At 34.9% G+C, this 71,620-nt stretch overlaps 7 protein-coding genes across 8 annotated transcripts; 4 read left to right on the forward strand and 3 right to left on the reverse strand.

Annotated features, from left to right (window-relative positions):
* Nucleotides 1–12,271: 12,271 nt before the first annotated feature.
* Nucleotides 12,272–14,469, forward strand: LOC131624316 (uncharacterized). 2 transcript variants are annotated; one of them, XM_058895263.1, is made up of 6 exons: nucleotides 12,272–12,459; nucleotides 12,786–13,106; nucleotides 13,226–13,405; nucleotides 13,529–13,675; nucleotides 13,790–13,880; nucleotides 13,970–14,469. In XM_058895263.1, exons 1-6 carry the CDS (start codon nucleotides 12,416–12,418, stop codon nucleotides 14,225–14,227), a joined length of 1,041 nt encoding a protein of 346 aa, XP_058751246.1. In that variant the 5' UTR covers nucleotides 12,272–12,415; the 3' UTR covers nucleotides 14,228–14,469. The 2 variants fall into 2 exon arrangements, with proteins under 2 accessions (XP_058751246.1, XP_058751247.1); XM_058895264.1 differs by having other exon boundaries at nucleotides 13,793–13,880.
* A 720-nt stretch (nucleotides 14,470–15,189) lies between these two features.
* Nucleotides 15,190–16,538, forward strand: LOC131624317 (uncharacterized). The gene is made up of 3 exons (XM_058895265.1): nucleotides 15,190–15,495; nucleotides 15,793–15,931; nucleotides 16,021–16,538. Exons 1-3 carry the CDS (start codon nucleotides 15,245–15,247, stop codon nucleotides 16,285–16,287), a joined length of 657 nt encoding a protein of 218 aa, XP_058751248.1. The 5' UTR covers nucleotides 15,190–15,244; the 3' UTR covers nucleotides 16,288–16,538.
* Nucleotides 16,539–17,018: 480 nt separating this feature from the next.
* LOC131624318 (uncharacterized) lies at nucleotides 17,019–19,979 on the forward strand. The gene is made up of 3 exons (XM_058895266.1): nucleotides 17,019–17,168; nucleotides 17,304–17,654; nucleotides 17,741–19,979. The coding sequence occupies exons 1-3, from the start codon at nucleotides 17,097–17,099 to the stop codon at nucleotides 17,984–17,986; spliced, it is 669 nt and encodes a 222-aa protein (XP_058751249.1). The 5' UTR covers nucleotides 17,019–17,096; the 3' UTR covers nucleotides 17,987–19,979.
* On the reverse strand, nucleotides 18,407–23,957 carry LOC131624385 (uncharacterized). Its single transcript, XM_058895336.1, has 7 exons — nucleotides 23,219–23,957; nucleotides 22,691–23,132; nucleotides 21,693–22,609; nucleotides 20,379–21,599; nucleotides 20,004–20,222; nucleotides 19,066–19,923; nucleotides 18,407–18,984 (listed from the first exon to the last, which is right to left on the reverse strand). Exons 1-7 carry the CDS (start codon nucleotides 23,955–23,957, stop codon nucleotides 18,407–18,409), a joined length of 4,974 nt encoding a protein of 1,657 aa, XP_058751319.1.
* A 1,194-nt stretch (nucleotides 23,958–25,151) lies between these two features.
* On the reverse strand, nucleotides 25,152–28,010 carry LOC131624386 (uncharacterized). The gene is made up of 12 exons (XM_058895337.1): nucleotides 27,873–28,010; nucleotides 27,247–27,514; nucleotides 27,070–27,205; nucleotides 26,858–26,985; nucleotides 26,654–26,744; nucleotides 26,420–26,582; nucleotides 26,174–26,331; nucleotides 25,946–26,066; nucleotides 25,689–25,859; nucleotides 25,567–25,608; nucleotides 25,397–25,456; nucleotides 25,152–25,307 (listed from the first exon to the last, which is right to left on the reverse strand). The coding sequence occupies exons 1-12, from the start codon at nucleotides 28,008–28,010 to the stop codon at nucleotides 25,152–25,154; spliced, it is 1,632 nt and encodes a 543-aa protein (XP_058751320.1).
* Nucleotides 28,011–40,327: 12,317 nt separating this feature from the next.
* LOC131624359 (glycerol-3-phosphate dehydrogenase [NAD(+)]-like) lies at nucleotides 40,328–44,812 on the reverse strand. Its single transcript, XM_058895311.1, has 10 exons — nucleotides 44,414–44,812; nucleotides 43,593–43,669; nucleotides 43,313–43,385; nucleotides 42,919–43,136; nucleotides 42,365–42,472; nucleotides 41,757–41,858; nucleotides 41,557–41,677; nucleotides 41,256–41,310; nucleotides 41,104–41,152; nucleotides 40,328–40,678 (listed from the first exon to the last, which is right to left on the reverse strand). Exons 1-10 carry the CDS (start codon nucleotides 44,571–44,573, stop codon nucleotides 40,523–40,525), a joined length of 1,119 nt encoding a protein of 372 aa, XP_058751294.1. The 5' UTR covers nucleotides 44,574–44,812; the 3' UTR covers nucleotides 40,328–40,522.
* A 24,939-nt stretch (nucleotides 44,813–69,751) lies between these two features.
* Nucleotides 69,752–70,468, forward strand: LOC131624319 (classical arabinogalactan protein 11-like). Its single transcript, XM_058895267.1, has one exon. The coding sequence runs from the start codon at nucleotides 69,853–69,855 to the stop codon at nucleotides 70,279–70,281; it is 429 nt and encodes a 142-aa protein (XP_058751250.1). The 5' UTR covers nucleotides 69,752–69,852; the 3' UTR covers nucleotides 70,282–70,468.
* Nucleotides 70,469–71,620: the final 1,152 nt, after the last annotated feature.

Below are 71,620 nucleotides of genomic sequence, written 5' to 3' on the forward strand. Positions count from 1 at the left end.
CAGAAGCACTGAAGTTCTCATGGTATCACGCTCAGAAGCACTTCAAGGTCAGAAGATCAGAAGATGCTTTGCACCAAGCTGTTTGACTCTGATGATATTCAAACGTTGTATTCACAAACATCAGATCAGAAGGAAGTACAAGTGGCAGGCTACGCTGACTGACAAAAGGAACGTTAGAAGCTATTAAAGGCAACGTCAGTAGACACAGCGTGAACAAGGCTCGAGGTAGTTGACAAAAGCGTATAACATTAAATGCGATGCTGTACGGAACACGCAAAGCATTAAATGCACTCAACGGTCATCTTCTCAAACGCCTATATATATGAAGTTCTGATGAGAAGCAAGGTTAACGATTCTGGAACAAAACAACTCATATTAACTTGCTGAAACTCTGTTCTATTCAAAGCTCAGAATCTTCATCTTCATCAAAGCTCACTACATTGCTGTTGTAATATATTAGTGAGATTAAGCTTAAACGTTAAGAGAAATATCACTGTTGTGATCATAGCTTTTTAGAAGCATTGTAAAACTCTTATTTGATTACATTAATTTGTAAGTAACTAGAGTGATCAAGTGTTGATCAGGATACTCTAGGAAGTCTTAGCTTGTGTCTAAGCAGTTGTAATTAGAGTGATCACGTGGTGGTCAGGATACTCTAAGAAAGTCTTAGCTTGTGTCTAAGCATTTGTTCCTGGAGTGATCAGGTTGTGATCAGGATACTCTAGAAGACTTAGTCGCGGACTAAGTGGAGAACCATTGTAATCCGTGCGATTAGTGGATTAAATCCTCAGTTGAGGTAAATCATCTCTGCGGGGGTGGACTGGAGTAGTTTAGTTAACAACGAACCAGGATAAAAATAACTGTGCAATTTATTTTTATCAGTCAAGTTTTTAAAGCTACACTTATTCAAACCCCCCCTTTCTAAGTGTTTTTCTATCCTTCAATAACATACATGATAAGCGGCGTTTTCCAAGATATCATTTTCGACATAATATCTTCCTCCTTAATTTCAATTTCGACTTCGCCATTAACCACCTTAAGATCTACAAACACCATTTGCAGTCCATTAGCCGAGTTCCTTTTTTCACTAATCACATCCACCCATAGCTTCTTAGGCTCTTCATTCTTCTCTTCAACCTTCGCTACTTTCGGCACACCTTCTCCGTTAGGGTTTATCACTTGATTACGATCTGGAGCATTCTCTTCGCCTTTGTTGTTGGTATTCGTACCCTTCTCTACTCCTGCAGAATTACTTCAATGGTCAATCGGTGGAAGCGACGCCTTTCGGCCTTCCCTTCCCCTTTTCGCTCATGGTCGCCGGAGTTTCGCTAGATCCATCAAATTGTTTATGGGGTTATAGGAGTGATTGATATTTCTAAATTGTTTTATAAATAAAATTCATAGTGTTAGAAATTAAACTAATGAATGATGTGTAATGCTTGTATGCATGATTCAATGTTCCACATCTTATATAACATACTTTTGTCATGCTTCAATGTTTCTCAATAGTTATCACATGCATACTTCTCATACTTAGTCATAATTCAATGTTTCTCACACTTAACTAATTCCCATACTACTAATAACTTCATACCAAAAAAACTGTATAGATATAGAAGATAAGGGAGAGATAGAGATATAATTTTGGTACAGATAGCGGAGTGTATTACAATTGTATAAGTTAATAGTTAGTTTATTGTTTGTTAGTAGGTGTGTGAAAACTGAAATGATTATTAAGCAAATCATTTTATCTATGACAGATATATAAAAAATAAAAGAAGCATTTTACTTGAGAATTTTGAGAATTTTTTTTTTTTACTTTAAATTTTACTTAGAATATTAAAAAAAATTCAAAGTTTGTAGATTCGATGACAGTCCATCATTATATTTTTAGGACTTAAAATTGATATTTTTAAGAATGTTTACTATTAAGTGTTTCTATTTCGCAGGATATAATGAAGATTTCAAAGATTCGTGAAAAATATCAAACTATGAAATTATTCTAATAAAAAAACTTTCTTAGAATTTTATATAAAAGTTATGATGAAGAATCAAGAAGAGGAATGAAACACAAAGAAATAGAGAAATTTAGAAAAAACATGAGATATTGGCTCACAAAATCCGCATATCGATACTATCAACACCTAGAAGACCAGAGATGTATATGGGTTGAGTCAACCCCTAAAATCCGGTCAAACCCACTAAAATAAAACTAAAAAATAGGTTGGATTGAGTAATTGGGTGAATATAGATTTAAAAACTAAAAAACCCATTAAAAATGAGGTGGATATGAAGTCAAACCCCAAAAAATCCACTAACCCACTAATCAAATATTTATTATTACAATTTTAATAATTTTGGTGAATATTAGCTTAGTTGTTGCAATTTAGTCTCTTAACATTACTATTTTAGTGAACCATGACTTTAACTAATTTTGAATGTTTCACTCTTTAATTATTTTGATGCTGATACAATTTTATGTCATGCAACATTAGTTTGTTACTGATATTTTATGATAGTTTTATAAATTGATGGTACAATTTATTATTATATGATGCTAAAAGATAGTAACAATAAGTTATCTAATTATTTTTAAGAAGATAAAATGTTGAATAATTTTTTTATAAAAAAATATGATGACTCATCATTTATTATTTAATATTAATAAAATAAAAAAAATCATAGACTATTCACTGTCCAATCCAACCCGGAAATTAGTGGATTTTCCCAAATCAACCCATTAATGTAACAAGTGGTTATTTTACCTCGTCCAAACCGGAGTGTTTTATATGGATTGGACAATGAATTTGGTCAAACCCAATCCAAATCGATCCACGTACACCCTTATAGAAGATTGTAAAGATGCTAATCAAGCCCATCAATATAATTTGAACTCCTTGTTGAAGCAAGAATAAAAACAATTATCTAATAATATCGCGACCCAATATGAGTGACATTGTCCAAACTGGCTATCAAAATTCAAGTGAACAAAGTCACTTAATAGTAGTGTGATTAGAGTTAGGTGCAATGTGATTGCACGAATTTAGAGTCTTTTGGAGTATACTTTTATATCGTCGAAAGTGTTTTTGGATTCAGTGGAAAGTTGAATGAAATCTATCAATACGAGTTCATTATTCATCATTGTAACGACGTTGTAACAATGATATTGTCGATATTTTTATGGTATCGGGGTTCTCGATTCTATTTCATATTCTATTTACGTAGATTTGAAGGGAATTCACATCCTCTGTTATCATGGTGTTATGATACGGTGAACTAGCTTTCGCATCAAACAAGATTTGATCGTGGAAATTTGCGAGAATCTTAAGTTGATTCCCACAAACAACGACGTTGTTGTGAATCAAAAACAAAATTATTATTGGATCATGGGTTGGACTCATGATATGGTGCTATAAGTCTCTTCTGTGACGGAACACGAGGGTGTACCTGCAAGGTTAGCACTCCAACGTCTAAGTTAGATAATGAGTCCAAAAAAGTGTAGGGAGGTATGAAAAGTATATGTGTACATTAGTCTTGCACATGTGGATATATATACCTCATGAATGGGTAAAGTGATGTATGGAAAGTATATGTGTATCTCAAGAATTGCACATGTGGATATATATATATATATATATATATATATATATATATATATATATACCTCTAGATCAAGTGGTTCATTGGACTTCCTTTGAAGTAGCACATGGAGCTCTCTTTATTGGACATTTGGCTGACCCAAAACACTTTTCATCTTTCATTTTTTACTATTTTTAAATTTCACATTTTTCCTATCTCGAATCTGGTTTTTCCTCCATATGTTTGATTTGTGCTTCTTTAATCGTATTTTCTTTCTAAAAAAATGGGGTACAACTCATTTCTATTTTTCTATTATGCTTCTTTGATCATCACATTGATGGGGTGTCACACCTTTCATTAAGAGTATGTTTGGATTGATGACATGTGATAAAATAGAATGTAGTGAAATAGTAAATAATTTAATTCCATTGTTTGAATAAGTAAATAATAGATGAAATAAAATGAAATATAACAGAATTCATTTAATCTTATTCTATCTGATTTTAATTTGAGATATATGTAATAAAATAAAACAAAATACCCAAATAATAGAACGGGATATAAATTTCAATCATCTTCATTAAATTCTATTCTTTTATATTTTATTCTAGTCCACAACATTATATTTCTTCTATCCAAACATAGCCAAAGTTTATTATCATGTTGGTTAAAATAATTTAGGAATACTAATTTGTTAGCTAGATTAAACATACTAAATTGACACAGTATATTTTTCATAATGACATAGCATATTTAATTTTCATAATAAAATCTTTTCGTTCAAATTTAAAAGAAATTAATGAGAAATTCCAAAAGTCTTGAGGGAGTTGGTCCCTACACTTAATATGGAGAAAGTATCATCTAGAATTGGCTTAGATTTCAACTCTTTACTATTTAGAACTACTAGCTAAAAATCTAGAATGCTTCATACTCGCTGATGCTGCACAAGAAAGAGTCTAGAAACAAAATAAAATACCAATGACCAAGTCAATAATCCTCTTTTTCTCCAAGTTCTAGAAATTAAAAAACTCGTATCAATATCGTCAATTACGTAAATATCTAGTGCCAGTCAATAATCCTTTATTTTCTTTTCAACTAACTAACTACTCCTATATATTATTCATAAAGAAAATGAAAAATATTCATTAAAAAACTATATACTATAAATATGTTATAATGCAGCGAACTCAAGTGTTGTGTTTCACTTCATTCGCAACTCTTTCACTTTTGTTCATAAACAATGAAACACGGTTATAAATTACTTCAATCCAGATCCGTTTCTCAATCGGACTCAACCCGACCCGATTTTGAATTTAACGTTGGTTTAATTAGTTCACCACCAAGCGACGTCGTTTTATTCGGAAAAGTAATTAGTCGGAAAACAGAACCCGGATCAGCATCGCAGAGAACACAAACGGAAGGAGAAAGCACGTCCGATCGGATAAATGTTTTTGTTGCCGGACTCCGGTCGCCGTCCGGTAGAGATAACCTGTGGCGGAGGAGTAATAGTGATAGGAAGAGTTATACTGGAATATTTGGGACAGTGAAGTTTCCAGTACAAATGGAATTGAGTGATATAAAAATGAGGCAGGAGCGGAGGGAGCCGATGCCGCTTCCGAAGTTTACGACGAAGGATGACGGCGGAGAGAGTTATTGGGAACTTGTCCGGCCGTTACGGCGTCGGAGATCGCTTATGAGGACGTTGAAGTCTTCTTTTAGTTGCATTTCAATTGCTTAGGATTTTATTTACTTTTTTAAATGCTTCCTTTTCTTTGGGATTTATTTATTAATTTATACTTTAACTAATTGATTTATTTATTGTGAATTTTTTAATTCACTTTATGGATTATTTGTATATTATAAACATATAATAATACTTCTCTTTATTCTAGGGTTACAAGCACATCTTGTAAAAATACAATAATACTTCTAGATTTAGGAAATATATATATATTCGAACACACATTTATTTAATACATTTTTGAAAAAGGTCATAAGTTAATTGAAATAAATTTTTCAGAGATAAATATTCGTATTACTGAAATGAATCTCCAAACACTATTTGTTCAAAGACGTGCCAAAACCATTTCTCCTTCCTCATTTAAAAGAAAAAAACTTTAAACCACTTAACTTTCTCAAAGTCTCTCAACTCACATTGTTTCAATCATTAAACCAACTTCAAAACTTCTTCCATCAACATCAAATTCATCAAAGAGCTCATTCAACCGTGTTTTGTAAGTTATTGTGTGTGATATATATATATATATATATATATATATATATATATATATATATATATATATATATATATATGTGTGAAATAATCAAGAAGGCTAGACTCCACTTATTTCTCTTGTTCACCTTTTGTTCGCCTAGCCACTTCTCAAGGGACAGATGCCCATCATGTTGAGCTGGACAATGAAGGAAGCTATGTCGATCTCCATGGCCACGCCTTTTCCTTGGTCTTGCAGCAGTGCTTCATAGATTCTTTTTTCTCCCTCGAGATCGATGTCAATGGTGATCGACTTTCTTTGAAGGTTGTGATACTTGTGTTTGAGATACACATGTAAGGCTATGATGACACTCTATCATTGCATAATTTTTACGAGCAATTTCAATGTAATCAAGTTAAAGCATCCACATGCATTTGTCTAAACACTTTTAACAACTGTTCGTAAGATGGTTTAAATTCAGAATCAAAATTATATACCACCGAGTCTTTCCTTTTCTTGTGCGCCATCAAGCACCGATTTGCATATTCATCATTTGAACTAGAAATGGGAGAGGAATATGAGCTCTCATTTTCTTCTTCCCAAGCGATATAGATCCTACGAACTTTGGCACAATTGTCCTTCATTTTGTAGGATTATTTATCCTTTTTTTATTGTGCTTGTTCAGACTTGGACATGTTGTATGGTAATAACCCGACTTTCCTCATTTGTAACATGTGACATCTTCTTCCTTTTTATTATTTTCCTTCTTATGCATATATGTCTTATTGAAGTTGATCAAATTTTTGTCAGAATGTTTAAGCTTGTGCTGCTTTATATATTGATTGTAGCGCTTGGTGAATAACCTCATCTCTTCTTCTTTGGAAGAGTCGTCATCAGAACTATTACTATTATCCTCTATTTTCTTAGTCTTTGATGATGAACCTTTCAAGGGAATATCTCGTTTCTCCTCTTTGACCTTCTTTTTTTTTTGGGAGCTTACTTAGCTTACAATAAGCCGTTTCAATTTAATTTCATGTTCAGTCAGCTTTCGAACAGTTTTGTATCCAAATTATTAAGATCATTTGATTCTTTAATGATTGTAAGTTTCGGTTTCCATTCCTTGCACATAGATCTTAAAACTAGTTAGTATAATCTTTATTAAATTTTTTTCCCTAAATTTTCTAACTTGTAGATTAAATAGAGAAAACGAGCCTGCATGGATTCTACGGTTTCACCGGGTTCCATACGAAAACGTTCATACTCCTCTATCGACATATTGATTTTAGAATACTTAACGTCTTTAGTTCCCTTAAAGTAGAGATAAGTATATTCCACTCCATCAGATCATAAGATGCCTTTTTGGTTTCATCATTTGACCAATCTTTTGGGAGTTTAACATAACCATCAACTTTGTTTTTGGGAATAAAAGGCATGTCGATTATTGCTACCCAAAACATTTTGTCTATAGACATCAGGTTTATGTACATATTGTCCTTCCAATAAACATAATTTCCGCCTTTGAAAATATGGGCTCTACTATAAGCTCCATTCGAATCGACATTTTTCATATTCTCAACTTTTGAGTCGCTTAGACCTGATAAAATAAATCAGATATGAGGTCAATTATCAGGCGAAAATACGAGAATGCAACGTTCTAGAGAGGTGAATAGGCCTCCCAAAAATAATTTGACCGGTGTGAAAATTTGTTTAGTTTGAAAAACCTATCAAATTTAAAAACAATTAGTGTAGCAGAAACAAATTGCATATAAAATCAATTATGCTTATCAAGCGGTAGGATGTTCAAAATCGAACTGGTCGAAAAGAAAACTGCTAACCAAACCGAACCAAACTAGAAACTGCAAAAAGCCGAATTTAGTTTGGATGTGTTTGGGTCATTTTTTAATGGAACCGCGTGGTTCGATTCGATTTGCGGTTTTTATTTTTCAAACCTAACCAAACCAAACTGAACCACATTATGTTACAAATCTTACACACCGTTATATATATTTTTAATTCTTTAGGGAAATTAACAAGTACGATGTGTACATTTTATCGTATTCTTTGTATGATATTTATTTTAATTTATATATAAAAAACAAAATATTATTTATTATTTATTTATAAATACTATTATTTTTATTTGAAATAAAATTATTTTAATATATTTATATTTTTTCATTTTTAATTTGTTGACGATGAAATAATTATAAGATTAAAAGAAAAAGTTTAATTTACATTAATTTTGTATCCTTTTACATATGAAATAATGATAATAAAAAAGAAATTATAATGTTATGAGACTATCATAGTCACATGCATTGCATTTGCTTATAATTATGCAATATAGTACTACAAATTTATTTAATAATGCAATTTCATGTATATTATCTTTTAGACATAAGATAAAGTTATAAGACACAATTCATATTTATGCAATAAATGATAAATTTATTTTGACAATTATAAACTTTTTTTTGCTAATGAATGAATGATTAAGCATAAAATTATATTGTTTTCTGTATGTGTATGTATGAATTAATAAAATCTTGTAAAATTGAATTAATCCAAACTACATTAGTTTGGTTTGGTTTTAGTTTTAAAAATCAACAAAACCATATGTTTTTTCTCTTGCAATTTGGATGATTTTTAGCGTCAAAATAGTCCAAACCGCACCATGAACACCCCTATTAAATGGTATATACACAAAATACCTTAATCGATATAGAGTTAAAAAATTGAATGATACAATCAAAGTGATATATCAAATAATGATGAACTCAGACATAGGGCCGACCTTATTCATGTACAAGAAGACCCATAACACAATACCTCAAATAATTGGAGCCCCTTAATTTTGTTTTTAGGTTTTATAGAAATGTAATGAAATTGATAATATATGACTCTGTTTTCTAAAAAGATAAATTGCTATCAAGGAAATAAGCCAACAATATACGATTCTATAAAAGCGATAAAGACGACTTAACATGTGATTCTCCAATGGTGAATATATATATATATATATATATATATAGAGAGAGAGAGAGAGAGAGAGAGAGAGAGAGAGAGAGAGAGAGAGAGAGAGAGAGAGAGAGAGAGAGAGAGAGAGAGAGAGAGAGAGAGAGGAGAGAGAGAGAGAGAGAGAGAGAGAGAGAGAGAGAGAGAGAGAGAGAGAGAGAGAGAGAGAGAGAGAGAGAGAGAGAGAGAGTACACAAAATATATAGTGGTTCGACTATGTTCCTTGCTAAGCCTACTTCACTCTCCAATGGTTTTCCATTGAAAGTTTTTGGTCTTCCTTTAAATTTTGTGACAAATTACAAGATGTTAAGTACAATCACGATTTGAATAATGCTGAAAATATAAAAATATTTTATCCGAATCCTCATTTAATTGTGCAGAGTATCCAAACTGAATTCCGTAAATTTTTTTACTCGAAATCATCTTGAATCTTCCAATGCCAAGAATGATGCTCCAAAGTATCCGTTTTGCAACAAAATCATTTGCAAAATACTCAAAACAAATTCAAAAATATTTTGAAAATGAGAGAACAATTGTGTGTGAAATTTCAAATCAATAGTGGAAGTGTATGTTTTCCAACATTGTGAAAGATTTTGAGTGAAAATGCTTTTATATGTGTTGGAGATCTAACACAAAAAAGAGTGAAAAATAGTGTTTGATTTGAGTCGTAAGCAAGATGTATGATTCGAGTCAAAGGATCAAGTGATTGGAATCAAGGACTTAAAACTGAAATAATCAATTGTGTGATTTGAGTCACACTTTATGTGATTCTAATCACATGATTCGAGTCATGTAAATGTGTGATTGAGATCAAGCTAACAAAATCAAATCCAAGGAAAAGTTGTCAGGGCCGACCCAATACATATTGAGGCCTAAAGCGACTTTTAAAATAAAATTTAGTGTAAAATATTTAAAATTTATTTATTGGATTCAAAATTATTTATTAACTTATTTTAATTAATTTTACTTAATATTTAATAATTGATAATAAAGTCAATTTATAGTATTTATTTTAAATTTTTATAAATTTTTATATTCACCACTATTATAATTATTATTATTATTATTAATGTGAATCCATGTCATAAAATAGTGAAATAAAAAGTCCTTAATATTTTACAATAAAAAACATTTAATATATTTATGTTTTGGTCAATGTTCCTGATGTGTGCAGTGCAATGTTACATTTATTGTTTTCTGCAACAATTTATTCTCTCTCCAAAATAAATTCAAATTGGAAATAAAAATATTGAACCACATAGTGAAAGACACGTTTTCAATAATAGTCAATAAAATAAATTTATATAATGTTATTATATCAGAAATGAAATGAAAAGTGCTAAATTGAAAAAAATAATTTAGAGGCCTAAGGCAGTAGCCTAGTTGGTCTACCCCTTGGGCCGGGCCTGAAAGTTGTTTCAGTATGATTCAAATCGAGTTATATCTGATTCAAATCATGACTATATAAAAATATATTCTAAATTTCCCGCTCCCCTGATTCGAATCATAAAAGAGTGTGATTCAAGTCACACTTCCAAAATCTCAATTTTCACAAAGTTAAAAGTGTTTTTGAGATTCTAACGTTGCCATGACTTCAACAAATTGACTTGAAGTATACTGCTTACATTATAACCAAACAATTTGATTTATGCAAGCGTAAACATAAATTTAAAATTCAACTCTAAGGTGCACAATTAATAGTAGACTCAATAACGATATAAACAAAATCAAAAGGTAAAGACAAACAATCAAATCATAAACCTTAAAAGAGGCAGACAATACAACTTCAAAATGTAGCGTGAGAACAATAACACTCACATTTGTAGCGAAACCAAGTGAAAAAAATCCAACCGCATCAAAATAATAAAGCGACACCAAACCAGCCAACAAAAAATCCATAAGGTCCAAACGGTGGCGAACAAGAAACGACCATCGGGAAAGACAATGAAATTCACCGTTGGCGAGAACCCACCCGAAAAACGAACACCTTGTCAACCAACGAATCCTAAATAGGACAACGCTCATCGCCGATGAACTTTACACATAGATTTTTGCACGAGAGCTTCAAAAAGAATAGATATGAAAGTACGGAAACCATGGACATGCCAACAACTTGAAAATCTCGACAGAGGTTAAGGGTGGTTTAGCTTGAGAAGAGGCATTTAGTTATAATAATAAATTTAAATTGTTAATTAAAATACTATAAAAACTAAAATTGTATTAAAAATTAAAAGCAATGCATTTTGTGACAAATATTTTACTGCAAATATAATATTTATTTTGAGAAGGAGGTATATGAAATTATGAATAACATTTTAAACAATTTATCTCTCACCATCTGAATAGTATCTCTTAGTATTCTAGATGAAAAAAAAAATCGACAAAAACAAGCATTCTAGAAAATAAAACTCACAAGTCATATCATGATACTATAGGTCTCGTTAACGTGTTTCCCACACTTATGATATGACGCCGAATATGCCTGAACAATACTATCTCTTCTTTCATTTTTCTTCAAACTAAACTAGTAATAAACCCGTGCGTTCGCACGGGTTCTGGTATGGGACGCGCATTCATTTTACATATATAATTTTGTATTTAAATGAACTATTTAAAAAAAAAAAGTAGTTATAGTTTATTGTTCTTAATCCATTATCTAAAATTTAGTAACACTAAGAAAATTGTATTATTAGAAATATATATCTTATATAAAAGGACATACCTTAAAATCAGATATTATAAAAATGTACATACTTTTTAAGAGTAAATATCAAGTCAAATAACACATTATTGATTATGATGAAAAGGTTAGAACTGCGCATACCAGATATTATGGCACAGTTATATAAGTGATTAGTATTAGATGAATTATAAGCGAAATAAGAACATTAAAGAGTAAAAATTGTTAAAAAATGTAAGCATATAAAAAAGTACCGAACAATTGTATCGATTATTATTATTAGAGTAAGTATAAAACAGAAAAAATCTTAAAAAGTGGATTTTAATTATAAATTTAAATATCTTAATATGATAAGATAAATATAAAGGTGGAGATGAAGATGAAGCCCAAAAAGAAAAAATTATTAAAAAGTGAAAGTATGTTATAAATGAATACAATTTTATAATAAGAATAGTGGTCATTGTGAACAACTATTAGCATAACCATAAAATTATTCAATTAATATATTAGTAGAGGTGTTAAGAAAGTAAAAAAGCTCATTTTTAAATATACATTACCTAATATTAGCATAACCATAAAATATATTCAATTAATTAATATGTTAATAAATGTGTAGCAGAAACTGAAAAATAAATATCTACAATATATAAGTTAAACGTAAAAAATAATCTATAATATAAATAAATAAAAAATTGAAAATAAAAATGAGTAATGGAAGGACGTTACATATCTACTAAATTAAATCAACATGGGAAACCTAAACTTTACTAATTGGAAACGGGAATATTTAGTGGGAATAGTAATAAACACCGCCGCGTCTCTCTCTTTCTTAGTCATTGTGTTTTTCTGTCTTGGAAAGCTGTTTTTGTTGCAGATAGAACCAAGCGTTTGAAGCATCGGAGGTCATCTGATTTTTGTTTGTCACAGAATGGAAGGAAGTTCAGTCAATCGACCCAACCAAACTGTATCAAGGTAAGATCATCGTAGGTTTATGTCGTCCCTCCTTTGAATCGATGTCGCTATTATACGGTAGTTTTTCTAAAGAAAAGGAGTTGTTTCCAATCGCAATGCGAAAATGTTAAAGTAACTGAGGATCTGTGGTTTACAGAACCCTTGCATGTAGTCGTATTGGTCATATTAATATATTAACAGTTATTCATGAAGTATTTCATGCATGTATGTGAACTCACTGCAGCGGCGTAGATGAGTTTTGAATTGTTTTATGGTTTAATAATTTTATATGTAATGATTAAAGATGAGGAAACTACAAAATTAATACTTACTCTTTGTTTGCGCAGAGATAATGAGGCTGGCGTTGAAATCCAAAAGAGTTCCAAACGCACGCGGAGTTTTGTTCTCAAACAAATGTTGGAAGAGCTACGTGTTGTGAAAAAGGAAAGTATGGATGCGATAGAAGATATCGAGGCCTATCAGGTGAAAAAAGAACCAGTGGTCGAGGAAGAACAACAGTTTGGATTGGCAGGAAATGTTTTGGACCGTGAAGAGATTCCAGGAGGGGGTAAGAAAAGCAAAGGGAAGCAACAGCCGGCAGTAACTTCTGGCGTGCATGGAAGTAAAACCTATCATGCAGCTGTGTACCGTGCATCATTTCAACGAAGGTATTTTTGCTTTGGTATTTAATTGTCATTAGGAGGAATTTTAGTATAAAAGCTAGTGTTTCATCCAAACCATGTCTGTGAATAAGCATCATGTACTTTGTTGGGTCATTATGTTGCAGAGACAAAAGTAATGCTGGGTCAGACAACCAAAATGGGAAGGATGTAGCCGTTGCAATGAGCAACGATGAGGGAAGAATCCGGCGTGAAGGCAAAAGGAAAGGCTGTCAACCTGGAATGGCTGTCACTGGCGAACGCCGAACCCGGCAAAAAAAGGACCTTGTAGCAACCAAAGATGCCAGGTAAAATTGTTGTAAAACATATTAGACATAGTCATGCAATAAATAATTAGACGCTGTAGTAATAGTTACAAAAGTTAAAAGGATGATATTTGTTGGATAATGTTATGTATTAATTGGGTGTAGGAATGGAGGTGCTGAAACCTGTTTGGAGAAGGTGAAAGGGAAGGCAAAACTTGTTGGAAACAGTGTGGAAAAGGCGTCCATGAGGCAGAATCAGAAAGCCAAAGACAAAGTTTCAGGCAGGAGTGTCAATCGTGCAAATTTTGGAAGGTATACATTTATTATGGTTTGTAATAGGTGGTTTGAATAGTTCGATATGTGGAATAAGATCGTTAAACAAAAATGTTCTAATATATCATTTTATCCTGCTGTGTTATATTTAAGTAGGAAATCCACTCTCTCTTCTATGGTTGTCAAAGAGCAGTTCTGGACCAGGGTTGTTGACAATCCAGTTAAGCTGGCAAACAACGTTCTGGTAAGTTCCGCTGCAACAGCCATCGTTAAGTATAACAATTATGCATATAATTAAGGGATGTAAATTTTGTCATTCATGTTATATTTCAGCATATTCCAAGATCAGTTGTTCGTGAATGTATCTCTGGCAAGATTCCGAGAATAACCTTGATTGATCGGAACAATGCTGTTCCCTACTACTGCGAGATGATCAAGAGGGAAGATACTGGGGACAGGTATTTATTGGGTGGATGGTCGGACTTCTGTAAAGACAACAAACTTCAGAAGGGAGACACGTTGCGGTTCTGCATTAGATATCCTCCAGTGGATTCGATCTCGGTGACCATAGAGCGTGGAAAAGCAGAGTGAAAGAGTTGTGAACACGTAGGACGTGTTGTGTGTCGTAGAGAAAGTATTATCTATGAAAGTCTGATTAAAAAAATTTCTGGACATCTTTTGCATTTTGGTATTTAGCTTTGTTGGGCATCCTCCTGCAATTTGAAATGGTGTTTATTTTGTAGGTTTGACTTCATTTAATCTCATGTTTTGTAACAATTTCTGTCAATGGCAGATTAACATATTAAGTATTTCATGACTTGTTTGCAATCAAAATCAGGATCAAAATCTTTATTATATGGTTATGATATCTTTGGCTGTGATGTTAATTTCATTGTTTCACTAATTTTTTCCTTCATAGTTGCTTTTCCGATGGTTATTAGTTTATGCCTTATAGAAAGGGCCTGTCTCTTAATCACATGCACTATTGTAAGCATGAAATTTGGCTCACTGATTATTATAACTTAAATGAAGGAATTGGGACCAGCCAAGTAGAGTTTCTATATTTATGGCCCAATAACTATAAAAATACTATTTTTTGTACCAAAAGAGGAAATGTATGCCAACATACCCTATTCATAGATATATTTTTTTATACAATTACTTAATTCTTTTCGTCAAACATATATATATATATATATATATATATATATATGAATAGTCTTGCTTGTGAATAATAATATAATAAACAAACAGATATTAATAAAAGGAAAAATTTACAATTTAAGTAATATATAGAAGAAATACATTTCGTATAAATCGAGAGTAAGTTTTTATATGGTATGCTTATAATATAAAGGTTAGTATATACATCTGGTAATTAATTTGAAAAGTATTACCAAATTGATATGTTTATTAAGATGAAATGGTTTTTTTATTAAATAGTTTACTACAATGGGCCTAACCATAACAATCAGTACAATTTTATAATATTTAAGCCCAACAATAAGTAGGGTAAAGCAATATGCAGTCTCTATTAGACAGAAACTCAGCTCCATTGTGACAGTCCTCGTTTCATTGCATGCAATCATCTGTAAACCCAAGAAGAAGATGTCATCCGATTCAGCTAACATGATTCCTCCTCCAAACTTTGGCATCTTTCCAGTCGACGTTTATCAATATCTGAGCGAAACGGCCACAGGGGTAACATATCACTTACGTGATAGAAGAAGTACGGTCGACATGCCAAGGTTGAAAAATTGCGAAGGACCCATAGAATCCTCCTCCAAAGGAAAGGGAAAAGAGAAGGTATTCCAAACCTCAAGTTGTTCTGCTCCGGTGCCGTCGACCGGGAAAAGAGGGTAAGTACATACGAAAATTTCTCTTACCGTATATATCATCTTATTGGTTAAATTAGAAGGAAGCTAGGAAGAAAGTGGAATTGAAAATGCTTTACCATAGTAATAGGCCAAATGATATGGATGTTGCATAGTTATGATCCTACCATCTGTTGATGTGTTATGCCATTATTAAAATTGTGTGACTAATACAAAAGCCTGTGTTATAAAGGTGTTGTTATTATAGGAATAAAATTGAAAATCAGAGATGCAAATGCATGTTTGAAGGGATTGTTTAAAATGTGTTTTTAAATGTTTCAGTTCTGAGAAGGCAGATATGGACAAACAACCGAAAGACATATGGGATGACCTTGAGGTAAAGGAGGTTGATCTTGGACCAGTTGGTAGGAGAATTCAATGGCGAAGGAAGATCAAGTCCAGCAGAGCTGCAAGAAAGAATGTACTCATAAGTCATATAGTCGAATCATACATAGTTATTTTTCTACAACTGTATAACCATTGAAATTAACCATATTTGTTTGTATGCAGCAAATGCCTCAGAAGGTCGTCAGAGATCATCTCATGGTCGGTCATGAGTCTATTGTTTTATATGATTCAGATCGTAGAAAGTCTTACAATTGTGTTCTGCACCTGGCCAATCGGAAAACATTCACGGAGCGTTACATATGCAAGGAATGGTATACGTTTGTAAGGCACAGGAAGTTAAAAGTTGGTGACAGGATTGGTTTCAGTTTGAGACTCCCTGAGTGTGACCAATTGCTGGTTACAGTGAAGCGCAAAAAGTCTTCAAAATGAAACATTATGTTTTATTCCTATACAATGATGCAAGAAGACATCCATTTTGTACCAGTTATGCTGTTTTATGTGCAGTCAGGTGTAGGAGTGTGTTAGTTTTGATAAGTCATGTAGTTGTTACAAATGTGAAACATTGACTTAGTTGTATGCTAACTTAGTCCCATGGTGAAATGTTGAAGTTTATCAGCATTTGAATGGGTTATGATGTAAGATTAAACTATGTAATCTGTATTTTATATGCAAGTATGATGTTGGAGTATATGTTATAGTATGTGTAACATATGCATATATAAAAAAGTTATAATCCACCTTTTTATATTTTTCAAATCCATTATGGAAATCACATTGGGCCATATGATTATTAAATTTAAACCTGATTTGTAGTAAGTCCACGTGTGTGTTATTGTCAAAATTAAAAGCATTATTTGGTACACACTCGTTATTAAGAAAAGCCAATCTATAAAAATGCTTCCATAATGCATGTGGTTTTACTGTCATGATGCATGTGAATGCTCTGTTGTATTCAAGATAAGTATGAGACATAAAAGTTAACATGTGTTTTTGGGAAGTGCCTTCATTTTGGAAGTATTCAAACTGTACACATGTGACCTACAGAATATATTCCTTTATTTGGATGCATATGGAAAAAAGAATCTTTAGGATTTCACTTGCATGTCTCGCTCCAGTGGTGTTGAAAAATAAATAGAGCAAACTGTATTGCAAGAAACATATTGAAACTTCATAGAGTAACATAACATCACCTCTCCATCTACTAAGTTTTATCCTTCTCCATCTTCTATATTTCCCAAATGGATCTCTGCGGCATTCTCAAACACTCAGAAATGAAAGATTACTTTATGGTTGCAAAGATCTCATCACAGGTTAAGTTTGTGTTTTTGTTACAACTAAGTTGTTTTCAACATAGTTATATGTATCAACGTATATTTTTTAATGAACACCACACATGCAAGTATATTGTTTGATAACACATTGCAGATGTATTTGCATTTCTGCAGTCCTACCCAGAGATCCAACCGTCATTTGTGAAAGCTTACGGTCAGGAACTTACAAAATGTTGGACCATAATGAATAACCAAGGTTTACATGTTGAACTCATTTATAACCAAATCGAAATGCATCCGCTCGTTCTAAGTGGATGGCCTTGTTTGGAATCGTATTACAATCTACCATCGGAGGTTGTTTTGACGATTGGATATTATGGCAACAACAACTTTTCGGTTTTATCATTTGTGGAGGTGTTGAGACCCCAAGATTTACCACGTTTTCATAGCAGAAACGTGTTTTCAGAAGACATATATTTTTTCGACGTAGATCTCCATCCTTTCAGTGTTGATATCCCAAAATTAGTTGAGTATATTCTCCCGCATGATATTCAAAACTGAAGTGTCTACTACCATGTAAATTGACTATCATTTTGTTCATTTATTTGTAGAAATTGCAGGAGGATTTTGCAACCTTCCTTAGAGACAACGCGTATGAATACATTGTGCTGTGCGGTGACAATGGGAAGAATAAATTCATGTCTACCTTAAAAATTGAAGATCCTCGACGCACAAAGATAGGATATGGATGGGATGATTTTTGCAAGTCCAACAACTTCAAATGCGGAGATAGGATTCGATTTAGGTTAGATGTTACTTCCTTGGACAAAACTTGTTACGTGTATTTAATTGCATGAGTGTAAGAAAATAATAACATCATAACATGGCCTTTTGCTACTGATGCTATTTATATTTGCCATATATATTAAGTCTTTCGTCCCATACCAATAATAGCTTTTTCGATCACATTAATATACTGTGAGGCATCTTCATTACAGTAGCTTAGAATCTTGTTTTCCTTACAATCTACAATCCCTGCCAAGTTTCATATATTACAGTAGACATAGTTATCAAAAGCACGTGAAAGTACACCAGTTTAGCAAAATCTGTCCACATGAATCCTGGTGTATGTTTTCATGGTTGGGGAATTCCTATCAGGCAGAGTACCCACTGGTACATTAAGCAAGTGTCCTGCATGCGTTATTTCAAACAATTAAGACCGTCGAGCATATAAGCGTTGACATAAAATCCGGGAAAAAGCAAAACTTTGACTTACCTTAGATATTGTGGAAAACCTCTTTATACACGACATTTGTAGTAGTAGACTTTAACTTGTCGTTTTCATCGTATACCAAAATTTTGATTCCTTGCTTCGTTGTTACCCTGGACAGTGCCACGTAGATTTGGCCATGAGTAAATACGTCTCTTGGCAAATAAAGTCCTACCGTGTCCAGAGATTGTCCTTGGGATTTATTGATCGTCATCGCATATGAGACAATTATTGGAAATTGACGTCGTTTGAGTTTGAAGGGCCAAGGAGATTGCGAGGGAGACATATCCATTCGAGGGATGTAGACCAAGTTTCCACAACCTTTCCCCGCCATTATTTTCGCCTCGATGACATGATTTCCCATTTTGGTTATCATGACCCTTGTCCCGTTACATAGACCCTCCGACTGATCTATGTTACGCATAAGCATAACAGGTGTGCCTACCTTGAGCCTAATGAGGTGGTTAGGTAAACCTGAAGTAGTTAGCGAACTGAGAAACTCGGGTGTGAGTATATCGACTACGTTGGTGTCGTGTATTTCAGACCTGTCGACAGTATTTGAGCTGTAGTAATCCTTGGTCACCCCTATATATCATAGAAATTTGGATGTAAGTGAGTTTAATAAATGAAAAACACAATTTGATATAATTGGAATATGATGAGAACCTGGCATTAGATCAAGGACATGATTGTTGATTCGATCAACTACTTCCAAAGTAGAAGCAAGTATCGCCTTACTTTTGAGGTAGTCGTTATCCTGGTAATTTTCACTAAAATCAGGATAAGTACTATTAACGATGGCCACGATTGGGTCTGTGTAATCCGTGATCAAAAGTTCTGGTGGCAGCTGAATGTCGGCGAATCCATCATTTGGCTCGGAAACTCTGCCTTCACCAATCTCCAACAGCCACTTTGAGAAGTCGGCAATTTCTTTCTTTTCAGCTTCATTAGGCCCGGATTGCAGTCGCATGTTTTGTGTTAGAGTTAAAACCTCAACTGACCGCCATATGTAAGAAGCATTTATGGCAGAATGAACGATATCGGAACGGCTCCCTCTAGGAACAACGGGCAAAATCTGTCTAAAATCACCTCCGAAAACAACTACCTTACCACCAAAGATTTCATTGGAATTACCGTACGTAGACATGACGTCCTTCAAAGTTCGATCGAGTGCTTCAAATGCATGTTTGTGTGCCATTGGTGCTTCATCCCAGATAATAAGTTTGGTCTGTCGTAAAAGGTCTGCAACGTCATCATTGAATTCAATATTGCATGTTGAATTCTCCATTGTTGGCACAGGTATCTTGAATTTAGAATGTGCAGTTCTACCACCGGGCAACAATAAAGAAGCTATTCCACTCGTTGCCACGGTAAGACATATATCATGTTTGGACCTCAATGCACTTGCAAGTGTTCGCCACATATAAGTCTTACCGGTACCACCGTAACCATGCAGGAAGTACACAGCACCCTTTTGAGCGCAAACAGACGACATAATTTTATCAAATATTGACCGTTGCTCATCTACAATGTATGGCAGAAACTTTAAATTATGAGACTGATATAAGTGCGAGGGAAGTGATAGCAATGTATTGACAATTAACCTGTCAGAGCATTGAAAAGTGAGTTGAACTGGTTTCTCATTGTAGAGACATCATAACTCCGTTCATCGTAAATCAGCCTGTTCCCTAACTGTTGTAGAACGTATCCATCGGGATATGGAATTGGTTTAAATTCTGTGAGGCTTCTTCGATTTGCTTGCAGAATTTTTTCAATTTCCGTTAAAGTCAAATTCTTCAACTCGTCCTCGGCGAGCACCAAATCTGCATCCATGATAATAAAAAACAAACTGTTCAATGAAGTATTTGGTGTATCTATTTAGCAAAAATCCCAGTTACACTCTTTCAGAATTGAAACACCTGCACACTTATAAGCGTATCTATATAATGAAGATACTATAGTTGATAATTGACTCTAACCTGTATTGTGAGCTAACTGTCTCTGCTGATGCAGCAGACCATCAGATAGTAGCTCCCATGTCTCATTCCAAACGTGAGCAGGCCTATTAACAGCGGAGGACAAAAGCATTACTACAAAAAGCTTGCGAAGAAAATGACCCGAACCCCATTCACTCGCCTCGCGTATTGCGCCAATGTATTCTCGGTCATCTTCCAGGAACCCCATTGCAAAGCAGGCATCCCTAAAAGTATCAAATTGTGTGTCACCAACTTTGCGAATTTCTTCGTAAGTTAAGGGTCCTTTTACCACCGTCAACATCAGTCGTAAGTAAAACAACTCTCCAGTGGTTGGGGGAACCCAAATTAAACGACCAATGGTGAAGCCCTTTTTCCGCGGTTTCCATGTTCTGCTCTTTTTCTCGTAAACAAATTTAGTTACAAATTGACCATACGTCAATGACCTTGCCTCCTCGTATTTCTCGTTAGCAACAAACCAAGCAGTAAACATAGACTCCGTTACACTTGCTTTTTCCAAAATATTTTCCATTCTTGCGTGATCGGGGTAATACACCGCTTGTTCACCTACTAAATGATAATACATACGTTCCACCGCCGGTTTTCTACCATGAATGTTGTATGAAAAGATCCTCCAACACGCCTCACTCGGGGAGACATATCTACAATCCAGATACTGTTTGATCTCATCAACAGGCTCTTTGTCGTTTCCCGATCCGTTGCTAGAAGTTGAAATTGTTGCTGCGATTCTATCAAACCCCTTGTGAATATATTTGAATAGATATTTGATTGATGTAATTTGGTTACACCACTCCATGTTAATATGAGCATGATATTTCAATAGGAATCTTGTATTGTAAGGTACAACATGTCGATTGTCCAAAGAAACACCATTTTTTTGGATGACATGGGAATTAGACCGTCTTCTGTAGAGTGGATAGCCATCTGAATCAACAATAGTATCTTCTTGGAAACGCTTGGGGAAGAACTTCGAGCATTTTCGATTTTTCATGCAGGGTGATACCATCCGTGCTGCACCACATGGCCCGTGCATCATGTGGGCCGAGACCAACTTGTACAATGTTGGATGTACATTTGGGTCTGGAATTTCAGCCGAGATGATCTTATCGATGTCATCTGGTGTTGGATATTTGCTCTGAGGGTGTAAAAAAATTAATATGTGAGCATGTGGTAATCCTCGTTTTTGAAACTCAATTGTGTACATAACTGTAACAGAACAACAGATGGGAATGTTATGGCATTGTAAATAAACAGAATAGTATACATATTCAAAGAAACAGTGCTTTGAAAAAGTATTACATGCAATAACCTTCCCGAGCACGTGGCGCTTTGTTATATCAGTCATGAGCTCGTCAAACTTGATTTTGAATACTTTGGTGATGAGGTCAGGTCTATCATGTGGCTTTAAGTTAGTGCCGGACAAAGCACGTTCTATCTCCGGCCAAGCTGGATTGCAAGTAAACGTAACAAACAAATCCGGAAAGCCTAATTGACTTGAAATGGCCATCCCATCAAAATATAACTGATCCATGTACCTCTTGCTCCCAACAAAAGTGGATGGCAACACCACCCTTTTTCCTCGCTTTGGTGCTGAATTCGACTGAGTGCCGTTAGTTTGATCGTTCAATTGATTATATTTTCCAACTCGTAACTTTGATTGGTTGGTCCTCAACCAATTGAGACGTTCAGACTCCATCATAGCAAATCCATCAACCAAAAATTGTTGAAAAAGCCGTCTTGAATGAAGCAACGTCATTGCCTCCGATTTACGCTCTTGCAACCGGAAACACAGCCAATCTTTGATGGATTGACGATTTTTCCTGGTGACCTCAGACTCATGTTCATACCTGTGCAATATATTTTTCCTATATCCATCCTCCCCATAAACAAAGATGAGAGGGTATTGGTAGGCTAGGTAGGCAGGATGAAATTCAGTTATTTGTTGCAAATGGCCATCGCGTGCATGAATGATGATGTCTCTCGGTGTTGTAGGGTCGATGTCTCCAACGATCAGAGCAGCCACTTCGGACACAGTAGGCGTATTGTATACACGGCCATCTTCAGCCCTATCACTTATCAATCGTATCTTCAAGTCTAAGAATGCATTTCCTCTCAAAAGATCTCTTGCCATTCGAAATGCCTTTGCATGAGGATTGCATTCGTCCAACATGTCCTTTAACTTACGAACAATATCACTGCTGAGAGCATCATTGTCCCTGCCAAAAAATGTTATTGTTACTAACTTTAAAGTGAAAGCAAACAGGGTCATATGCTATATTCAGAATGAGTAACATTACTTGAAACATTTCATTCTGTTATTGACTTCATTGTCGGTGTCAAATATATATAGTTGAGCGTATTGGGGATCATTTCCAGCTTCCGGCAGCAACGTCCCCATTCGATGACACGTTTGGCCGTGCAGGCGTAGGGTAGGTGGTCCTCCTCCATCAGCAACGGTGTTGTCAAATTTCATACCAGGTGAAGTAAACGAAAACATGGCGTTGTAAGTGCGAAGATTGCTTTGGTAGTTTTTACTCTCAGCACTTGTTCTACCATGCAGAAGATGCTGCAGCAGTGGCGGCGGATTTTTTAGAAATGGCAATACAACTTTTCCACTCCTACAACACCGGTGGAACTTAGGATTAGTTGTATGCCTTGATTTGTCTTTGCGTTCCTGATACCACATGGAGGCATGACAAAATTGGCAATCCCAAACTCGATCTCCTATGTCAGAATATTCTGTACAGGAAAATATTAATATTTCAAATACAGATATATGTTAATTTAAAGTTAAATAAAGACAAACACAGAGACAGGGATGATACGTTCTAAAAGGGAGTCCACATGATCATCATTCTGAATGCTTTGATCATCATCAGAAGAAGAATATCCCAAATTCACGTCATCTACGGAGCTAGATTCTTCATCGTCCGTGTAGTTAGCAGCTCCGTCAATATGCGATGTTAAATTCAGTGTGTTGTTGCATGCATTGGTAGTAGAAGGACGATCAGTGTTGGATGTAGTGCGAATGGTTTGGTTAAAAGTTGGCAGTAGGTTACTGGCAGCAGTGGGAATTAATCTCCTCCTTTTTTGAGGCAATTGTCTATGTAAATGTGTTTCGGAGGGTGCGGTGTTAATACGGTTAGATAGGTTAGCAGAAAGAGGGAGACGGTGACCTGTTTCCGGTGTTTGAGATGTTATCACAACAGATTGGTTGTTTGTTGGAAAATTCTCCTTGTTTGGGTGATTTTCAGCATTGTTCCTGTTGGACAAAATTTCTCTCCTCCTTTTTCTAGCAACTGATGCAGCATTTGAAGATTGCCCTGTTTCAAGGCGAGTAGAAAAAACAAATCCGGGTGACAAATGGTCTGGACGTTTGGCAATACCACAACGTTGTGCATGTGTTTGTCTAAGCATGGGGGATAACATTGGCTGAAGCATGACAGTCGGAGGTTTCCCTGTCAAATTTTTTCGCAAACTTCGCCGATGAGCTAATATTAATTTTCTCCGCCGTCTAGCAATTTTTGCAGTATCATTTGTTGATGAAGTAGAGTCGGGTTCCATGCTGGAAGAAGTGAGCTGTTAGCAATGTGATGTATTTGTTTTACTGAAATATCTGGTTGTGAAGCAAAGAGCAGCTATTGTTAAAGTTTCATTTGCTTAGGAGTGTTTGATATTTGCATGGTGTTGTGGAAGAGTAATCAAAAAAAGAGAGGGTAATTTGAAATTTTAAAGTTTCCCGCAAAAAATTCAAAAGGCTATAATATATATGCAGTATTTATTTTTAATGTTTGAGGGAGATTAAAACAATAGTATTAAAAAAAGCATAGCATCTTACATAGACGTTTTCACGCAACAGTAAGTAGTGACTTGGGGGGAAGAGTCATTGGAAAGCAAAAAAGTAGGTGACCTGACTGGCAACTTTTCCATAGACTGCTGTAGTATGCAGGCATAGCAATGATACTACAAAAAGCATGTTAACTTTTTGCTGACACAATTGAAAAGGTGGTGTTGAGTAGTTTAAAAGTTGGTGACACACAGGTCTATGAATGACATCTTTAATATATAAAAATTTGAATAAGATAACATCATGGTTATTTCATGATGTTTGATTATTTCTATTACATTTAAAGTTTCTGATGTGAGATTTGTTATGATTTGTCATTGAAGTTATTCGTATTTCGAACGTATTTGTTAAGATTTCTCATTTTTAAAGTAACATATATTTTATCAATAAGTAGTGTATTTTATATGATGAGTGATATTTTCAACAATCTCATATGATTAGTTAACTTCATTAGCTATTATAGTGAAAACTGGGTACATATTATAGGTAAACATAATGATAGGTTCAAATCTACAAAAAGGAACTTCATTAGCTATTAACATTATACTGGATACATATCCTAATTAAACATACTGATAGGTTCAGATTATAAAAAGAAAGAAACAGAAAAACTTGGAGCAAGTTGTGACTATATATTACTGTTTAAGATAGAAAACACGTTGAATCAAAATATTGGCATGTTTAACCATTGTAACATATGTGGATTTAGAAGGAACTTAATATTACATAAAGGACACATAATATATAGTCATTAGTGAACCAAAACGATACATCCAAAAGTGCTCATGATATTGCAAAACGAAATATCCAAAAGACTCCTAATATGAAATCTACCACGAAGATCAAATCATAAATGTTGTTGCTGTTATCAAACACCAATTGATGAGGATCTTCTTCCTAATGGAGTAGGACTACTTGGTCTTCTCCAACTTAATGATCTTCTTCAATTTGGTCGAAGATAGTTCACCGTCAAATACAGACGTCGACTCGCTGGTACCACCATGACTCTGCCTTTTTGCAGTGGGAGTAAGAGGCTCCGGGTTGTGTTTCGATGTTATCTCTAAGTCCTGTAAACATAAAATAAAAACCCAGTTACAAACATTAATAGGACAGCAAGTTATGTGACAGTTCATGATTTGGTTTCGAAGATAAATACCGTCGGAACGTCACAATCATCGGCAGCATCAGTTTTGGCTTCATCGACACTCTCTTTAATCTGCCAAATACCAAATAGAATATATGAATTATATGTTTAAAAACCGTAATCAGAAAACAGAAATAGCAATACAAATGCTGTAATATAAAGAAAATTGTCATGATCTATACCTGTAACGGGAGTGGTGTCACCGATGGTTCAGAATTCACGACCTTTAACATATAAACAGATTTAGTATCATAAAAAGGTGATGGAAATAGTACGGAACAATATTGATTGAGTTAAGTAACACCTGAGTATCCGCCCAAGGAGCCTTCAATTGTTTTACAAACTCATCATCCTTAATGAACATTATAACTGAGGCGCTGTCCCAGCTGGGCTGCCATTTAACCCTCAATGCAAGATCCAAGTCCAACATAGCATCAAGATCTAATGGAAATTCTAATGGATCTGTGATACCAGCCTAATCAAAATAAACATAAAATGGTATTAATGCTCAGCCAGAACAGCATAGTACTATAGCTATAAATCATGTAAGACGTAAAAGACCTTTATCATTGTATCCCGCATATGAGCAGCAGAGACGTGTAATATATCGGTACATTCTCTATCCCAGAAAATGAATTTGCATGAAGTTTGCAAATAGTAACCTTCGACTTCAATCTTATACCTAATGTTGTATAATTGGATCAGATACCAATGTTTAAAAAACCATATCAATAAGCATCAATACATAGGTGGTATGAATCAAAGACAAAGGTCCCATAAGGATCTTACTTATAGATCTCCACCTCAGTAGAATGTCCATTATCACACTTGTATGGAGGTTTGTCACCGCGAACTGATTTAGTGCACTCATGGCAGCACTGATAGTACCATCCGTGGGAAGACGCAATGAGTTTATTTGTTTTCGCAACAGTAGCACATAATTTACTCTGCATGAAAGTCAGAATATGTATATTAATAAAGCATACACATCAATGAAGTGTTTGAATGATATAATTCAGGTTTGCGTGACAGTACCTCGCGGATTTTCTTCATCTCACTAATTGGTACTGAAATCGCACCTTTCAGCAACTTTTGCATATGAGACTGCCTAACGTTATCCGTTGTCGAGGTGCGGGAGTACTGTTGAGATTGAGAGGTTAGTTGCGTGGAAACAGCACGCAACGATTCCTTTGGGAAACTGCATGAATGACAACATAATTAATATTGGTCATAAGATGACTTTAAACACAAATATATCATGGAAGCAACCTGTTAAGGAAGTCCTTTACAATCGGCAGATCTGAATTGATACGGAGCTTGGTAACATGGAATGTGTTGGTAACGGAGAGAGGGTAATGGCCTACAATAAAAATTAACAATAGAAACAACATAAGTGACCGAAGTTTTCATTCACAATGCAATCACATTGCGTGATAGTTGCAGATTAACATACGACATGATAGAACAACATACCAGCTTCTTTAACTTTCGCATACTGAATGAAAACAACAATAGGCCCACTTGTCACAGCTTTGTCTTCGGTAAACTTAAAAAACTGTTTCGCATAGTCCTCCCAGAGAGTGCAGTTAACGGTGTTGTTGCTGGAATAGATGAACACAGACAGGATCATTATAAGACATGAAACAGATGGTAAAAGGCCAAAAGAAAATGGTTGAACGACATACCTTGCATCCCTCAGTAGAAAATTTGCCTGACATTTTTTTCCGCCACTTTGCGTCTGTTGATACCCAACACTTTCGAGCATACCAATAACATCTGATGGATTGTTTAAAACTATTCGATAAGTAACAATCAAAGATACTATCAAATGCAAAAGAAAAGGATACATTGCTTAGTGTTACCAATGAGTAGATTCTTCTGAAAGTTCCCGTTAATGATGTCAGGGAAACTGGTCAACGGGCGTGGTTTGAGAGGTATGTCATGTTTGTCAACATCACCAACAGCAGTTCCTCCAGTAAATTTCACCAAGAAGTTATGAGAACTTGGTTTGAAAATTAAGTTATTAGGCTGCACCGCAAAATTTGACACAGTATAGGTGCGGTCCACCTCAAACTTCTCATTGTACGCGGCCATGCATGCAGTGGGAACAACAACGTGTATATCACAGCCCTGAAAAATATACAAAAGGTTAGACGCAGAAGACAACCTCATTGTCATCGTATGACAGATTATGTAACATAGTTCCAAAACATGAACTGCATGAACATTTACAAAAGGGCGTAATGACATAGAAGGGTAAAAACAGCATGAAGGTTAAAAAAAAACATTCAAAAGGTATAGATCGAAGACGCAAAACATAAATATAGACGACAGCATACGAACAATCACACACAATAACGGAAGTTAAAAAAACTATGTGAACAATCACACGCACTGCAAGACGTTCATAAACCAAGTGAAGAACAGCAGATTAAACGCGGCCTATGTTCAATAAAGCATACAATCATAAACCCGTGTGTTCACTTACCTCTTTATCTTGGAAGATCATCTCGAAGTGCTCCTTGTTATTGGAGACCACCTTCCACTTATGCGCAACTCTCACAGCCACTTTCCACAACTCTTTGGTGTCGTTGATGTCAACAATTTTTTCCATCGGACGAGCCATGCAGAGGTTGAAGATATTCTATGAAGCGGTTGAAGATGGATGAAGAAGGAAGATGAGGAAGTTTTGAAAAGTAGATTGAGATGGAGTTGCAGAAAAGTGTGGTAGATAGAAAGAGTGTAAAACAACCTAATGAAGTGACTTAAACAAATAGTTGGAGTGTGGGAAAGATTATAATCCCGTGTCCCAATAAAGGTAGCACAAAAAAATTATTATTTAATTTGAACAAAAGGAAAGGTCTGATTTGGTTTTATTCAAATCAGAAGTGGTGTTGTAGATGGCACAAAAGGAGAGCATTGAAGATGTCCAAGTGGCAGCCTGAGGAAGCAAAGGGGCAGAATCGTACATTCCAGATCAGTAAACTTTCTTATATTGTAGATAATTAAATAATATAATATTATATTTCTTGAGAAGAAGAAAAAAACTATATAAATATGCATACGCATTAAAAGAAAACAAGTATCTAACCTTTCAAACATCATTCACATCCCCTTCACTCTTTTTTTTTTCAATCAAAACCATGAAACATAATAACAAACTCCTTGAACCCAGATCCGTTTCTAAAACGGGTACAACCCGAACCGACTTTGAATTTTCTCCCGGTGTTTTAACTGAACTACCAAACGACGTCGTTATCTTCGGAAAAGTTATAACACGCAAAACCGAACCGCAAACAAGAAGAGAGAACGCGGTTGTTCCCGGAATGCGATCACCGTCTGGCAAGGAAAGCCAGTACCGGAGAAGCGGTAGCAAGAGGAAGAGTTATACTGGTATATTTGGGATGGTGAAGTTTCCGTTACAAATGGAACTGAGTGATATTAAGATGAGGCAAGAGCGTAAGGAGCCAGTGCCGCTTCCGAAGTTTATGTCGAAAGAGGACGGCGGTGGAGAGAGCTGTTGGGAAATGGTCCGGCCGTTGCGGCGACGGGGAACGATTATGAGTGCTTTGAAGGCTTCCTTTGGATGCATTCACATAGTCTAGGAGTTATTTTTTCTCAATTATTTGTATATCTGGAGCATTATTCCTAAAGTCACAAATTTGCCACATTCTCGCATTCAATATATTTTTAATTGTTGGATTGAGATCAAACTGTTAAAATTTCAAATTCAATCTTTTTATTTGAAACAAGTTAAATTTTACATTTAAATCCATTCAATCTTAATCCAACGAACACAGATATATTGAAGAGTAATTCAATATTCAGAAGATGGACCGATCTTCTGATGATTACTCAGAAGATAGTATTGACCAGAAGATGTTATCTGGGTCCCATTAGCTTAGCTGTTTAGTAGTAAGGGTACTTTAGTATTTTTGTAGTACTGTACTGTTTGTACCTTAGAATTGTTCACTAAGTTTACTGTTTTAGGGCTTATGTGGCAAGATTTTCTTTTCTTATAAATAGCCTTGTAATAGCTATCATTAATAGAAGAATACAACATTTATTCTTTCATCTCTTTTGCGCCGTTATTCTATTATTCTCTTTGTCACCATCTTTATTCATTGTGCACCAACAATTGGTATCTAGAGCTCCGGTTCCAAACACAGGGAAACACGAGTGAACGTGAGTTTGTGTGACTGTGTGATTGATTTTGTTTCTGGGAAACAAAGTTGTGTTAAATCACATTTTTCTTGATTGTTTGTGGGTTGGGAAATACTGTGTGAGTGTGAGTGAAATCTGTTTTTGTCGGCACAAGTTTAAAGATGAGTGGAAGCAACTTGAATACCAAACTTCCAGTTCTTGATGGTAAAAACTGGAATAGATGGATGATTCAAATGCGTGTATTATTTGATGCTCAAGATGTTCTAGATCTTGTCACTGGAGGATATATTCCGGTTGCAGCGGATGCAACGGAAGAACAAAGAGAAGCGCAGAGAGAGACGAAGAAGAGAGACCAAAAGGCGTTGTTCTTCATCCATCAGTGTGTGGATGTGAATGTGTCTGAGAAGATTGCTGATTCTATGACGTCAAAGGAGGCGTGGGATATACTGGTCAGGTGTTACGGTGGTGACGTATCAGTGAAGAAGGTGAAGCTTCAATCCCTGAGAAAGCAATATGAGAATCTCAACATGAAGAACAATGAGAAAGTCTCTGAGTATATCTCTAGAGTGATTGTGATCACTAATGAGATGAAGGCTTGTGGAGAAACTCTTTCTGAACAAGTAATCATAGAGAAGATATTGAGGTCACTTACTCCTCAATTTGATTATATTGTTCTATCCATTGAACATTCTAAAGATCTGGAAACCATGAGAATAGAAGAGTTGCAAAGTAGTTTAGAAGCACAAGAGTTGCGTCTGACTGAGAGAACTTCTGAGAGAGAAGTTGAGCAAGCTCTGAAGGCTTCTTTTGTCAAGAAGGACCAGAAGTATAGACGTGGTGATAGATTCCAGAAGGAAGCCTCAACTTCTGATGAGAAGAGATATCAGAAGGGAAGGGATAAGAAGAAAGTTCAATGTTACTGTTGCAAACAGTTTGGCCATTTTGCTAGAGACTGTTTGGCAAATAAAGGAAGGAGATCAGAAGAAGCAAATATAGCTAGAGGAGGATCAGATGATGAACCTGTGCTATTGATGGCTTCAGAGTCGGACAAAAGATGTTCGTCAGAATGGTGGTATATGGACACTGGGTGTTCAAATCACTTGACTGGAAATAAACAATGGCTGATAGACTTTGACTCTGAAAGGAGAACAAAGATCAGATGTGCTGATGATAAGTACCTATATGCAGAAGGTATGGGAAATGTCAAAGCCAAAGTGAAGAATGGAAAGACTGTTCTGATCAAGGATGTTTGGTATGTTCCTGGAATCAGAAGCAATCTGATGAGTGTGGGTCAGCTCATTGAGAAAGGTTTCTCAGTTGTTATGAAGAACAACCTCTTGAAGTTGTATGATTCCAATCAGAAGTTGATTATGCAATCTGAACAGGGAATCAACAGAACATTCAAGGTGAATGTAGCAGCTGAAACAGAGTGTCTGAGTGCTGAAGGCTCAGAAGGTGATAGTAAGTTGTGGCACAAGAGGTTGGGGCACTTGAACTATAGAAGTCTGGGGCATCTAAGTTCTAAGAAGCTCGTACGTGGCATTCCTAAGATTGTAAAGCCTGAGAAGTCATGTGAGGTATGCATGAAAGGCAAACAACCCAGATTGCCATTTGTATCAGAAGTTGCTCCAAGAGCAAAGCATGCTATGGGAGTAGTGCACTCTGATGTGTGTGGACCATTTCCAGAACCTTCACTTGGAGGAAATAGGTATTTTGTGTCTTTTGTGGATGAGTTCACAAGAATGACGTGGGTAACTCTCATTAAGTTTAAGAATGAGGTGTTTACAGAATTCCAGAAGTTCAAGGTGAAGGCTGAGAAGTAGAGTGGTCAGAAGATAAAGATTCTCAGAACGGATGGTGGAGGCGAGTATAACTCTACAGAATTCCAGAAGTTCTGTGATGATAATGGAATTGAGCATGAAGTTACTGCTTCTTATACTCCTCAACACAATGGTCTTGCTGAACGTAGAAACCGTACTTTGCTTGATACGACGAGAAGTATGCTTAAAGAGAAGAAGCTTCCTCATAATCTATGGGGAGAAGCTGTTGCTACTGCAGCATATGTGCTCAACAGGTGTCTAACGAAGAGGCTAAAGGAAATTGTTCCTTTAGAGAAGTGGACTAAAGAGAAACAGAGTGTTAGTCATCTGAAGGTTTTTGGTTCTGTGTGTTACAAACACGTTCCAGAAGCTAGAAGGAAGAAGCTGGATGATAGAAGCAAAGTGATGTTATTGGTGGGGTACCACAGTACAGGTGCATACAAGCTCTATTGTCCAGAGACTAACAAAGTTGAAGTCAGCAGAGACGTCATTGTGAAGGAATCAGAAGTTTGGGATTGGAGAAAGTCTCAACCAACTTCTGATGTAGAGATAACTTTTGAAGAAAAGTTAGAGTCAGAAGATGAAGAATCTTCTGAAGACGAGTCAGAAGATGAAGCATCCTCTGAAGATGAGTCAGATGGAGAATCTGATTCTGATCCAGATTCTGATGATGATCCAGAGTCTGGTGGTAGTCATGATTCTGGAAGGGAAAGCTCTGAAGACATAGGGTCTGGAGGACAAGCTTCTGGAGATGATCATGGAGGTAGTGACTCTGGAGTAGCTGACTCTGAAGTAGCTCAGCGACCACAAAGAGTCAGAACTATACCAAGAAGGTTTGCAGATTTTGACATGTTGCAAGACACAAAAGTTGACTCAGAAGGAGAGGTCATTCAGTGCGCCATGTTAGTAGATTCTGAACCAGTGAGTATAGAAGAAGCGCTCAAGAAGAAGGTCTGGCTGAATGCCATGAAAGAAGAACTTGAGGCTATAGAAAGAAACAAAACTTGGAAGCTGACAGAACTTCCAAAGAAGAAGAAAGCCATCAACGTCAGATGGGTTTTCAAAGTAAAGCTGAAGCCAGATGGATCAGTTGGTAAACACAAAGCAAGGCTAGTGGCTAGAGGTTTTCTTCAGAAACCTGGACTAGATTACTTTGAGGTGTTTGCTCCTGTAGCTAGACATGAAACAATCAGACCGGTGATTGCGTTAGCTGCGAACAGAGGTTGGTCCTTGATGCATCTGGATGTAAAGTCTGCATTTTTGAACGGTCCATTACAAGAGGAGGTATACGTGTCACAACCCCCTGGCTTTGTGAAAAAGAATAAGGAAGGGATGGTGTACAAATTACACAAAGCTCTGTATGGATTGAAGCAAGCGCCCAGAGCTTGGAATTTGAAAATTGATTCATTTTTCAAGAAGCAAGGGTTTCAGAAGTGTGAGATGGAATATGGAGTTTATGTGCAACATTCTGGATGCAATATGATTCTGTTGTGTCTTTATGTTGATGACATATTGCTTACGGGGAGTTGTCCAGAAGATCTGATGAAGTTCAAGAAGGTGCTGATGAATGAGTTTGAGATTACAGACCTTGGGAAAATGTCATATTTTCTAGGGATGAAGATTCTGTACTCAGAAGATGGTGTCATTCTGCATCAGTTGAAGTATGAGTTAGAACTTCTGAAGAAATTCAAGTTGGAGAATTGCAAAGCTGCTGTTACACCGTCAGAAGTGAATCAGAAGTTGGACTCTGATTCTGAAGGTGAAGATGTTGATGCTACGGTATTCAAACAGCTGGTTGGTTCTCTAAGGTATTTGTGTAATACCAGGCCTGATATATGCTATGCAGTTGGATTGGTTAGTAGGTTCATGAGTAAACCTAAGTGGTCCCATTACCAAGCTGCTGTCAGAGTCTTGAGATATGTCAAGCGAACTCTGAAGTTTGGCATATTGTTTCCTTCTGGGAGAAAGGAAGAATCAGAGTTATTGAGTTATTCTGATTCTGATTGGTGTGGAGACAGAGTTGATAGAAGGAGTACTTCTGGATATTTGTTCATGTTTCTGGGAGGCCCTATCTCTTGGAGCTCCAAGAAGCAACCTGTTGTTGCTCTATCAACCTGTGAAGCTGAGTACATCGCAGGCGCTGTAGCTGCATGTCAAGCTGTGTGGCTTCTGAATCTATTAGAAGACCTGAAGATTAGGGTGAAGAAGCCTCTGAAGCTGATGATTGATAACAAGTCTGCAATCAATCTTGCCAAGAATCCGGTGTTACACGGAAGAAGCCAGCATATTGAGACTAAGTATCATTTCTTGAGAAACCAAGTCCAGAATGGAACATTAGAAGTTGTGCACTGTAGCACTCAGAAGCAAGTGGCAGATGTTCTAACGAAGGCGATCAAGACGGATCAATTTCTGCTCTTGAGGGATGGAATTGGCGTTGTCAGTTTTTGATTGAAGAATATGAATTAAGGGATGGTATTGAAGAGTAATTCAATATTCAGAAGATGGACTGATCTTCTGATGGTTACTCAGAAGATAGTATTGACCAGAAGATGTTATCTGGGTCCCATTAGCTTAACTGTTTAGTAGTAAGGGTACTTTAGTATTTTTGTAGTACTGTACTGTTTGTACCTTAGACTTGTTCACTAAGTTTACTGTTTTAGGGCTTATGTGGCAAGATTTTCTTTTCTTATAAATAGCCTTGTAATAGCTATCATTAATAGAAGAATACAACATTTATTCTTTCATCTCTTTTGCGCCGTTATTCTATTATTCTCTTTGTCACCATCTTTATTCATTGTGCACCAACAAGATACTCCAAATGCATGAATGCAGAAAATTTGTTTCCACAATTAGACAGCAAAGATATCTCTCACAAAATTTAACATTATTGTGTGCACTGGGCTGAGCTCGAATCTAGAAACCACTGTTTTATAAATTATATAAGCATTATGGTTAATCAAGATAAATGATTTATCTTAATTGTAACTATAGTAATTTATGAGTTTTAATACACTGTCAAACAATTAAGATTAATAAAACAACAGCACCATCTTCGAGCTAGCACCATGAATTAGAAGGATCTTGGTAGCTTCTCACGGTATTCAACTATGGCTGATGGTGGAAGTTGGCCACTGCTAATTTCATGTACTGTTGAGAAGAGAGGAAACAACTCTAACCACCCACGATGGCTTAGTACCTCGCATACTTCCCGTGCAGTTGAAACACTCTAATTGATGCAATAAAATTCAAAATTAAAATGCGTATCACTGAGACACTAAGCACTGATGTGTGTCAGACATTGAAACATGCCTAATTTAAGAGGTGTGTGCGCTTCAATGTTATTGCTAGAATGAACATGCTAGAATGAATATGTGATTGGTATCTAAGAATATTTAGTGATTACATTCAAAAGTAAACATTATACTCCCTCTTGGTCCCATTTATAAGAAAATATTTCTTTTTTAGATACATTGAATAAATAATGTATCTAGACAACCCATTATCCAGATACATTATTTATTCAATGTATCTAAAAAGAAATCTTTTTTTATAAATGAGATCATAGTAGTTTTTAGTTTGACAATGATTATACATGCAATTTTTGGCCTTGCAGCATCTCAGCTTCAAGTTCATCAAAAGATTTATATATAATATTGAAAATCATATATAACTAATCAACGGTTTCCTCTTCTCACTTTGGAATTATAGACAAAAGAGAAAGAAAAACACAAAGCAGATACAAACCTCTTCCCTCCATTCTTTGCACAGGTTTCAGCAACTTTCTTGTTTCTTCCACCCACTGCAACAGCATATAATATTTTTTTTATTAAACTGAACAAAGAAAGATTGAGCAATGGACTTGATCCAGTAAAACATTCAAGCAATCACTACATAATATTCAACAAACTTCAATCATTTGACAAAATTAGTATTTTAAAATATGTGAAATCGACCTTTCAAATTGATGACGCGTTTGATATTTGACACGTGTCGGTAAATGACACGGGCACATAATTATGTTCTGTCATTTCTATGTTCTTAAAATATTATTAGTGATAACATGTGTTATCGATGGCGGAGAGCCTAAAATCCGACACAAAGCCGGACATATAGCATTATCACTGCTTGAATGTGTGACTACAAGGAGTTTTGACTGCACAGAATCTCGGTCCGATTAATAAAGGGTGAAAATAATTAGCTCTTTTACTTACAGCATGTTGTGATAAGGTCAGCTACACCACAACTCTCAAAAAAGGTATTATCCTTAACAGAATTTTACATTCATTGAGTAATTCATCTATAGCACCTTGTGCACCATCATTATAAGAATTGTATTGACACCGTTTTATACAGAATTTTATATTCATTGAGTAATTCATCTATAGCACCTTGTGCACCATCATTATAAGAAGTTGTATCATTAGTAACATCTTCTTCTTCACCATCGGAATGGTGTGATGCCATCAATGCAAGATTTACACATTCTTCGCTTTGTGAATCGAATGATGAACTTACTTCATCATTGTCCCATTTAATATAGGCTCTATTGGGCTTTGAGTCCTTTCTTCTATTGAAATTGCTTTTCTTGACAAGTTTTGAACAATCCGTCTTTATGTGTCCTTGTTTCCCACATTCATAGCAAGTGACATTTTGTGTTGATGTAGAGGCTTCTTTCTTATTAAATAAATTATTATTTTTCACAAAGTTAGAATTATCATTATTACAAAAAAATTTGGCTTACCTTTTTACAAGAAGCACGAAGTTCTCATCTTCTTCCGGAGCATCTTCCTTTTCTACTTCTTTTGAATCAACCTTTAAAATGATGTTGTTGGATTTCTCTCTCTTGATTCTCATGCTTTTCTAGTCTTCCAAGTTCTGTCTCATGTTCTTGAAGTTTTCCAAACAACTTTGCAGAAGTCATATTGGATAAGCTTGTATTATCGGATATTACCGTCACTTTTGGTTATCATTACTTGGTTAAAGATCTAAGCACTTTAAGATTAAGATTATCATTACTAAAATTCTTACCAAGTGCCATCAAGTGATTTGTCAAATGTACAAATCTTTTTTGCGAGTCAAGGATAAATTCTCAATCTGCATTCTGAATAACTCATACTCTTGACTTAAAGTGTTTAACCTCGATCTTTTTACTTCAACAGTTCCTTCATGATTTTCTACCTATGTATTACATATTTGCTTTGTCGTAGTGCATTGTGAAACACAAAAGAATTCATCCATACTAAGTGCACCTTGAAGAAGATTGATTGTTTTCTTGTCATAAAGGACCTTTTTCTTATCATCTTCATCCCATGAACTTTAATCTTTGGTGTCCCAACACCGTTGACAACACTTGTAGGAACAAACATACCATTTTGTATAACATCCCATATTTCTTCTCCCTGTGCTTCTAAATGAGCATTTATGCAATATTTCCAAAAATCAAAGTATTCACCACATAATAATGGAGGCTTGTTATTGCAACCACCGTTTCTGAAAACTGGATTTGCATAAGCCATTATGGATCTTTAAGGAACATGTTACCTTAACCTGCTCTGATGCTAATTGTAAGTACAAAGTGCACTTAAGAAGGGGGGGGGGGTGGAGGGGGTGAAATAGGTTCTTTGATCGATTATCGATTTTAGTGATGTGTTACTTTAATTTTTTGATTTGAAGGTGTTTATGAAAGTGGTAAAGTGCATAAATGTAAAGAATACAAAGAGATTATATTAATTTCTCTCACAGTCAGAGAGTACGTCTAGTCCCCTTATAACATACAAGAGATTTCAATATTTGTTAGAACCTTGTACAAGCCTAATCCTAGTCTCTATACACAAGTTACCGACCAAATCACTAAGGAAAATCACCTTATGATTCAACCAAGTAGAAAAGAGAACAATCCTCTCTTTTTCACTCTCTTGTTTCCAATAATCCTGGACAATAAGACATACACATAATTCTAAACTTTTTATAAGAAGTTTGAAGATGTAAGATGTTTATCAATTGCTTGAATTAATCTTCACTTTCAAGTAAACAATTCACAATATGTTACACAAGTGCTCAGAATTATAGTGATGAAACTTTTAGAGATGAGATGAAATAAAATTGAATGCAGTAAGTTTCACAGAAAGGTTTATGCCACAAAACACATGTTTGAAATTTGAGAGAAATAAGTTTGAATTGTAATGAAAGAGGTGAGTTTTCAAAATCTAAAATCTTAGGTATTTATACATGCATTATACTTGCAGGAATGAGTATAATACCATGAATCAATGCTTTAATTTGTAGATGAAATTTAGAATACGTTGGAACCAAATTTACAGTCAAAAAGTGCCACTGCTTCTGTGGTAACCGGCTAACACATAATCGTAACCAGTTACAACTGAAGCGCTTTATGAAATTTGATTTTTTTGTTTGTGTAACCGGTTAACCAAAAGGTGTAATAGGTTACACCTGATACTTTTAAAAAAAAAAATAAATTTACGTTTGTGTAATGAGTTAACCATATAGTGTAACCGGTTACACTTGATGTCATTTTAAAAAATACCTTAAAAAAATAGTTTTGATGTTAAAAGGTAAGTAATGCATCAAGATAAAATGGTCAAAACTATTTCAGAGCACTATTGTAGAACATAAGATGGAATTGCAACTCGTATCTTAAAGTAATGATCAAGCTCCAAAGAGATACAATATCATCTTGATAAAGTTGCTTGAGATACAAGTCTTGATGCTATAGCCTTAACTCATGAAACTTTTGCTCATCCTTTGACATTGCACATGGTCTTGAGAGATTAAAGTTGTCTTCAACAAAACACAATGTTGGAGAAGTCTGACTTCACACAACAATCAAATTCGTAGTGAACCCACTAAAAACAAACTCAACCATTACATAAATATGACAAAGCGACATCGAACAAGCCACTGGAAATGTCATCAGAATCAAACTTCGGTGAACCAGAAACAACCACCAGAACAAACGATGGAACCCACCCGAAAATAAACACTTTGTCAGCCAGCCAGTGAATTAGAACTAGAGACCCCACCACATTGAATAGAACTAACGCTCGCCGCCGATGAACTTTGCACAGACACTTCAAAAAGAACATATCTAAAAAAATAAAGAAACTACTAGTAATGCTAGTAGCTCGAAAATTCCAAGGGAGGTTGAGGATGGAGCAACATAAGGAGAGGCATCATGCAACTAAAACTGAAGATTACATCGACATACCAACTATTTAGATTGAGGAAAATAGAAGAAGGGGGATCATTTGACTTAGAGAAGAAAAGAACTCGGTTTGCGGGATCAAGATTAACTGCAATTGGAAATTGGACACATTCAAGCTAGTTGTTCGATTAAAATCAAATAATTTTGATTAAATATAAACTTTTTTAGACTTAAACGATAAAAACTAAATCTAGTTATTTGAATTGTTTGATTAAAATTGGACGGCTACTGATGTCTTGACTGCGTGAATATGGTTATAAACTTAAGCGCAATAGATCCAATTCCAATAAAACAAATAGTCGTCTTAATATCTCTTAGTATTCTAGATGAAAAAAATCACCAAAAGAAAAAAAAGCATTCTAGAAAATAAAACTCACAATAGGTCGTTAACGTGTGGGTACCACGCATAAGATATGACGCCGAGCATGCATGACCCATATCTTTTCCTTCATTTTCATTCCAACTATAATATACTTGTTAAGAAGAAAAAAAACTATATAAATATCTTTCCTTCATTTTCATTTTAAACATCATTCACAACTCTTCACTCTTTTTTTTTCCATCAAAATCATGAAAGGTAATAACTAGGGGTGACAAAACGGGCCGTAGCCCGCGGGGCCGGCCCGCCACCCGCCAAAAATGACGGGTTGGGTTGAGATTTTAGGCCCGCCGCTCGCCAAAACTCGCCCCGCAAAAACCCGCCGCCCGCCATACCCGCCCCGCCAAAGCCCGCCGCGCGCCAAAACCCGCCTCTCCTCTAAAACTCACTATTTTTTTAGTTAATTTTAGTAATTTTAATTCTTGATGGTTTATTTTATACATTTATTTATAATATATGTAATATTTTTTTAAGTAAATTTGTTAAAAAGTTGCTTTTATAAAAAATTGTTTTAAAAAATAAGTGAAAAGTTTAATGAAAAGGTAAAAAAAGCCTATTAATCTATTAAAAAAATATAAATAAAAATAGGCGGGTAAGCCCGCTGCCCGCCAACCCGCCATCTTGGCGGGGCGGGCATAACTTTTATGCCCATTTTACTTGGCGGGCATGCCCGCCCCGCTCGTTTTTTGGCGGGCATAAGGCGGGGCGGGCGGCGGGCGGGGCGGGCGGCCCGTTTTGCCACCCCTAGTAATAACAAACTACTTGAACCCGAATCCGTTTCTACAACGAGTACGACCCAAACCGACTTTGAATTTTCCACCGGTAATTTAACTGAACTACCAAACGACGTTGTTATCTTCGGAAAAGTTATAACACGCAAAACCAAACCGCAAACAAGAGAGAACGCGGTTGTTCCCGGAATCCGATCACCATCTGACAAGGAAAGCCGGTACCGGAGGAGCTGTAGCAAGAGGAAGATTTATACTGGTATGTTTGGGGTGGTGAAGTTTCCGTTACAAATGGAACTGAGTGATATTAAGATGAGGCAAGAGCGTAAGGAGCCGGTGCCGCTTCCGAAGTTTATGTCGAAAGAGGACGGCGGTGGAGAGAGCTGTTGGGAATTGGTCCGGCCGTTGCGGCGGCGAGGAACGATTATGAATGCTTTGAAGGCTTCTTTGATAAAACTCTCTCTCAAAAAATTTATCCGAATTTGAATCCACTACATCTTACATCTCATTATGCGGAAAGAGTCGGTTATATGTAATTCTTTCATTAATATTAATATTTTTTTGTTAAATATGTTGGAATCATTCATTTAACACTGACTTTGTAAATTATATAAGTATAAGCGAAAATCAACATAAATGATCTATCATAATTGTGATTATAGTCACAATTATTCACTATAATAATTTATGACTATAATTTTAATACACTGTGAAGCAATTAAAATTAATCGTATATGATGACTTTAAAGACAATTTTAATTAGAGTCATTATAACTGATTGACTTGATAAAAACAACAGCACTATCTTCAAGCTAGCACCTTGAATTAGAAGGATCTTGGTAGCTTCTCACTGTATTCAACTATGGCTGATGGTGGAAGTTGGCCACTGCTAATTTCATGTACTGTTGAGAAGAGAGGGAACAACTCTAACCACCCACGATGGCTTAGTACCTCATATACTTCCCTTGCAGTTGAGACACCCTAATTGATGCACCAAAATTTAAAATTAAGTCATAAAACATACTAGTTTCATACATACATGTACGTATCAGACACTTAGATGTGCCTAATTACAATACTCGAAGACACTGATGCGTATTAGACACTGAGACATGCCTAATTTCAGAGGCGTGAGCGTAACAGTCACTGAGGCGTGTCTATTTTTAGAGCTCATACACTGAGACACTTGTGCATATCAGACATTAAAATGTGCCTAATTTCAGAGACGCGTCTAATTTTAGAGGTCAGACACTGAGATACTGATGCATGTCTAATTTCAGAGGTGTTTGTGGATCAAAGTTAACACTAGAATGAATATGTGATTGATATTTAAGAGTATCTAACTATTACATTCAAAAGTAAACATTATAGTTTTTGGCTTGACAGAGTAAAATTCATGATTATACCTGTAACTTTTGGCCTTGCAGCATCTCAGCTTCAAGTTCATCAAAAGATCTATAGAGAAAATTGAAAATCATATATAACTAATCAACTATTTCCTTTTCTCACCTTGGAGTTATATACCAAAGAAAAAGAAAAAAACAAAACATATACAAACCTCTTCCCTCCATTCTTTGCATAAGCCTCCGCAACTTTCCTGTTTCTTCCACCCACTGCAGATAATATGTTTTTTTTTTAAATATTATTAGTGATAACATGTGTTATCGATGGCGGAGAGCCTAAAATCTGGCACAAAGCCAGACATATGGCTTTGTCATGACACTGCCATGGCTGATATTTGACAATACTTATAACAAACTATAAATTCTCTGATCTTCATCCAACAATCGTGATTTTTTAACTGCAGAGAATTCGATTCTGATTAATATAGGGTGAAGTTAATTAGCTCTTTTACTTACAGCATGTTGTAATAAGGTCAGCTACACCACAGCTCTCAAAAAAGGTACTATCCTTAACAGATGGAAACAACAACTTTGAAAATGCCTTCATTTCTCTAAGACCAAGTCTCATGATTGCAGCCTACACATATTAAAAGAATCTTAGAGACAAAACAGAAATCCATGAAATTTTTCATATCCTAAAATCCCTTTAAGCTTACTTTTGTGTTATTTCCCATCTCCAAGCCATCAACAAAACCTGCTGCTATGGCCACAACATTTTTTAGAGTTCCACATAATTCAACTCCTTCAACATCTTGAACCTAATAAAAAATTTAATATAGAACAAAAAAAATCATAAGCACAAGTAGTATGATAGTGTTTCACAAATTTGAAACTACTCATGATCACTTGATTCTATCATGTTACATGACCATGTTTCTGAATTTAAAGCCTCAGCAACGGCCACAAAACTATGAAGCACAAACACAGACATCAGACTCAAGATTGACTTTTGGCACAAGTAATAATTTGAATAAAAATATAATAATTGAATGTAATCACAGTATCATTGTCGTATCTCACATCTGATACGCGTTCCATCTAAAGTGAGTTTTACACAACTACCAAGCCGTTGGATCTAGGTAAAAGATCCAACTACGAGCCTGGATCCTCTACATTGCAATATAAAGGATCCAATTTGACTAACTACACTTAGATCCAACCGTTCTGCATCCACTATAATTGTGCAGATGATCTCGGCTATCAAATTTCTCAATTTAATTCAAAATAAATTGTGATTAATTTTTTACAAAATTGCTGCACTTACTGCTGTCACAATGAAATAGGGAGTGTAAAACAAATGAACCCATCTCTCTGCAGCTTCTTTGTTCTGCCTATATCCAACAGTTGCTTCACTAAACTTCTCTACAGCTATCTGTACAAAATTCAATTAATCAAAATATCCAAAAACACAAAATTGGACCCTCTACGGCTAAAGCTATAGCATGATACTCCAACTGTAAGAACTATTACATTTTGAGAGAGAGAGAGAGAAAACAAAGTTTCTCCCACGAAATTTAACTGTCCTACAATTGAAATTGAAGCACCATAATATAGTTGTAAAGTATCATAAGGGCTATCTTTGAGGTCGTGGAAAGCGGACACATGGCCTAAAATTTGACAAGTTTAAAGTGTGGCTAAAAAGAGTCTCATAAATATTTGTCATAGTTAAACCATGACAAAATAGGATCTCTATTTGATTTTCCACGCTGAAATCATGGTTAACCTACACAGAACCTCCGAAAACTCAAGACAAAACTCAAGACAACCCTGAATATTCATATTCCAAAAATGCAACTAGCTGGGAAGAAATCTAACTACCTCATTTGCAATGTTTGCTCCCATCAAAACCGAACAATTGATTCCAAGTTCATCAGAAATGAGAGTTGAGATCATGCAAGGGCCTTCCATTTTAACCTCCATACCTTTAACAAGGGAAATAGCCTCCGCATCTGCCCTTATTTTTCCAGCTATTCTTTTGCATATTCCTTCCATAAATTGGTGTGGTGTCACAAACACTAACATATTTGCATCCTTCACTGCATAATTTACTCAATCAGAACACCACACAACTTGACACCAACACCTTACCCTAAAAAATGTAAAAACAATTTTTTTAATGCTTATGAAGTTTACTATCTCTTTTTTCCTAATTGAAAATTTAAATTTCTATTTCATAGTAAAATATATTGAAATAAAAGTACTAGTCTAATACCTGCATTTTCAAGGTCTGGATCTGCAACAACATTTTTTCCAAGCTTGATTCCAGGGAGGTATTTTACATTTTCCTGCCAAAAGCAATATTAATATACTAATTCATATTGGACACTATATCGACACTGACACCGAACACAACATTGATAGTGTCACACTGACATGTCGAAATTGACAATAGTTTGAAAAATTAATAATTTCAATATAATCACATGTATTGATGGTGTGTCGGTCTTTGTTCAGATGTATCGGTGCTACAGAGTAAATCAGTCCTTACTTACATTGGTTTGATTGATGACATCTGTGAGCTTTTCACCACTTGGCAATGTCTCCTCATAGACCCACATCCTAACTTCATCTGAATTTATCAAATATTTCATCAAAAAGAAAAATTAATGATTAAGTATCAAAGTCTATTTGTTTGTGGAAAAGTTATGTTTCTTCATCACAAAGTTAAATTGCAATGTGATTGTCAATCTATGTGTACGATCATATCAAGAACCGGTTTAGACAATTTCAAATAATCAATACATTTTCATTTAAATTTATTAAATAATCAATATATATTCTATATATATTATGCAAATATAATAGCTAGATATTCAATAAATTTAAAAAATAAAAAAATTTATAATAATTATCAGAGAGTGCACGAATAGAAAAATACTTGCATGAACACAAACATAACAAGTGTCTTTATAAAAACCAATCACAAATTTTTATTAATAAAAAAAATATAAAATATTTTTTCTCTCTCTAATACTCCATCACAATCACCCCATAAATCTAATTAAAAAAGAAGTTTAGTTTTAAATAAATTTAAAATTTCTCTTTTTTTATTGGTTGTTCCGTGCGTATCCATACAAGTTTTTCTCAAACGAATATATAGATTAGTAGGGTGTCATTGTCAAAACATGACACGTGGCGGATATCGGACATAATTTCAATCACATGTGTCGGTGCGAGATAGAGCATTGAACATGTTATACAAATTTCATTGGTCCAAAAGAAGCACTTGATCTAAAAATCCAAAGAAACACATCAAATCTAATGAACTAAAAATAAAGATAATTACAAACACAAACAGAAGAAAGAAACGTACCATGGAAATTGCTCATTTTAATGGTATTGGAAGCAATAAGCTTAGATGCAACACTCCCCCAATTGCCACTACCAATAACAGTAACTTTAGATCTAATTGTAGCATCATTAACATTGTTTAGGGACACGGTCTCTCCTTGAACTTCCAATGCTGGAGCCATGAAAGAACAACAGAGAAAGAAGTGAAAATTGCAATGAGTGGAAGAGTGAAAACAAAGAAGAATAGTAGACTAGAAGCTAAGGAGAAGAAGAAGAGAATGAATATAAAAGAAAGAAAAGGGTCATTGAGGCGGAGATGCCACACAAAAATCGTGAGAAACTAAGTTTTATCTTTAATGTTTGAACTTTTGAAGTTAAATCTGGCGATTCACTCTATGTTGGGAGGGTGAGAAACAAGACATGGACAATAACATTGTATGTAGCTTATGTAGGGTCCACTTTGTGTAATTAAATTATGAGTTTTCTCAAATTTTGTTTCACTTCTCTTTTAGGTAATCTTACTTTTTAAATAAAATTATTTACTTATAAAGATAATTTATTCATTATATATTTGTTTAAATCAAAATAAGAGAATTGGATCTGATTGACGTTGAATTTGATAGGAGGGACCACAGTTTAATTCTCCGCAATTACAATTGGAAGGAGACTTGACCCACTTACTTCATCCTTCAACCAGACTATACCGGTGGTGATAAGCCAAGAAAATTAAGAGAATTGGATTTTGGTTGTGTAGTAACATTTTAAAGAAAACTTTTTTCTTATAGGATACAAATCATAACTACTTAGATGAGGAGTTCTTTAGATTAGTCCGCCAATTGAAAAATGTATTTTATAATAAATGTATTATTGAAGTATGCAGTGTTAGACGCTGGCCTTGGGATCTAGAGGGGGGGTGAATAGATCGTTCACAGTTTTACGGAGTTAAACGACTTTTCAGCGGAAGTGATTCTGAATCGACTCGCGTCTATTCCGAACCACTATCGAAACGATTGTATATGTGTTTAAAAACCAGTCAAAAACTTGAGGTAAGTGATAAGAGTATACGTTGCAGAATCAAAGTGTTGCTCTTATTGAAAATCAGATTAACTTCTTGTATGATGGACAATGTTTGCAATGTAGTAAAAGTGATAGAGACAAATATACAAACACTTGGTGATAATGATCAAATTGACGGTGATTCAATATGTGATGGATTGTGATGTTTATATAAGTTCTTAATTCACAATCTTAACACTCGAATCGTTGATCAATTTGCTATTATAACCAAATATGAACAGAATGTAAATGGAAAAGTAAAAGCGACAAGAACACGATATTTGTTTAGGCAGTTCGTCGATCGTCCTCGCTACGACTACGTCTGCCCCCAATTCCAAACTGAAATTGGGTAATCTTTCATTAATGTTGAAAGTAGTATATACAAAGAAGATAACAAAGCGATAAACCATAAACCAATTATGTCGATCCTTTGAATCTTCTTCCCCCTTAATCCTGAGTCAAATCAAGGTTATCCAAGAGCTTCACTTTGATCCCTTTCTGCAGTGTCTTCAATTCCCTCGAACCCTTGTTCTTCAATCTTCACACTCAGCCGGATCCTCGATGAAGCCTCTTGATAAAAACCCCTAAGAAACACCTATCTTGGAGGACAAAACCCGCAGATTTTATTCACCAAAAACCCCACAAATCTTCACCCACTAGGAATCTTCAATTCCGTTCCATGGACGTTATCGAACTCGATCACTAACCCTCAACGCAAGAATGATTATGTGTAATTGTGTTGGAGATGACGAAGAACGAAGATGAGAAGCCTTTGTGTATCTTTCAGTCGTTGGTGTTGCATTCAATAATGAACCTTGGACAATATATATGATAGCTTAACAGTTGGAGATGAGAGAAACAGAATTTTTGGCATTCTTGATCAGTTAGGTCGACCTCTTGTGGTGCTTAGGTCGACCTAGCAGAGCTTGCAGAATTTTGCTCCCAGTTAGGTCGACCTGTTTAAGGAGTAGGTCGACCAGAATCCTCTTCAAATGCATTCTGGGGACATTTTCTCAGATTAGGTCGACCTAGTTGATGTGTAGGTCGACCTAGCAGACTGATATGTAAATTTTATCAATTTAGGTCGACCTAGATGATGTGTGAGTCGACCTAGCAGAAGTATATGGATTTTCTCCATTTTAGGTCGACCTGGGTTGATGGTAGGTCGACCTTACTGCTGCTTTTCTGCATTCTTCTTGTTTTGCTTGTGTTGAGTCAACCTATAAGCATAATAAGTCGACCTGTTCTGACATGAGTGATCAATGCTTGCTTTTCTTTGAGTTTTCTGCTTCCACCTTGTTGCTTGTATGCTTATTGAGTTTGCCATGAATCAAAAACATCTTTGTGATTGTAATCTTGTATTCACATACTCCCCCTTTTTGATGATGGCAAACTAGTAGTCGAAGCTTTCGTAGTAAGTGATAACGTCTCAACAAAGCTCCCCCGTACATTCAGCATCTATCTCTCAACAAGGCAATCTCTCAACAAAGCTCCCCCGTACACTCAGCATCTATCTCCCCCTTTGTCAACATCAAAAAGAGATACAACGAAAATAGAAGAGTAACGAGAGAAACATAGATAAAATGCTAGCATTCATAGTGTAGAAAAGAAAAGGTAGGGAGTGATATCATGAGAGTCAAAATTGTTTAAAGGTGTATTCAAGATGAGACACATAGATGAGCAAGAGAGATATAGGTATGAAGTCACTATAAGCATGTTAATTGATAGCATATTATAGTATCAATAATATTTTTGGAAGTGAACCACAATTACGTTACCGCTTTTTCAATATGTAGGTGTCAACTTTGATGACAACCTTTAGTTAATGTGGAATGACGCCTGACTTGATGATGAACTACCTTTATGCTGAGAGAAATGTTAGCAGAAAAATATATACATAAAGTAAAGGAATAATATTAAGAGAAAACAAACGTAATTAGCCCAAATTAGAGATATCGAGTATCCCTAATTCCCTACGAATGTTGAAGTATTGCTCCGTTGCTAGAGGTTTGGTGAAGATGTCAGCTAGTTGCTTCTTGCTTTCTACATGTTCAAATGTAACGTCTTCTTTCTCTACATGATCTCGTAGAAAGTGATGTCTTATTTCAATATGCTTGGTACGTGAGTGTAAGACAGGATTTTTACTCAAGTTTATGGCACTTGTGTTGTCGCACATGATAGGTATGCGATCAAGCTTAATACCAAAGTCAAGAAGTTGTTGCTTGAGCCATAATATTTGTGCACAGCAGCTTCCAGCAGCTACATATTCTGCCTCAGCAGTAGATAATGCAACCGATACTTGTTTCTTGCTATGCCAACTTATCAATGAATTTGAGAATAGATGACATGTTCCACTGGTGCTTTTTCTATCGGATTTGCAGCCAGCAAAATCTGAATCGGAGAATCCTACCAAATGGCACTCATTTCCCTTTGGATACCATAGACCATATGTAGGAGTTCCACGTAGATATCGCAGAATTCTTTTGACAACTTTTAAGTGAGATTCCTTTGGACAAGATTGATATCTTTCTCATCTTTGTCTAGGTTAGTATTTGTTGCCATAGGTGTGTCAATCTCCTTCGCTTCACTCATTCCAAAATTTTGAGCAGCTCCATGAGACTCATCTCAAATTCACTCTGCATAAGCTTAGAAAATTCTTTGACAAGTTTTGCATTAGTCGACCCAAATATAATATCATCCATTTGGAATAGTTTGAAGTCTTTTGAACAAGCATAGGCAAGTAAGAGGCGAATAGCTTCGAGACGTGCTACAGGAGCGTATGTCTCTTCATAATCAATACCTTCCTATTGATTGTAACCTTGAGCAACTAATCTAGCTTTGTTTCTAGTGATAACTCCGTTTTCATCAAGTTTGTTACGAAAAACCCATCTAGTACCGATTACTTGATGATCTCCCGGATGCGGGACATGGTCCCAAACAATATTCTGCTTAGAATAGGTTTAAAATTTCTTTGCAGTGCAACTTGCCAATTGCACATCAAGTAATGCGTCCTTTGTGTTTTTCGGGTTAACTTGTATTTGTGATGTATCTTATACATTTGTGATGGCCAGGTCACCTACATTTCCTCTGCCAAGTATGGTTCTTCAATCTGTCTTTATAGATGACATACCAAGAATGGTATGTCTTCCTTTATGTGTCTTGAGCACCAGCTGTCAAGGAACCACCACCTTTCGGCGATGTCAAGACACTTTTCCTGCAAAATTAATTTAGAGTGAAAGGTCCCCAATCTTCATTGGGTCCTGGATGGTGAGTACAGACATTGTTGCACTTAGGCAACCATTGAAATACTCCTTTAGGAACTAAAATTCTCCTAAATTTGCATTTTTCAATGGTATGTCCCTTTTTGCAACAATAATGATAGGTAATATGATGAGAATATGGAGTTTTGCTAGTTGATGCTTTTGGTACAAAAGTGTATTTACTATATAAAGGAGTATACGATCTTTTGAACTTATTTGGATCAACCGCAAAAGTCACTTTTGGTTGTAGAGCCTTGTCTAACTTGGCTTTTAGATCTCTTACTTCTTTTTGCCAAATGTGACATGTCTCACAACCAAACCATGATGTAGGATCTATTTCAACTTTATCCTTTTGAATGTCTAGCATAGATTGTTTTAAAGCTTCCATATCCTTTTCGGTTTTCTCAACTTTTGATTCAAGATATGAAAAGATTTTCTTATTTGAGGCCAAAAGTTTGAAAGCTTTAATTGCATCTCTATGTAATTATTCAAAAGCAAGTTTTAGTTGAGAATGAGATACCTTATCTACGAGTTCAGGTTTAAGATGACTTACAGCTTTCTTTTTCTTGTGTTGATGAGCCATGAAACATAGGTTTGCTGATTCTTCTTCATCGCTTGATGAGCTTTCACTAGATGAATCACTTTCCCATGCTATGTAGGCTCTTTTAGATTTGTTATGACCTTTGCTTTGGTTCTTCTCCTTTTCTTTCTTAAGGTATGGACAATCCGGTTTGTAGTGACCGGCTTTCCCACAATTGAAGCAAAGACCTTTGATTTTTCCTTTGTTGTCGTCATCTTGTTTGAACTTGTTTGATTGCTTTCTATAGTTGATCAAGCCTTTGTCAGAATGTTTTGCTCCATTTTTCTTTAGATATTTGTTGTATCTTCGCACAAACAGTCCCATTTCCTCATCATCGGAGTCTTCGTCATCACTTGTATCACTATCCTTTGGCTCTTGTCTTGAGGTCTTGGAGCTTGAAGCTTTTAGAGTTATTGACTTCTTCTCTACCTCTTTCTCCATGTTCTTTTCTTTCTGTGCCCTTTTCTCATGCATGTCAAGGCATTTAAGGTGTTGTTCATGTTCCTCTAGTTTACCAAAGAGAGTGGTAATGTCTAAGGTGTTTAGATCATTTGCTTCCTTTATTGCTGTAACCTTGGGTTGCCATTCCCTATTCAAGCTTCTTAAGATTTTGTTAGTAGCAACTGCATTGGAAACAGGTCTATCAAGAGAATTTAACCTTTTTTTCAGGTGAACGAATCTCTTCTGCATGTTTTCGATGGATTCACCATCTTCCATGTGGAAGAGTTCGAACTCTTGAGTTAACGTATTGATCCTAGCTAGTTTGACATCATCCGTTCCCTCGTGGGCAACTTGCAATGTGTCCCACATAGCTTTAGCTGATCTACAATGGGAAACGCGATAGTATTCATCAACTCCTAGAGCTGAGATTAGAATGTTTCTCGCTTTCCAATCGTATGCATATCTCTTTTCATCTTCAGCATCCCAAGTATTTTCTGGTTTTGGAACAACTGCACCAGCTGCATTTTTCATGGTGATCTGAAAGGGACCATTGACAATAGCTGTCCAGATGTTCCTATCAATTGCATTGATGTGGACACACATACAATCCTTCCAATAGCCATAGTTTTCACCGTTGAAAACTGGAGCTCTATTGTGAGCCCCTTTAGGTCCGGAAGCCATCTTTCCAATAAGTGTTTCACGTAGCACAGAATAAACCAGAGCTCTTGATGCCACTTGTTAGACGCTGGCCTTGGGATCTAGAGGAGGGGTGAATAGATCGTTCACAGTTTTACGGAGTTAAACGACTTTTCAGCGGAAGTGATTCTGAATCGACTCGCGTCTATTCCGAACCACTATCGAAACGATTGTATATGTGTTTAAAAACCAGTCAAAAACTTGAGGTAAGTGATAAGAGTATACATTGCAGAATCAAAGCGTTGCTCGTATTGAAAATCAGATTAACTTCTTGTATGATGGACAATGTTTGCAATGCAGTAAAAGTGATAGAAACAAATATACAAACACTTGGTGATAATGATCAAATTGACGGTGATTCAATATGTGATGGATTGTGATGTTTATATAAGTTCTTAATTCACAATCTTAACACTCGAATCGTTGATCAATTTGCTATTATAACCAAATATGAACAGAATGTAAATGGAAAAGTAAAAGCGACAAGAACACGATATTTGTTTAGGCAGTTCGTCGATCGTCCTCGCTACGACTACGTCTGCCCCCAATTCCAAACTGAAATTGGGTAATCTTTCATTAATGTTGAAAGTAGTATATACAAAGAAGATAACAAAGCGATAAACCATAAACCAATTATGTCGATCCTTTGAATCTTCTTCCCCCTTAATCCTGAGTCAAATCAAGGTTATCCAAGAGCTTCACTTTGATCCCTTTCTGCAGTGTCTTCAATTCCCTCGAACCCTTGTTCTTCAATCTTCACACTCAGCCGGATCCTCGATGAAGCCTCTTGATAAAAACCCCCAAGAAACACCTATCTTGGAGGACAAAACCCGCAGATTTTATTCACCAAAAACCCCACAAATCTTCACCCACTAGGAATCTTCAATTCCGTTCCATGGACGTTATCGAACTCGATCACTAACCCTCAACGCAAGAATGATTATGTGTAATTGTGTTGGAGATGACGAAGAACGAAGATGAGAAGCCTTTGTGTATCTTTCAGTCGTTGGTGTTGCATTCAATAATGAACCTTGGACAATATATATGATAGCTTAACAGTTGGAGATGAGAGAAACAGAATTTTTGGCATTCTTGATCAGTTAGGTCGACCTCTTGTGGTGCTTAGGTAGACCTAGCAGAGCTTGCAGAATTTTGCTCCCAGTTAGGTCGACCTGTTTAAGGAGTAGGTCGACCAGAATCCTCTTCAAATGCATTCTGGGGACATTTTCTCAGATTAGGTCGACCTAGTTGATGTGTAGGTCGACCTAGCAGACTGATATGTAAATTTTATCAATTTAGGTCGACCTAGATGATGTGTGAGTCGACCTAGCAGAAGTATATGGATTTTTATCCATTTTAGGTCGACCTGGGTTGATGGTAGGTCGACCTAACTGCTGCTTTTCTGCATTCTTCTTGTTTTGCTTGTGTTGAGTCAACCTATAAGCATAATAGGTCGACCTGTTCTGACATGAGTGATCAATGCTTGCTTTTCTTTGAGTTTTCTGCTTCCACCTTGTTGCTTGTATGCTTATTGAGTTTGCCATGAATCAAAAACATCTTTGTGATTGTAATCTTGTATTCACATGCAGTTGATGATTAGAAATGGTAATGTGTAGGATTTTTGGGTAGGATATTATTGTTGGACTTTCCCTCCTATTTGGAGAGACCTAATTGAATGTGGTTAATGACTAATGTGTGTGTAAGCCTTTGTTGTCATCCAACAAAGAGAATTAGATCATTTATTAATTGCGTGAGAGAAACAACAAGAAAAACAAGAGAGAAAACACTATTTCCGCAACCCCTTTTCTATACAAATCAGTTCCATAAAATCGGAACTTGTGCAAAATCCAACGCTCGGATCATCCTGAAATTTTGGCACAACATTCATAACTCATAGGAGCAAATTCTAAATGGTGGAGATTGAATTCTAAGCTTTGTAAGTTAGTTTGTCGAGTCGATCTTTGAGGTCAAAATTTCTTGATGTTTTTGGGTCGTTGTTTTATCTCTATTTGTTGTTGTTGTTTTCCAAGATTGATTGTAGATTTTGATGATGTTTATGTAAGCCTCTAAATAGTGTTAGAGAGAGCTTTGCTTGTACTCATTGTTGATTATTATGGAGATTTTAAGTGGCCTACGGGTCCCGTGGATTTTTTACTCCTAGTTAACGAAGGTTTTTCCATGCTAAAATTGTGTTGTGTTGTTTGGCGTATTTTTGTTGATTGTCTCTAAGTTGCATGTGATATTTGAGAGAGTTTGTATTGTTGAGTTTTTTCGTTGTTTTTGTGATTTCCTCCCAACAAGTGGTATTTAGAGTCGTGGTTTGATTTGTGTAACAATGGAGACGAGCACATCTAGGATGGTGAGTTTGAATGGTTCCAATTATAATGTTTGAAAAGGAAAAAGAGAAGATTTGCTTTATGTGAAAGGTTTTTACTGAAAGGTTTTCTCTAATGAAAAATATGATGGAAAAAGTGATGAAGAATGGACTTTGTTGCATAGAGAAGTTTGTGGTTATATTCGCCAATGGGTGGATGATAATGTTTTCAATCATGCGAGCTCGGTGACTCATGCTCGCTCTCTTTGGACCAAACTTGAGAAGTTGTATGCAAGAAAGACGAGGAATAATAAGTTGTTCTTGTTCAAGAAATTGATGTCATTTAGGTATAGTGATAGTTCACCAATAACCGATTACTTAAACACTTTTCAAGGGATTCTAAATCAATTATCGGTGATGAATCTTACTTTTGATGATGAAATTTAAGGTTTGTGGCTTATTGATACTTTGCCTAATTCTTGGGAGACTTTTAAGACATCCTTGTCTAACTCCACTCCAAATGGTATCATCTCGATGGACTTGGCTAAAACTAGTATGTTGAATGAGGAGTTGAGGATGAAGTCACAAGGTTTTACTTCATATTTCAAGGTGTTATTTACCGAATCAAGGGGAGACATCAAAGTAGAGGTTCAAGTAATCGTGTAACTTCACGTGGTAAATCACAAGGAGGCTATAATAGATTCTCTCATATTGAGTGTCATCATTGTGGGGAAAAGGGACACATAAAGAGGTATTTTCGTAAGTTAAAAAGGGAAAACAAGACGAAGAACTACAACAACAAAAATGAATATGTTGCTATTGTTGATGATTTCTTTATTGTTTGTGATAGTTATGTAGAGAATGTCAATCTATCATGTAATGAGATGGATTGAGTGGTTGATAGTGATGCTTCTACTCATGCAACCTCAAGATGTGATCTTTTTTCAACTTACGAGATCAGTGACTTTGGGGTTGTTCATATGGGAAATAATGGGCAAGCTAATGCCATCGTAATGAGAGATATTTATGTTGAAACTAGCAATAGGACTACACTAGTTCTCAAAGGTGTAAAACACATTCCGGAACTTTGATTCAATATTTTTTCCATTGGAAAGTTGGATAATGAAGGATATAATAATTCTTTTTCGAGCAATGAATGGAAGTTAAAAAAAGACTCAATGATGGGTGCTAAAGGAAAAAGGTATTCAAACTTGTATGCCGTCCAACTTGGGTTTTCGAAGTGCTATATCAACACTTGTGACAATGATAGTTCATTCGAATTATGGCACAAGCGTCTGGGTCATATGAGTGAAAAAGGTTTGAATATATTGGATACAAAGAATGTGTTGTATGGTGTTTCCAATGCAAAGTTGAGAAAGTGTTCACATTTCTTGGCGGGTAAGCAAAGGAGAGTTTCATTTATGTCATCCGAACCAAAGAGGAAATCAGAAATGTTGGATTTAGTACATTCCGATGTGTGTGGCCCGATGAAGAAACGGTCACTTAGTGGTGCATATTACTTTGTGACTTTCATCAATGATTGTTCTAAAAAACACGAGCTTATACCTTGAAGATGAAAGATCAAGTGTTGGATGCCTTCAAGTCGTTTCAAGCATCGGTTGAAAGAGAAACGGGGAATAAGCTCAAGTGTATCCGAACCGATAACGGGGGAGAGTATATAGGATCTTTTGACAAGTATTGTCAAGATCAAGGAATACGTCATCAAAAATCTCCTCCAAAGACGCCTCAATTGAATGGGTTAGCCGAAAGAATGAATAGAACTTTGGTGGAAAGGGTGAGATGTTTACTTTCTCAATCAAAGTTGCTGAAATACTTTTGGGGAGAGGCATTAAGCACGATTGTACATATTTTAAACCACACTCTATGTGTTTCGTTGAAGTTTGATGTTCCAAATCATGTTTGAAGTGATAAAGATGTTGCCTACTGTTGAAGCAGGCATAGCGGGAAGCAACAAAATAATTGGAAATATTTATCCTAGAATTATCGTGTCCACAGAGAATGGTGTAGAGTGCCATTCAACGGTTTCTATGGTTTCGAACTCGGGTTTGACTGAGCAAAAGTATAAAAAACGAGAAAGTAGATATCAACACAAAAGAATTCATTCTTCAGAAGGATAAGATTTATCAAGCATTGCATACAATCTACTTCTCACAAACTTAAACTTATTGACCAGATATACTCAACCTACGATACTCATCAATATCATCACGTATCTCTCACATCTGTGTCAATCTCTGGAGCACCTATGAGATCAACTCACAATCAAGGTTATCTCTAACGCAAAGTCGCGAGAACATCTGTATTCTCGCATCGGAGATCTCTCGCGCGCCACTCAAACACGAAAGCATTAAAGACAGATACACAAGTGATTGTCAACTCTAAATTTATCTCTAGAATTCAGAAACTAACAGATAATCATCCTAGATAAAGATTCAAGAATTTTATCTCTAAAGCAAACCAAATCCCGAGCACAGAGCAAAATTCTAAGACAACAATCAACACATATTTGTAAAGCAATTTTTATATAATGCCATGGGAGACAAATATACACGAGTTCAAAGTAAATACATACACAAAACTCAACTATAAGAGAAAACACAAAGAGGAAGAGAAATGAACTGAAGATCTCCCGGTTTGTCAGCTCCGTTCGATGATCAATCCAATGCAAGCTCCATATTTGTTTTCTAACCTAATCTAACCTAAAAAATGAGAGTGATGAAGTTTGTGAGCAAAAATCCCCAAAACCCAATAACCTAACTATGTTACAAATGAAATAATATAAAGAAAAATTTCCGTAGGCTGGCTAAGCGAGCTTATCTGGCTCAGCGAGTTGTTAATAAATATCTGCTACAGTGGACTTGGCTAAGCGGTCTCAGCTGGCTCAGCGAAATTATGGCTAAGCGAGCTAAGCTGGCTCAAAGAGCTCAGAAAATATTTTTCTCTGTTTCACGTTTATGCAAGCACGCTTGAGCTTGGCTTAGCGAGCTTCTGCATAATTTCCATTTTATTGCTCAAAAACTACGAAATCAAAGCCGTGCCTTCGACACTTTATTCCTCGAGGCTCCGATATGCATAAATACCTATAAAACAAATGAAAAATGGTCAAATGGTACATAAAATGAATCAAAACGCAAGTATACTAATATATTAAAAAAAGTTCGGATTTTATTAGAAAAACCAAAAGAATAGAATCGATAAGTGCCACAAATATATACTCAAAATAACGACATTTTGACACTTATCACCTACGACCATCTTCGGGTGTTGGGTGTGTGGCTTATGTGCATATTCTGAAGGATGAGAGATAGAAATTAGATGAGAAGTCAAAGAAAGCATTGACGAATAGATGGGGTTATCAAATTAAGCAAGATGAGTGTACTTCTTAAAGAAGATTCAAGGCTCGTTTGGTGGTAAAAAGTTTTAAACAACAGGAAGGTGTTGATTTTGGTGAGATTTTTACTCTGGTTGTGAAGATGCAATCTATTCGAATGGTTCTTAGGCTAACTGCTAGTCTTGATTTGGAAATAGAGCAAATGGACGTGAAGATGACTTTCCTTCACGGTGATCTACATGAAGAAATTTACATGGAGCAACCAGATGGATTTCTAGAAAAAGACAAAGAAGACTATGTTTGCAAATTGGTATACAGTGTTTATGGTTTGAAACCAACACCTCGTCAATTTTGTTGCCCACAACATATGTCGCAACATCAGCGTCAATTTTGTTGCCCACAACATATGTCGCAACACGATAATTCATGTTAACTTTCATAAAATATTCATCTTATCCTCAAAATTTACTCTAAACTCTAAAATCATTTTTTATCAAAACTTCAACCAAACACCAAATTAACTACCTTAGAGACATACAATTGTCAGAATTTTGTTCGTACACAATGATTTAAACTTCACCAGTATAAAACATGGTATTGTCTTTAACAAACTCTCCCCCATAATGAAAAATGATATTGAAGAGACTCATTCTGTTTCAAAAATATATTTAACACATTCACTTTTAACTAAACAAAAATAACACAATAAACAAAAATAAGAAATATTACAGTCGAAATCCACAAATCAATCATGTTTCTTGAAGAAATCGAGCAAATTTCAAGCTTCCATCAACCCCTTAGCCACTTGTGCCTCTCCTTCATATTCTATATTATTGTCTTCAATGGTGTTTCTATGTTTGGAAAAGAAAATTTCTTTGGCCACCTCCCAACCTTCTAGTCCACCTCTGGTGAAAAACCCAGACTACCCCTGACTTCGAAAATGCATTTCCGAAATGCAAGAAAAAGGTGTTTTCGGAGATGCATCTCCGAAAGCGCCTTTTTTTGAAATAATTGTCTTATTTCGGAAGTTCATTTCCGAAAATAGCATTTCGGAAATGAACTTCCGAAATAATGCGCGTTTTGCAGATTAAGCAAAACACTCCCCCTCCCCCATTCATTTACCCTAATTCAACATCAAACACAACCAAAGGAGAAATTTTGTGCAAACACACTTCCAAGGCTGCATCAAAGCTCCAATCACATTGCTATACTACATTCAAAAGCCCTCAAATCACTCAATTTGTAAGTTTTGAATTTGTTAGATCCATTATTCAAATGCATGTTATTTAGGTTTTCAATTGCATAAATGATATATGGGTAGGTTGTTAGTAGTATTTAGGTTGTTTAGAAGCATTTTGAGTTGTTTTTAAGTCTGGTTTTGGGGTCTGCCATGGAAGTTGCAGAAAACTTCATCGCAGGGGTGTTTCGGAAGTTCATTTTCGAAAACACCTCCATCCCAGTTTTGGAAATGAACTTCCGAATTGTATCAGAAGTTCAATTTTTTTAGTTTTTTCTTTTGTGTGGCATATTAATTGATTTCAATTGTTTACAGGAACATGTCAGGCAACCAACCATCACGCATCAGACAGGGTAGGGAGACCCAGACTGCGTCGGCTAGACGCGAGCGGGCGGCGGCGCAGCTGGCGTCGACACAGGGACGGGGGCAGGGCCGGGGACGACGTGGGCGAGGGAGAGGGTACATCTGCTTCAGGATCTAGGAGTCGGATGGTTCGGGTATCTTCTTCCCGCCAGCGAGAGGAGGAGGAGGAGGGGGATGAGGAGGAGGTGGCGGCAGTGCCCTACCACGAGCCGGAGGGGGTACCGGATGTTGACCCTCCAGCCGGGGAGGAGGATGAGCAGGAGGACAGCTATCCGGGAGGGCCCTTTGACACTTCCGTGCTGATTAACTACCACGATCACGTTGCTCGGCGTATCTGGGAGGGAGAGGTATTTTTTATAATTTAACCGTTTATTTGTCACCATTTTTTATAATTTAATCGTTTATTTGTCGCTTATTTAATATATGTCGCTTATTTGTTTTTTTTTGTAACAGGAGAGAGAGCCGTTGAAAATGGTGAACCACGCCCGGAAGATTTTTCAGTCTGTTTAAACCAGCAGCTGAGTGGTTTAACGACCATGTGTGAGGTTTAGGGCTTAGCGGGCTCTGCATGACGGGGTACACCACCATCAGCACCGGCATGCAGGGGACATTTGTGGAGCGCTGGCACAAGGAGACGTCCTCTTTCCACTTGCCGGTTGGGGAGATGACGATCACCTTGCATGACGTGCAGTGTCTTCTCCACCTGCCGATTAGGGGGCCGCTGTTGCACCACTCCCGGATCCAGAGGGTCGAGGCCATTGAGTGGATGACGCTCTATTTGGGCATGGAGCACGAGGTTGCTCACTTTGAGTGCGTCACGACATCTGGGCCTCATGTCCAATTCACCACACTGAGCTGCTATTTTGAGCACCACCTGGACGCGGCGGCCGAGGCTGAGGAGGCGGGTGACGAGCTATTCACACACTATCACCGCGGCTGCGCTCTCCGGTGTTGGTACATGCATGTGGTAGGCGCTGCATGCTTTGTGGACAAGAGTGCAAGGTACGTCGACGTGACCTACCTCCGCTACTTCATGGACCTGGATACCGTTCACTAGTGGAACTGGGGGGCAGCTACTCTGGCATACCTCTACCAGAAGCTGAATGAGGCCTCCAACTGGAGGACGAGGCAGTTGGTCGGATCCTGCACACTACTTACGGTACGTTTTATTTTAATACATTATCGTATTTATTTATGTATTTATGTTTCGTATTTATTTTTAATACATTATCGTGTTTCTGTTTCAGAGCTGGATCATCTCCTACTTCTCCCGCATCCACGGCTTTCACATCGATCCTGCGTACGTGGACGCCATGCCCAGGGCCGCCAGATACGTTCTCCAGAGGGGGAACGATGCGATGGGACCATACCGTGGATACCTGGACCGCACGATGCACGACGACGTCACCTGGAGGCCGTTCAGCGACTACGCTCAGATTATCCCCTTTGACGGCATTGCTCTACATTCAGGTTGGCTGGCACGCTCGGATTCGTGCAGCGGATACCCAGGTCACCCTTTGAGGCTGCTCCCGACACAGTGACCCGAGTGCAGCTCACTGCCATATGGGAGGACTGGCAGCATCATGCGGTACCGCAGGAGTACCGTCTCACTCGGGTCACACAGGACTGGCACAGTGAGGAGGGATACGTCACATGGTTCTATCGGGTGTCACATCCTATACTGAGACCCGACGTTCCCGGCTCTCCTAGGCCAGCACACGAGGAGATCCTAGAGAACCAGCAGGCCGAGGATGACCACGCCATTGATCTCATGCCGATCTGCCAGCGGATAGAGATGCTTGGGCGGGACGCGTTGGATCGAGGTGTCGTTCAGCAGGGCGGTCCAGAGGCAGTCGCCGTGATGGAGATGATCGTCACTGATGCGGGCCGTGCGGCGACATACAGGCGGCAGAGGAGGTCCCAGGGAGAGAGGGTTAGGCACACCCAGTAGTGGTCGGGTTTATTTATTTTTTGTTTTCGGATTGTATCTTTCGCACAGTATTATTATTATTTTCGGCTTGTATATATTATTTGGATTTGATTTATCATATTAGTATTTTCAGTTTATCTGTTGCTTATTTTATTTGGCGTTTGCGTTTAATTAAAAATGCGAGACTGTTAAGAAAAAACATAAAAAAAACACAGTTTTTGCATAATTCGAAAGTTCATTTCCGAAACCCCCCAAAATCTGAATAAATGTGTTTTCGGAAGTACATCTCCGAACACACCCCCCATGAGGTGTTTTCGGAAGTTCATCTCCGAAGACACCCCATGAGGTGTTTTCAGAGATGCACTTCCGAATTGTGAAATTTTTTTAAAAAAATCAATGCTTCGGAAGTTCATTTTCGAAGCAGGGGTATTTTGGGTTTTTCGCTGGGGGTGACCCCCATAGGGAGGTGGCTAAAGAAAAAACCTTGGAAAAATAAGAAGGACGAAATTTGTAAAATTTTGTATTTAACAAATTATTTCTTAATAACATTATCAAATGACATGTCAAAAAAAATTCACATAGTTTTAAAAAAGAAGGAAAAAAAACAATAAACATGCCACCTAAGCGAAATGGGTGAGTTAGATACACATGAAGGTTCAAAATTAAAATGACAGAATATTGATATTACAATATTAAAATCTATTTTTTTTTATTAGAGATAAACTAAAATGCTCCTATATGACCCTGAAAAATATGATATTAACCACAAAAAAAAAGTATACGTGAAAAATTGACGTATTAGAGATTGTTAATGTCATCTACTCTACTGTTTTCCATTCTCATCACCCAAAATGTTCTTTAAACCAACTCTCTTTTCTACCTCATGTATTTTTTCACAATCACATCCCCTTATGTTTCCACGTTTTTCATTAAGATTGTGTAAACATAAAATAATAATAATTTTGTTATTATTTTTAATCAAATAAATCTATCATATAAAAAGAGTCTACCACTATCCCATCTCTAAGCTATGCCACATCAGCATCTCTTCCCACAATAATCCACATCATTTTCCTCCTCATTGTGTGCTGCGGCAGTTGTAAGGGTGGATCTTTAAACCTCTCATGATCTTGCACTTACACATTCTTTACTCTCTCTGTCAATCCACGTTCCAAACCGCTTCCACCCAAATCATTGTGATTTATTGTTTTCCCTTTTCCACTTCCAATCTTCCCTATATTCATGCAATTGAAGTAACAGTTTCAGAATCGTTTCAAAAGGAGAATCTGCGATATCAAAAAGGAGAAACAGGGTACCAACCAAAATATCTGATACGACAACGAATATGGGGTTTCCGGCGTTACAGCGGATCTGACGTTTTCATCGGTTTTACAGAGGTGTGCGGTTTTACGGTGGTAGATCAATTGTGGTGCGTTTTCGGTGGCGAGTTTGGTGGTGTCGGGTTCAATATGGTTGATGTGTGACTTTTCAATTTTATGCAAACCTCATTACGATTCTTTCTGAAATTTCGATGTTTTTCAATTTGTTGCAAAGATGGTATGACAATTCAATCTCTCCGTTTGTTTGTTTTTGTTTTTTATTTCGATTTTTCTTAGATTTTCCTTTGTAATTTGTCAACTCTTTTTATTTCAAATGGAAGCTATGGAAGCATCAACTGCAGAAAAAGTGTGGTGCTGAAATTTTATTTCACCCGGTATAAGACAAGTTGTTGTGGAGCGGGCACTGCTGTTGATACAGAGGCAGTAACAGGTATCGTTAATAATGCTTACATTTCATGTTGCCCATTTTTATTACACTGCCGGTTTATCTATAAACTTACTTTTTCTTATCGGACTGAATGGTTCGATTAGTAGAATCAATATTTTTCTTATCGGACTGATTGATTTATTTGTGTGTTTTATGTGGGATTTTCAGATGAGTGGAGATTCTGGTATATCTGCATTCCCTGAGGAGGATAATATACTGTGTTGGAAAGGAACAATAACAGGAAGCAAAGAAACTCTTATCAGGTGTGGGATTTAACGGGATGAAGGTTATTTAAATTCGAAGGGCATGAGGCTCCAGTATAATCTGTCTGTTTCCTAATTCAATCGTTATTGAATCAACCGATGTTTCCCAATTTGACACAAACAAAGCATAACAAGTTCCAATTCCTTACTTAGGTTACTTTTTTTTTTCTCTTTTGTTTTTTAACTTTGATACACATAATTGAATGGTAGACTTATCAATTGTGTGTAATAAATAAATGTGTCAGAATTCTGTTTGAAAGCATTCTAATAGTGGTTCAGTTATTTTTCCTTAAACAGACATTTAGATATGTGGGTTGTGGGATGCATTTTTGTTGAGTTGTTGACCTTGAAGCCACCGTTCCAAGATGCAGAAGTCAAAGCTACACCAAATCCGTTTCAGGTACTTGCCAATCCGATTTTAATGATTTATTGTTGCTTTGGTTAGAGTATTTTCTTCTGATATGGTTTGATGCAGTTAATGAATTTCAATTTGTGGGACTTTCAATTTTAACATATGTAAAGGTGTTACTTTTTGCGATTATGAGGTTTTAAGAAAGGTCCACGACCACGGAAACCACCGCGACAACGACGATAGTGGTTAATATTCAGTTTCATTTTTTGATTGTATCGTTTCTGCAGATGAGATTGTGAGGTTGTTTCTGAATCTGTTCGGGAAACCGTCGGTGATGCTGGTGCCGAGTGGTTCTCAACTCTCAGTTGGTTCTCTCAATCTCACACTCAACTCATCACTTTCAACATCAGGGTACTCATGTTCAGTTTCTACACGCTGAAGCAACAAAAACATTGCTCATCGTTTTCACGAGACAGAAGAACGACAACGTTAATTTTTCAAAGATATAATTTGGTACACATCTGCACTGTGCATGAAAAGGAAGACGCAAAGCTGGGCTCACCGATCCAAAAACTAAAAGAGGCAAGGTTTGGAGTTCCCTACTTGCTCTATTGAGCTCTACAGGATCCAAAACATGGGATACATGTATTAATCAGTTATTAGTTTACAAATTACAAGGTATTTCAATGCTGGCCTCGAGGCTGCTGTGTCTTGAATTGTTGTGTTAACTCTAAATTACAAGGTATTTCAATGATGGGTATTGATAGTTGTGTTAACTCTAAAATATTGAACTTAGGCTTCTCTCTTTTACAGGTAATGCTGGCCTCGAGGCTGCTGTGACTTTATGACATGTACTTTGAAGGACACTAAAGCAGTCATTAACCAAAATCGACTTGGATTACAGTTGCGAAAGACAATTATATTTTGTAGGAAGCCGAATCTCGAGACAACAGGGAACAATGTTAACTCTAAGGAGAAGTGCTGATACCACATGCTGAAAAGATGGTTCCATTTTCTATATTCAATTTTGTCTCAATTTTAGGATATATGATTTGGCAATGTTTTGTATAGTTATACTAAATAATTGATTGGAAAAAGCATCTTCTTAGTTCCTAATTTTCTTTCATTCTATGCTTTAGCTATTAGCGGCATGAAATGTGTGGGCAAAGAAGACGTAGACCTTATGTGCCAAAAAAAACTTGAAATAAATTGGTTCATATATTTTTTATCAACCAATTAAAAATAATACTATATTATAATAATAAATATTAATAGTGTGATAAATAAATAAAAAGATAAAAAATATCGACAATACATAATTTTTTTTTAATTTTCTATTTTAATCGTTAAATTTAATTAATTGTAATTAATGTATACAATTATAACTCACATTTGTTCACATAATTGACAATTTTAAATTATTTCCTATAAAGTTAGAAAATATTTTATTTCTTTAAATATTTATATTTCATCTAAAAACTTTAGTTTATCAATTTATTTTATTAATAAATATAAAATTAATATATATTTTTAAATAATATGCTAATTAATATTTGATTTTTATTTTTCTTGTATCTTTTTTTTTTGCCTTTCTCTTGCAATACTCTATTTTAAGACCTCTCTTTTATTTATTTTTTTAAAAGCAACACCTTAAAACAAATCATATATTAATTATTGTTGGCATTTAAAGCAATATTAATAAAATAGGACTGTTTCTGTTAGAGATATAAAAAAATTAATTGGACTCAAATCATTCCAAATATATGTATATATTGTGTTTGTATATTAAAGTTGAATGAAAATAAATTAATATTAAAAACAAATAAAAATCATTTATCGTCTTCAAGATAATACATACCAAAATATTTCAAATTAGTGACGATAGAATAATATATTAGCTTTTATTTAACTTGAAATACCTATGTCAATGAAGTTTGTGAGGTTCTTCGGCTTTAGCTTTTCATTAGGTTATCATATAGTTACATAATATGATGATTGAAAATTACTAAATCATTGGCCCGTGCGATACACGGGTATTTCAAAATTGAATTTTATAATATTAATATTTATTTTATTATTATAATATATTAAATTATTTTATTAATGTTACTTATAACAATTATATTATCATATTAATATATTTTCTACTAATATTATTCTGTTATATATAAGTTTATATTTTATTTATCAAAAAATTAAAATATTCTTAATTTTATTAATATAATAACAAAAAAATTTAATTGAATATTTTATTAATATTAAAATTAGTCTTATACTGCCACATATTGTAGAATTAGTATAATTTTATTTATAATAATGTTAATATAATAACATGTGCGATTGAGAGAAGTAAAATAATATGAAAATATTTTCAAAAAAAAAATAATAATACGAAAAAACTCAAAAGTCAATCTAATAACACATGATTATATTTGTACACAATTAAATTATTAACATTTAAGTTTTTAATTTTTTGTTGTGAGTTTATTTTTTCTATTATTCATAGGAGTATTCTTAAACCTTAAATTATAAATACTTATTTTGAAAATATATTCTAAAACTATATAGAAAATTTAAATACTTATTTTTTGAGATTTTTCTATTATTTGTTGGAGAATTGAATTCTTAATTTTTCAAATTATTATTAATTTTAAATTTTCAAAATTGCAAGAATTAAATTATTTTTAATTTTATTGGGGTTAATGTTGTTATATAAATATATTTATAATTGATCATTAATTGACTAAATATATTTAGAAATAAGATATTTTTTAATGTAGAGATATCCCAATTATTAATCAACATTAAAAAATCGCTCATTTATAAAAATAATCAATATTATTATTATCATCATAAAACTATTATTATTATTATTATTATTATTATTATTATTATTATTATTATTATTATTATTATTATTAGCTAGATATTATATTATTATTAATTATTAATAATGATGGTTTAATAATAATATTATTATTATATTATTATTTATTTTAATATAGTGTTTATAATTAAAATTGTTAGAATGTTAGAACGTTAGAAAATGATTGGCCTATATTACGTTAGAACGTTAAAACATAATTGACCTCAAAATATTAAAACGTTTATCCAAATTTTCGTTACAATTAGAACCTTAATTGGCATCAAAACATTCAAAATATATACATATATTAAGTTTGATTTACTTTGAATGAAAATAAATTAATATTAAAAGAAATTAAAATCATTTATTCCTTTGATTGTCCAAATCAAATATCCCACGTTAAATTTGAAAAGATTTATTATCTTCATTTATCATTAACATTAATATTATTCATCACAATTATCAGTGTACAATAATGTATCTATTCTCCTTTTATGTGATTACAAAAAGTGCACTTTATTACAAAAATTGTACCTAATTTGCTCCACATGTCTAACCATATTTGAGTATTTTGTTAAACGGATTATATATATTAGGGCACGTGAATTGGATGGTTGAAAGATAAATGGTTACAGAAACAGTTTGCAATTTGGAATATGGAGGAAGTGAAACCGTAACTGATATCGAGATTGAAATCGTAACTGATATTGTGGAAATAAAAGGCTGAAACCGACCGGAAGAATTAAATGGAGAATGAATGTTTGGGGAACAAAGGAAAGAGGTGTTGTAAAACATTAATTAAGTAAATTATTTTTATTTTTATAATTTATAAAAATTGTAGTGCAATAGTTAAGTTATTTTTTTATAAATAAAATTCATTTTTTATTTTTTTTATTTTTATATATTATCAAAATTGTAGACTTGTAGTGTATTAGTTACACTTTTAGTGACAATTAAATTTAGGGTTAAATATACAAACCCTCCTGTAATATTAGCGAGATTAGGTTTAAGCCCCTGTAAAAAAATTTTTTTTAAAACCACCCTCAAAATTTCCAGATTCCGTGGATTTTTATTTTAATTTTTATTTAATTTGTAAGAACCACGTGGAATTTATTTCATTTTTTATTTAATTTTTTACTTTTTGTATTATTTATTTATTTTACGTTTTGTTAAATATTTTTTATTAATATTTTTTAGAAATTATTTTTTTAATTAATCAAAATATTAAATTTGCATTTGGACCTAAGCCCAATAATATTCAATAGTTAACCAGTGGCTCACCAACTCTTCCATTATTTTCCATTAGTTTGAATGTTTGGTTGTTATATAAACAATTATTCTGTTTATTCAACAAGCGATGTGGGACTAAAAGTATAGTATATAAACACTGTTACTAAAGCAACCTGGATTGCAAGTACGTACAGGGACTTTTTCCTTAAGTTCAATTATAGTGTTGGACTGCACTGCTATTTCCACCTGAGATCAACATACAAAAGCATATAGAAACAAAAATCAATTACCAAGTAATGGACACGAGATGAAATCCAAAAATATTTGAAAGGAAATATAGCAGTACAAAAGAGGAACTTGTATATAAAAAAGAAGAGTTGTCATTGGCTAGTTTTTTGTCAAGGGTTCATTGGCTAGTTTGTACAAATATATTTTTCATTCATAGCTAACTTATAATAATCATATATATGATATCTCAACATGAACAAACAAACCATTATCCAACTAGATTTCCATGAATGCTCCGATTTACCGTTGCTGGCTGCATTCATCTTCATTCGAATTTAACTCTTCAAATACGAAATCTATAGCCTTACCTGAGTTTTCTGCAGCCTGTGTGTTGGAGAAGACATCAGCCACCAAGGATGCTATCTTAGACTTTGATACCTATATTTTACTTGTTTTTTGTTATTACGAAAATATTATTAATGACATACTGCATAACTTTTAATCTTAATTAACTCACCTAATGCAACATCTATGGTTATTTCAACTCTCACTTTAGAGCACAAGTTCACGTTCCAGTTGACAAACATGTTCAATAGTGGTGGAACAATTCTTGATGTGGAATATGTTGAAAATGGTGCTAATATTAAAGCTAAAGGTTGAGGGAGTTTTCTTACTTATTCTAGTGAGTCACCTTAGAAGTTTGAAGTGAATGGCTGTGGTGTGGATTTTCCTTGGATTGAAGAGGTGCTGACAGAATACTAAGTGTTGCAGAAAACTATCATCAAAACTATCATGCTGGGAAAAGAGTAAGAGATATAAATGATAGCTTGTTATAATAATGGGATGTTCCATCAAATTATCTCTTTTATAGGTGTCGTGGTGCTGCAGTGTTAGTTTTTTTCAAAATGGCCTTGCTCGTTGAAAATGGTGCTGCAGTGTTATTTTTTGTAGATGATGTCCCACATCGTTGGATATAAAAACATAATTAGTGTTTATATACCGAAAAAACAAATAATTCAATGAATAAAAAATAATGTGAGGATAAGTAGGGCACTAGGGAACTATGAAAATATATACAAGTTTAGACCCCAATGTGATATTTTGATAATTTTAAAAAATATTAATAAAAATAATTTAAGAAAATATAAAAAAAAAATATATTAATATAAAATTAATACAAAAAATTAGAAAAATTTAACAAAAAATTAAATAATTCCACGTGGCTTTTAAAAAATTAATCAAAAATAAAATAAAAATCCAGCAGGATTGCCAGGTCACTCAGAATTGGAATCTATGCATTCAGGGACTATAATGATAGAATCTAAAAAACTTTACCAGGGGCTAAAAACAAATCCCCCTAACATTACAGGGGGTTTGTATATTTAACCCTTAAATTTAAATTCTTTATTAATTTTTTAATAGGAATACATTTTTTGAATTTTAAAATAAATAGAATATAAAAATGTTATATATTAAATTTTCAAGAAATCATGTATTTAATTATTGAGTTCTAATACTATAAAATCAAAAAATAATTTAACTATTTATTTCAAAATATCTAACATATAAGAAAGGAAATGTTTTTTCCTAACCCACATGCTGCTACATCAGCAGGTCTCCCCACTATATTCCACATCAGCATCTGACAATTACAGTTTTTACTTCTTCCAATGAGAGTTACTCCTATTTTTTACTTTAGAAATTGTTGCAAACATTAAAAGGTAAAAAATTGTAGGAGTATATTTAGTTTAAGAAATCGAGTCTTTTCATAAATTTTAAAAATAATGAAATTGTTTGTTTTTTTAAAAGGAGTTCTTATTTTGTATCTATTTTTTTTTTCATATTTGTCATTGCATAATAATTTGTTTCTTATTTATAAAATTTAAACTTTTAATCGGACAAATTCATCAATAATCAATATATATTTATCTCTCTCTTTATATATATATATATATATATATATATATATATATATATATATATATATATATATATATATATATATATATATATATATATAAAAGATAATTGAAATATTAAAATTAAAATTTTAATGGGTCAATTTCGTTCAAATACAAAATAATATAGTACGGATACACACGGGTGTTTATATGGTACGCGTCATTTAATTAAATATTGAATAATAACAACAATAAATTTACTATTGATTTAACATTTTTTATAGATAATTCCAAAATAAAATTATTTATATATAGGAATAATTATAATATTAAACGGGAATTTGAAATTAGTGATCAAAAAATTGAATATTAGCGGAAACATGAAGTTACTGGTCAAAATATTAGTATTAACGGGAACATGAAATTACTGATCAAAACATTGAATAACAACGGGAATATGAAGTTACAAATCAAAATATTGAATATTAACGAAAACATGAAGTTACTGATCAAAATATTGAATATTAACGAAAACATTAAGTTATTGATCAAACAATTGAATATTAACGGGAACATGGAGTTATTAATTAAAATATTCAATATTAACGGGAAGCGATGTTAGTATGTTGAAAGTAAATGTAACTAAGTTTATTGCATTGAACAATAGACTTTGTGGACAATAGACAACATTGTCCAATGTCTATTGTCCAATACCCCTCGTTTTCTTAATTACTTTTTAGTTTTAATATTCAATTTTTTAATATTAGTATTTTTATAACTTTTCCAATTTTAACCCAAATTTAATCTTTTACTAGTACCTTTTATTTTCCTCAATTCAAATGCGCGAAAACTACGGGTATTATTTTAAAACTTTTCCTTCATTATAATTTGTCAAATAAAATATTACTATTTTTGTAACTTTTTCAATTTTACCAAAAACTTAATCTTTTACTAATATCTTTTATTTTTCTCAATCACAATACGCAAAAACGACGGGTACCCGTGCGAACGCACGGGTAAGACACTAGTAGTAAGATAAAATCAAATATAAAATAGTGAATGTATTAAGACATTGTTGATTAACTTTTGGATTTGATTAAAACAAATTATGAAATTTAATACATGATGATCTATTTATAGAGTTTATGAAGAATAATTGTCAAATTTCCATATGAAGTTGCCTATTCCAAATTAAACATATACTTAGATGGATTTTGATCTAAAAAATTATATAGTACGTATTTGAATTTTTTTATGCTGACAAAATTAACTTAACTCCCTAAGCTATGTATATCACCATTTCATTCCGGTAGACTCGCACTCAATTCAAGCCAAAGCCATTACAATTTTCCATTTATTTGTAGACAATCAATCAACACCTTTCATATATTAAACTTTGGCCACTTATGTAATCATTCATTTCTAAATACAATATCCTCCTCTCATTTTCCTAAATTCTCTCAAACACGTGAAATATTTTTTTATTATAAATACTCATCTCAATCAAATTTATTCTTCATTCTTATAATAAATCATCGTTCATTCTTAGAATAACAACAGTTTTTCTTTGATACAGAAAAACTGTCTTTATTTTAAGAATTAACAAAATAAAAACTTTAAAATAAATGGCACGTCAACTATTTGTTATAGTCCTCATTTTTGTAGTCATGACCGGCATGGTTATGGCTCAAGTAGCTCCATCTACATCACCTATATCATCACCGTTATTAGAATCAGCACCAAAAGCAGCAACATCATCATCAAAAGCCCCAAAAGCAGCAATATCATCATCAACAACACCAACATCTTCTCCGACAGCTTCTCCTTTAGCTCCATCACTAGCACCTTCAACTTCTAATGAAGAAGAAGATATTTCAGCCCCTCCCGCACAAGCCAGTGACCCCATTGAGCTTTTCGCTCCTGGACCCGCCCCTGTTAGTGACGGCTTTACTCCCGGGGCCTCCCCAGCAGCCGATGAGGCTACCAGTGGTGCCTCAACTATTCAATTTTCTGTTGCTGCCGTCATCGTCGTTGTTGTTGGCTTTGCCTTCTAATTGAGATAGATATGCTTATAGTTGAAGTTGCTATTTTTGAGGAAGTATCTTGAGAGTTGTTTGTGTAGCAACTCACTATTATGTAACACTACGTGTTGTGTGCATGTATGATTCAATATTCTGATGATTAGGTTAAATCAGATATATAATGAGGAAAAGGTTGCAAATTGCAATAGCCATTTAATTATTTTTCACTGTATTGGTATTACTTCATTCATGAACTAGTAACAAACCCGTGCGTTCGCACGGTTCTGGTACGGGATGCGCATTTGTTTCAGATTTATATTTTTTAATAGAAAAAATTTATATTAAAAGTAATTAACGTTTTGTGGAAAAAATAAGAATAATTAACACTAAATTGTGTCCAAAAAAATCAGAAACAAAATTGAAAGCACCAAAATTAAATTGTGTCTAAACAGTCTTTTGTAACTTCATGTTCTCATTAATAATTAATATGTTGATCAGTAACTTCGTGTTCTCGTTAATATTTAATATTTTGATCAGTACTCATTCCCGTTAATTTCAAATATTTTGATCATTAACTTCATGTTCTCTTTAATATTCAATATTGTGATCAATAACTTCATGTTCCCCTTAATATTTAATATTTTAATCAGTAACTTCAGGTTCCCGTTAATATTCAATATTGTGATCAATAATTTCATGTTCCCGTTAATATTCACTATTTTCACCAGTAACTTCACGTTGCCGTTAATATTCAATATTGTGATCAGCAACTTTATGTTCCCGTTAATATTCAATATTTTAATCAGTAAGTTCTAATTCCCGTTAATATTCAATATTTTAATCAGTAAGTTCTAATTCCTGTTAATATTCAATAGAGCGCATGAATTTTGGTCTGGTTACCCATGTGTTCGTACAAATACTTTACCATAATTTTTTATTTATGTGATATGCACAAATATATATATATATATATATATATATATATATATATATATATATATATATATATATATATATACTATGAGAATAACATTTTTATGTGAGAACATGAGAATGAATCTGAACCATTAGATTTTAAAATGAATGGTGTCAATTATGTGTGAATATTTTTTTATCTCTCCTCCATCATTAAAATAAATGATGTAGGAGAGAGAAAAAAAGATTCACACAATCTTCAACATTTAAAATTAAATTGTACAAAGAAACTTTTTTGATATGAATTTCACATAGAACTTTCTTATATTGTATAAAAGAATTTTACATATTCTACCTGTTGCCTCACATGAATAGCTGAACTAAAGATTTACATATTAAAAGGAGGATTATAAGCAATACAAGAGTAATTTTTGGTATTATTGTTTTACATCTTCTT

This window comes from Vicia villosa, unplaced genomic scaffold, assembly GCF_029867415.1.
Source record: "Vicia villosa cultivar HV-30 ecotype Madison, WI unplaced genomic scaffold, Vvil1.0 ctg.000114F_1_1, whole genome shotgun sequence".
NCBI classification, from domain to species: domain Eukaryota; kingdom Viridiplantae; phylum Streptophyta; class Magnoliopsida; order Fabales; family Fabaceae; genus Vicia; species Vicia villosa.

Coding starts and splice junctions, on each gene's coding strand:
- LOC131624316 (XM_058895263.1), top strand. CDS start 12,416: ATGGAAGGAAGTTCAGTCAATCGACCCAACCAAACTGTATCAAG. Junction 13,107..13,225: donor CGTGCATCATTTCAACGAAG/GTATTTTTGCTT, acceptor ATTATGTTGCAG/AGACAAAAGTAATGCTGGGT. Junction 13,406..13,528: donor GTAGCAACCAAAGATGCCAG/GTAAAATTGTTG, acceptor AATTGGGTGTAG/GAATGGAGGTGCTGAAACCT.
- LOC131624317 (XM_058895265.1), top strand. CDS start 15,245: ATGTCATCCGATTCAGCTAACATGATTCCTCCTCCAAACTTTGGCATC. Junction 15,496..15,792: donor CCGTCGACCGGGAAAAGAGG/GTAAGTACATAC, acceptor TAAATGTTTCAG/TTCTGAGAAGGCAGATATGG. Junction 15,932..16,020: donor GCAGAGCTGCAAGAAAGAAT/GTACTCATAAGT, acceptor GTTTGTATGCAG/CAAATGCCTCAGAAGGTCGT.
- LOC131624318 (XM_058895266.1), top strand. CDS start 17,097: ATGGATCTCTGCGGCATTCTCAAACACTCAGAAATGAAAGATTACTTT. Junction 17,169..17,303: donor TTGCAAAGATCTCATCACAG/GTTAAGTTTGTG, acceptor GCATTTCTGCAG/TCCTACCCAGAGATCCAACC. Junction 17,655..17,740: donor GTGTTGATATCCCAAAATTA/GTTGAGTATATT, acceptor ATTTATTTGTAG/AAATTGCAGGAGGATTTTGC.
- LOC131624385 (XM_058895336.1), bottom strand. CDS start 23,957: ATGGAACCCGACTCTACTTCATCAACAAATGATACTGCAAAAATTGCT. Junction 22,610..22,690: donor AACAGAATGAAATGTTTCAA/GTAATGTTACTC, acceptor ATTTTTTGGCAG/GGACAATGATGCTCTCAGCA. Junction 19,924..20,003: donor ACTTTTCAATGCTCTGACAG/GTTAATTGTCAA, acceptor CATACATTGTAG/ATGAGCAACGGTCAATATTT.
- LOC131624386 (XM_058895337.1), bottom strand. CDS start 28,010: ATGGCTCGTCCGATGGAAAAAATTGTTGACATCAACGACACCAAAGAG. Junction 26,583..26,653: donor GTAAAGGACTTCCTTAACAG/GTTGCTTCCATG, acceptor TCATTCATGCAG/TTTCCCAAAGGAATCGTTGC. Junction 25,860..25,945: donor TGCGGGATACAATGATAAAG/GTCTTTTACGTC, acceptor TATTTTGATTAG/GCTGGTATCACAGATCCATT.
- LOC131624359 (XM_058895311.1), bottom strand. CDS start 44,573: ATGGCTCCAGCATTGGAAGTTCAAGGAGAGACCGTGTCCCTAAACAAT. Junction 43,386..43,592: donor ATGTCATCAATCAAACCAAT/GTAAGTAAGGAC, acceptor TGCTTTTGGCAG/GAAAATGTAAAATACCTCCC. Junction 41,311..41,556: donor TGACCTTATTACAACATGCT/GTAAGTAAAAGA, acceptor TATTATCTGCAG/TGGGTGGAAGAAACAGGAAA.
- LOC131624319 (XM_058895267.1), top strand. CDS start 69,853: ATGGCACGTCAACTATTTGTTATAGTCCTCATTTTTGTAGTCATGACC.